The sequence below is a fragment of the Prionailurus viverrinus genome, chromosome D3 (genome assembly GCF_022837055.1).
Source record: "Prionailurus viverrinus isolate Anna chromosome D3, UM_Priviv_1.0, whole genome shotgun sequence".
Classification (NCBI taxonomy): Eukaryota; Metazoa; Chordata; class Mammalia; order Carnivora; family Felidae; genus Prionailurus; species Prionailurus viverrinus.
This window is the reverse complement of record NC_062572.1, coordinates 88,695,005-88,767,093: the sequence shown is the minus strand read 5'-3', so window position 1 is coordinate 88,767,093 and position 72,089 is coordinate 88,695,005. Positions and strand designations below refer to the sequence as shown.

The 72,089-nt window shown below is 39.4% G+C and overlaps 1 long non-coding RNA gene across 1 annotated transcript; it reads left to right on the top strand.

The window, feature by feature from the left end:
* The first annotated feature begins 29,483 nt into the window (after window positions 1–29,483).
* Window positions 29,484–30,408, top strand: LOC125149608 (uncharacterized). The gene is made up of 3 exons (XR_007145981.1): window positions 29,484–29,574; window positions 29,823–29,891; window positions 30,281–30,408. It is a non-coding gene; the product is annotated as an uncharacterized LOC125149608 (long non-coding RNA).
* Window positions 30,409–72,089: the final 41,681 nt, after the last annotated feature.

Below are 72,089 nucleotides of genomic sequence, written 5' to 3'. Positions count from 1 at the left end.
CTGTATTTTAGGGCAACAAAAATATGATCCTGACTTACTATGCATCTAAATCCTCATTTTTATAGCATTTATTTAATCTTGGGAATTTTATTCATCAACAACGTATCACCTACCCCAACAAGACCTGTAAGTCATAAATTACAAAACTCTAAATCTATATCATTATTCTTTGTGGTATAAATCATTTGCAAATCATTAACAAATCACTTAACATCCAAATCTCTATCAGTTTAGATAAATTCTAGTGAGCCCACATGATATGACACCTATTACAATTATAAATAAATAAAAAGTACATAACCCCCTAGTGATACAAAGTGATTATTTTTAGAAAAGGTATGTAGAATGTGTGTGTGTCTGTCTTTCAACAATATATGAACCAAAGTCCCAAAGGATCTATACTTTTTAGTTCTGGGGGTTTAATTATACATTTTTATGCTTTGGGTAGTTAAATAGACATCTATTTCATTATAACGAGCAATTTAAATGCCCACTTGTAAAAAAATACATAAATAAGTTTTGGGGCACCTTGGTTGCTCAGTCGGTTGAGCATCCAACTCTTGATTTCAGCTCAGGTCATGATCTCATGGTCATGAGATAGAGCCTTGCATCAGGCGCTACACTGGGCATGGAGCCTGTGTAAGATTCTCTCCCTCTCCCTCTGCTCCTCCCCCATGCGTGCATGCTCTCTCTTAAAAAAAAAAAACAAAACAAAAAAAAAAACAAAAAAAACATATCCAGGGATACTTGGGTGACTCAGTTGGTTAAGCATCTGACTTTGGCTCTGGTCATATGGTCATAATCTCTTGGCCCCTGAGTTTGAGCCCCGCATTGGGCTCTGTGCTGAGAGCTCAGAGCCTGGAGCCTTCTTCCAATTCTGTGTCTCCCTCTCTCTCTGTCCCTCCCCTGCTTGTGTTCTCTCTCTCTTTAAAAAATAAACATTAAAATTGTTTTCAAAAAATTAAAAATACAGATTCTTATCCAATCCACATGAAATACAAGCACCTGCAATTCACTATTATGTAATCTGAAAGTCAAATGGAATTTAAGATAATATTGCATTTTAAAAACATGCATTTAATCCACACATACATAGACGCACGTAAGTTAGTAGAGAAGGCTGAATTAAGTTACAGATGAACACCGTAAGAAGGGATCAGACTGTACAAAAAACAGGGTTAAACAACATATATTTGCAAATAATAATACAGACATTTCTGACGTTGGAAGCTCCCTGAGTACATAGTGTTCTGCCTACAGACGATGCTTCAGGCCCCCCCACATTGTACATTACGCAGTGACTTCCTCTCTTTCATGTTCTATTTTGTAATCGTTAGTATTCTTTGTATGTAAGCCAGGTAACCCAAATCTGGTTAACCTGAGCAAGAGAAAGCGTATGTTAGATTTACATGAAAGTGCTAATAGAAGAATTGAGGAGAAGCTGAAAAACCTCACATAAGAAAAGAGGAAACCGCTTGCCACAGTGATCTAAGAAGCAGCAATGAGGGTTCGGTTTACTCTTGGCACTGCTAACCTGCCTTTTCCCTGTGTCATCAGGTCATCAGGTCAAGATTCATATTCCATGAAGAAAGCAAAGGGACTTGGGGAAACGAGAAACAAATTGTCTGACAAAATCCTCTACTGTATTTCCTGATCTCATGACCATTTCTCAGCTTCCTCTCCGCACCACCCCCACCCCCTGCCTCACGTGGCCATGTGACTGGATTCTCCCGGAGTGTGAGTGACGTGGCCCAAACCCAGTCTACTCTTGATGCTCAAGTACCAGCTCCCCCCTTATCCTGTCTCGCTAGAACACAGCGGGGCTTTACGCTTAGCTTGTTCAAACGGACGAGGACAAGGCCCTAGGGCATGGTGGCTAAGTAGGAGGGAACTATCCTAGATCATTCATTTCAATAACCTTGTAAACCAGAACCAGCTTAAGCTATTGTGTGGGAAAGAAAGAAATTTTATCTTCAACAACTAAATCACTGTAGGTCTGCCTCAGCCTAAGAACACTATCTACCTCCGGTTATATGCTACACCTGGGAATACCAAAAATAAAAGGCATTTGGCTAAAATAAAAAACACAAGAGGGGCGCCTGGGTAGTCCAGCGGGTTGAGCGTCCAACTCTTGATTTCAGCTCAGGTCATGATCCCATGATCCCAGGGTCATGGGATCCAGCCCCATGTCGGTCTGGGTGCTGAGCATGGGGCCTGCCTGGAATTCTCTCTCTCCCTCTGCCCCTCTCCCCTGTTTGTGGACTCTAAAAAAGATCAACCAAACCAACCAAACAAACAAGCAACAAACAACACAGGAAACCACTGTTGGTGAGAATATAGGGAAAAAGGAACCCTTGTACACTGTTGTTGGGAATGCAAACTGATGCAGCCACTGTGGAAAACAGTATGGAGCTTCTTCAAAAAATTAAGAGAATTGCCATATGATCCAGTCTTTCTATTACTGGGTATTTGCCCCAAGAATAAGAAAACACTAATTTAAAAAGATGTACACACCGCTGTTTATTGCAGCATCATTTACAACAGCCAAATTATGAGAACAGCCCAGGTGTCCATTGGTAGATGACTGGATAAAGAACAGGTGGTACATACACAACGGAACGGTGCTGAGTCATAAAAAGGAATGAAATCCTACCATGTACAGCACGGAGGGGTCTAGAGAGTATTATGCTAAGTGAAATCTCAGTCAGAGGAAGACCTATACCGTATGATTTCACACATGGGGTATTTAAGATGACAAAAAAAAAATGGAGAAAGAAAAAAAAGATACAAAACTCAGACTCTTAAAAAGAACTGGTGGTTGCCAGAGGGGAGGTGAGGGTAGGGGGGTGGGGGGGATGTGAGCAACAGGCAAAGGAGATTAAGAGAACACTTATCATGATGGAACACTAAGTAATGTACAGAAGGGCTGAATCACTCTACTGCAGACCTGGAACTCATAAAACACTGCATGTTAACTATATCAGGATTAAAATTAAAATATATAAATAAATGAACAAATAAAACAAATAAGAGACATTTGTATTGACCAACCCACCAAAGCTGCACAAAATGCTAGAAGGATAACATGCTTCAGTGAAACAGAAGGATCCTGGGCTGGTGAAAGGACATCTGTCTTGGATAATTAGTACAGAATGGATGGTTGCAATGGAAGAAGGAAGGGCCCATGTTCCTATTTATAGTAGGATGGCTCCTTATTCTCTGGACTCCTCTCCTCCACATACTCAAGAGTTCACTTTAGAAAAGGGTCCCTCCTTTAGCATATAAACATGTCCCCTCCCCACCCCCCTCAAGAAAAACCAAGCAAGTCCACAAAACAAGCAAACCAAAGCTAATCACTCTTCTTATTTACTGTCTCCTTTCTGTCCTTCCCCTCTTTTGAGCAAAATTTCTTCAAGTATCATCAATAGCTGCTGTCTCCAACACTATATACCATTTTCTCTGTTTAGAGTGATAAACTATTTCTCATCTAAAGGGCACAGAGGATAATGTGAGAAAATAACCATATACCCAATTTTCCAGGAAAAGAAAATGATAAAAATAGTGGGAAAAGTGCCATTTATTCCTTTGATCATTTCACTACACACACATACATACGCACAGTTACAAATTGTACTGAATTTGGCATTTGTCATTCTTCTGCATTTATTTACACTGCCACCTCATGTGTGAAATCTCAAGACAACAGAGTTTTTACATTTTTGAAATTTGTTTATAGTGTCTTGCTGAATGAATCATTCTGCAATTTGCTTTTGTTTTAATGTTATGTTTTGAAACTTATCCACATTGACATGTGCAATCATAAAGCTCCTATAAATTCAGCGTAAATCCATTTTCTCTCTGGCATATTCACTTCATGAATATTACACACATAATTCGCCATTCTCTTTAGAAGGTCATTTAATACATATACATATATATGTATGTATAAGTATTTACAACGCATATTATATCTACAATTGTGTATGTCATTATACCTACCAGCATTTTGGCATCTTGTGTATTATTTTTGTGCACATCTGTGAATTTCTTTTGTGGAGTTGTTTAGAAATTGAATATTCATGTCTTATATCGACTTTTAGAAAAGCTTCATGCATGATCTTTTCGAATCATACTTCTCATTCTGCCACTCTTAAATTTGTTCTCCTCTCTGATCTTCACTTTCCCATTTACTAGGTCTCTATCATCCAGTTTACCAATTCACTTTTCAGCTGTGTATACTATCTGACCTCCTATTTAATCCAGCCCCTGCATTTGAAATGAAGAATCCATATGTATTTTTGTTTTTACTTTTTAAATGTAAATTTCTCATTTCTCTTTGTTTCTGTTAAAATCTGTCTTTTTTTTTTTCCTGATCTGGTATATTCTGGTATATTTATTTGATCTGGTATATATCCTGCTTGTTTCTACTTTTATTTCTTTGATAATGTAAACATACTAATTGGAATCCACAAGAGCTAATTCAAGGACTGCAAATCGGGGGTTGTTTCTGCTGTTTGTTCTTTTGCTGACCTCTACTCCTGGAAACTTTTTTTCTCGTGTGGTTTGATTCAGACTGTGAAAGCATCGTACTATGTGTTTCTCCACAGTATTTTATTTTTGTTTTGCCAGGTGTCCGAGGTTATTTTAAACCCAGCATCACTCATTAATTTTTTAGCTTCAAGTTTCCTGCAAAACACAGAGACTGCATATTTGAACATTAAATTGAAAGCAGGCCTGTTGTTACCAATTCTTAGGTGTGATTTTTATCCTGTTCAGCAGTCAAGTGAAGACAGACAAGATTTCATATGGTCTCTTTGACAGTGACCAGAATTATTTTCAATTCCATTTCTTCACTAAAATTGTAGCCCTTCGATAAAATTGGCTATATGAGAGAATTGCAGTAAAACCTTCATACTTTACAAAGGTTCAAAACCTTGTCTCTTGTTCCACCCTATATGATAATTAAAGAAGGCCTATGTGATGTTGAGATTGGTTGTGCCCCCGGATAGCTGATGCCAGAGGGACCTCGCACCATTCTGCCTTTCCACCTCATCTTCATTGTTGGCCTGGAGGAATTTCTCTTACTTTCTGGCTAGCTCATCTGTTTATCTTAAAAATAGTAATTATTTTATATTATCCCTCACTTTTAAAAATAAGATTTATAGATCGCTTTTCCATGTTAGCACTTTAAGGTCTTTCTACTATGAAATGTAATTGAATATTGGAGGGTAAGAAGAAATATTCATTAAAGATCTATTCAACTTTTTAGAGCATCATGTACTAATTCTGGTTTTTAAACTGTTTTTATTTGTTTTGTTAAACACATAGCACATACTAGTCTTTTAAAACCCTTTTAATTGCGAGTTACTGTGATTGCAATAGTCAAATTTGTAACCGATTCTGAAAACAAACAAAATATTACTGATATTCTTGGCAATTAAATTAACACATGAGGAAAAATATTTTTGATTTAGTTGGATGTGGGAGCAAGGTAATAGAATTCTATGCAAGTAAAGAAAACTTTAAAGAGTTTCTGAAATATATATGAAAAATAAATCATTCCCCAAAGCTAAAGAACATTGTTTAATAAAGGTACTGCTCCTAAATGCTATAGCCAAAGGGACAGACAAGAAATGATAAAATGGTAAAGACTGGGAAAGTACAATAAGCTAAATATTTTAAAACAAACAAAAACTTAGTCATAATAACTTTATCACCAAGCTGTACATGAACCTGGAGCAAGTAACTAAATCATTTTGATAATCAGATTCCTTAACTGTCATAATCCCATGGTCCTATCACAAGTGCAAAGGCAATGCATTCCCTATTGTTCTGTGATAGAAAAGTCATAAACTGGATTTAACAATGTAAAGAGTAGCAGTTCCAGAGCTACTGAGATTATTACCCCATAGAAACGCTGATTACTTAGCTATATGAACAATATCTTGACTATTTCACAGCACGATTCCATATTAATTAAAACTGCAAATTACTGTAATTTATCATGACTTATTTTTAAAAAGTCAATATATTCTCAAATGATAAAGGTAGATCTGTACTTATATTCATAATAGTTATACCTACCCTTTTATCTCAAACCCCAATACTTTAGATCATCTCAAATTTGCCCAAAGGTATAGTGGGACTGGACTGTGTTTCAACCATCACTTTGGCCATAATATTTCACCTCAATTAAATATCTGTTTTTCCTCTTGCACAGGTGATCATTAATTAACAGCCACAATGCTATCAAGACAACAACAACAAAAACACAAAATTACAACCGTATGATATTTCAGCAATAGCTGTTTATGGCTTCCTGGTCTGGGGTCAGCTCGTGAATACTAGACAGATCTGTTCTCATACCTGGACCTAACGACCGAGCCACTTAGCTCTGCTTCAAATGTTTCTCATCAGCGTTTTGGAAAAGTTGAGGCAGCAGAACTGCAAGTCCAGAGAGGCCTTGGTGGCTAAAGACTACAGGACAGGCTAGTCAAGAGCTGAAACAAGAAGAAGGCTGAGTATCTACTGAGAATTTCTGCAATTATTCAGCAAACTAACGATGAGTGCACGCAGGGAAGGAAAATTCAGGAGGCATTGGAAAAAGAACCAAATGAGAAGACAGGGGCTGCAATGCTTAGTGCTCACACTGAGTCTGGAATAACACCTGTCCCCACCAACCATGTTGAAAATTGAAAATTCACAGGGTACTGGGTTCAGAACCAAGAACATTTTTGCTTCAAGTCTGGGGAATAATCAGTCCTAGTCTAATCACAACTCCCACCTAACACATCTTAAAAACCAAACCCCCAACAACTCAAACTGTTTCCAAGAAACTTAACAGTGTCCAGAACAAACCTCAAGGTATTTATGCAAACACCAAGCTTCCAGCATCCAACAATACAAAACTCACAATGTTTGGTATCCAGTCAAAATAACCAGACATGCAAAGAAGCAAGAAATGACCCATGCTGGGGGTGAGGTTAGATATCAATCACTCAGAACAGACTGAGAATGACACAGACATTAGAATTAGCAAGTAAGGTCATTAAAATAGTAACTGCATTTCACATGGTTAACAAATTAAGTACAAACATGAAAGATCTAAAAAGACCTTAAATGGAATTTGAGAGCTAAAAACTGATATGTGAGATGATAAGCACATTGGATGGGATTGATGGTAAATTATATATGTAAAGGAAAAGATAGTTGAACTTGAAGATATAGCAATATGAACTATCCAAGTGAAACAGGAAATATTTTTTTTTTTAAATGAAAAAAGCATCATTGGTCAGTGGTACAACTTCCAACAGTCCACTGTATAAGCGACCAGACTCCCCCCACTCCCACAAAGGAAGCAGTAAAAGAGGGAGACAAAAACATGCTGGAGGAAATACTGGCTAAAACCTTCCCAAGTATGATAAACTATAAACCTACAGACCCACTAATCTCTATAAATCCAAAAAGCAAGATGAACAAAACTGCAGAGAATCACACAATCAAATGGCTCAAAAATCAAAGATAAAAAGAATGTCTTAAAATAAGTCAGATTTTGAAAACAAACATGAGGTAGGTAGCTTCATTATTTACAAGCCCTTACATGTGGGCTGCACACAGCAACTTGCTTCGACAAATGCCCGGCTCCCTCTTTTAGACACACTGTAATATATGCCACTGGCTCCAAGGACCAATGTTGTCATCTTGTTACCTAAGCTGATCCATAGAACACATACTAGCAAGTTATCCCCCACCAAGGCAGGGACTGGATACTATTCACTCTTAAGACTATTTCTGCACTGAAGGACCAAGTCAAAGCAACATCAAAACTTCTGATTGTCTAGTGTATGTCTTTCATTCAGGATGATACCCACAAAGAGGGAGGAAAGCAAGAGATAATTAGCTTTTACAGAAATTCAAAGTTCTGCTATTCACATAATAAACTGAGCAAATCCCTTGAAGATTATTTTTCTTATCTAAAGTCAGCCATTGCCATTAAAATGTCTCCAATCTCACAGAAATAGCTATGTGCTCTACAAAATGTTCTCCATAATCTGTATTGTGTGTTAAATAATAAGCAATGGTAAATACTAATAAGTTAACACACTCACTAGGTGCCTCACACCTTTGTCTTCTATTTTAACATACACTGCACCTAATCTTAGGGAATAATAACAGAATAAAACAACAGTAATTACCTTCTGTCCTTGGGTATATTAGAATAAAGGACTTAATATTCATACGAAATTATACTGCAGTGCATGTATGTTTGACATAACTATTAAGTTGTTCTGAAAATCCAATTTCATAAAACTGCCCTTGGTCATGTACCCTCAATCTATCCTCAGAGCTATATGTACCTCAGTTTGAAATTTACTTTTATAGAATTTGCCAGTATTCTAAAATACGCATATACAAAGAATTCCCAAGTTTAAACAAATTCAATTTAATGACAACATACTAACAAGATTTCATTTCATATATTATTCTAGCAGTTCTTATATCTTTACATCCCATAAATTGGCAATATTAGCATCTTTTAATCAAAAGTTATGTTTGCATGAATTCTTGTGCAACACAATTACTAGAAGATCTCTCAAGATGAGTTGGGGCAAAATACTCAAAAGCAGCTTGGAACTTCTGATGAGCACGGGGTGTTACATGTAAGTGATGAATCACTAAATTTACTCCTGAAACCAATTATATTATATGTTAATTAACTAGAGTGTAAATTAAAAAATGATACCAAAAAAAAGCAGCTTGGATAAATGTAACAAATATTTTGTTTTTTCAAGGTCAAATTCCAGCATGTGAAAATGGTATCACATTAGTTCTCAAGGTCATGATTAGACATGGAAGTCTGTGGAAAAACAGTAACATTTGCATTTCATAGGACATCTTATCAGTGACAGGTGTATCTGTTACATGGCTCATAAGATTAGGAAGGCCTGCTGAAGAGTTACTACCTGATAAAACAAAATATTTACTGCACAGTGATCCCATATCATGTTGCTAAACCAGGGAAGCATAAGTAAATGAACCCTCCAGACAGAAAAGACGAGGTTTTAACACAGCTCCAAGGGCAATATGATTCCAAAGAAATATGAAATCATGTTATAAGATGGAAACCTGGTTGCCATGTTCTCATTCTAGGGATGACACCATTGATGCAGGTAATGTCAGGTAACTTCTCAAAGTCACACAGCCGGTTAGGGGCACAGCCCGAAAAAGATGCTTAGCTCGCCGATTTCCAATTCACTATTCTTTCCACGTTGTTAATATATTTTAGAAACTTCATTTTGAGGATAAAATTTCAAACCAAAACAAGAACGAGAACCTCCCACCCAGGGGCTTTGAGGTGAGATCCTTAGTCGAATCCAAAGGGGAAAAAAACTCATTAGCCCCAGTTAGAAAAGGATAGCCCTCCTCTTCCTGCTAAAATTTCTTCACATTTTGCTTTTGATCATCGCTAACAGAGCTCATTTGTACTGTTTCCTTTAATGTACCTCTGCCTCATCCCAGCTCTCCTTTAACTAAGGAAGATTTTCAGGTTTTAAAATCAAGCCTTGAGCTAGTGATGGCCAAGTAGATTGATAACTAAGCGGGATGCCTTATTAGCAGAGGCTGAAAACACTGAAAAAGCCCACAACATTCCCGCAAAGACTTCAGTGTTCATTTCTTCTCCTAGTTACAAAGTTACTTCTACTTTGTGGCCTAAATTGCTCTCTTGCTAAAGAATCTCCTCATTAGCATGAAGCTATAAAATATTAACAGAGGAATTATTCCTTCTTTGGAACAAGACACCTTGAACAATTTGCTCAATATATTTCCAATTTATACTTCCCAGTTCACTGAAGAAACCGTCTATCCAAACAGCATTGGAAAGGTGGTGGAGAATCAGCCATGGCAACACAAAAGAGCCAATAATCTACTGGAGAATAGGCTGCATTTCATCATGACAAACATTTTTACTGAAACCCTTGATCAAAAACTTACATGGGCACAATTATTCCCAACACAGTTGAAAGACTTGCTGAAATGTTTACAAGGGTTACACAATATTAACAGTCTTGACAGACATTTTTTTCCCTATTGAGTTGTCCAAATATGTATTTGCATGTTTAAATTATTCCAACGATTATGGAAATAAACAAGATGTATCATGTTTGAAAGTATGACATTTTATCTCCCCCAAAACACCAAATTCATGAGGAAATATTTTAAATCTGATGTGGGTTTTTCCTCCCAATATTTGGCTGCTCCTGTATTACACGTAATAGAGGTGCAATGCTGGTCTCAATAAATACAAAACATACAAAGCAGAATTTTAAAGAACTGATTGAAATTCACTCAAGTATTAATTTAAATATTCAAACTCATTAAATTTCTCAAATTTTCACAAAATGTTCTGCTATAGGGGGCATCAATTATGGATAAATCCCCCCCTTTAGCTTCGGATTTTTATGTAACACGGAACAGAAACCTGTCCTGTAATGTATACAAAAGGCTTACAAATCCAGCCTCCTGTGAGACGAACATACCAAGGAGATTGCCAAGTTTGTTTTTGGAACGGATTGTATTTGAGGCTCTAATAAAATACATTATGTTAGAAATTTTAATGAACAACGTTAGAAATGCACACTCTTCAGTTTCTCTTTTAAATGTCTACTGAATTGGGGTGCCTGGCTGGCTCAGATGAAGGACTGCATGACTCTTGAACTGAGTTCAAGTCCCACATGGGGTACAGAAATTACTTAAATATAAAATTAAAAAAAATGTTTACTACTTGCCATAAACAATTCTAATATTTTTTAAGTTTTGTTTTGCTTTGTTTTGCTTTTGAGAGAGAGACAGAGAATCCCAAGCCAGCTCCACATTGTCAGCACAAAGCCCAACTCACAGCTCGTCATAAAACGAGATCATGACCTGAGCCAAAATCAAGAGGTGAATGCTTAACTGACTGACCCACCCCCAAAACAATGCTAATCTGATATACAAACGTATCTGATGCTGACCTTCCTTGAGAACCAAGATTCTTCTTCCTATGAAAATTTAAGCACGTATTCTCAAGAATATTTCACATCACTACTTAAAAATTCACACTGGTAATGGAAACATACACAACATTTTGTGGAGTCTAAATCCTCCCAATTTCAAGGTCAACACTTGCCATGAACAAGATTCACTGCTAGTCTTGATAGCCATGCAAGGCAGTCATACACAAAGACCAGAAACCATGCCTAACACTTACCTACTATCCTTTCAATACCAACACAGGAAGATTTAAGATACTCCAAAGGAAATTCATTTTGATTAAAAGTTAGCCATTATACGGCTACACAAAAGTCCCCCACAAATCCTTTTCTTAAAGAACAAGCATACTGGATATGAAATAAATCATAAAATCTTATCTTTCTTACCCCCTACTTGTTCGGGAGAGAGTCCAGAGGCCGAGAGCCAACACCTTCCCAGAGATGGTCTTCACAAATGACCTCAGTTTCATTCTTGAACATAAAATCTTCCATCTACGAAAAATGAATTCAAAGCATTTACAATTATTATACACACACACACACACACACACGTATGTGCCAATAATAACTGAATGAAATAACTGATTATGTATAGACATTTTAAAGTTTATTTTGAGAGAGAGAGACAGTGAGAGTGGGGGAAGGGTAGAGAGCACGAGAAGACAGAGAATCCCAAGCAGGCTCCATGCTCCCAGCTCAGAGTCCCATGAGGGGCTTGAATTCACGAAACAATGAGATCATGACCTGAGCCAAAACCAAGAGTCAGACACTTAACCAACTGAGTCACCCAGGTGCCCCCCTCCCCAAATGTTTTTATTAAATGTCTTTTTCTTTTTAAATTTTTTTCAATGTTTATTTGTTTTTGAGATTGAGAGAGAGAGAGAGAGAGAGAGAGCGTGAGCAGGGGAAGAGTAGAGAGAGAGGGAGACACTAAATCCGAAGTAGGCTCCAGGCTCTGAGCTGTCAGCACAGAGCCTGATGTGGGGCTCAAACCCACGAACCAGGAGATCATGACCTGAGCCAAAGTCAGACACTTAACTGACTGAGCCACCCAGGCACCACTTAAATGCCTTTTTCTTGTAATATCCCAACCAGAATAAAATTTATTAAAATGTACTTTATCTTGGGAAAGAAATAATTTTATAGAAATTTTGGGAACATGGAAGCACTCCTAAAATAAAAAAAATTAAATAACAAAAATAAATTAGACCATTAAAATGTTGTCTCCTGGATACTGATTTCAAAGGATTGCAATGGAATCTGCAGAATGAGTTATGACTTTGTATGGTGGGGAGTCTCTTTTCAGTGCAGATTTGATACGAATCATCCTAATAAAGAGAAACTATCACTTTAGGTCCAGGGAAGGGAGCTTTCGAGTCAGTAAAAGACATGTGTGCACCCACACACATGACAGAAAAACTGAGCTCACTGAGGGTAAAGGAACAGGCACGTCATTTTCTATCTAAGGAATAAAACAAGGCTCCAGCCCATTTTCAGCATTTCCGAGACAAGCACAGTCAAGTGCAAAGTGAGCTTTGAGCTGTTCCAGATTCAAAGATGGGTAACTCAATAATGACTGGACTCAAGTGAAAAATCATTCCATCTCAACGCAGACGGTCACGGGACAAACCCAAGAGGATCCACAGACCCGGGATGACTCTGAAAGTAGCAGCCCTCTGATTTAAACTAAAACAGAGACTCTGCTCACTGAGGAGTGTCAGCCCCAACTTCTGGTGACAAGAAACTAGAAGTACAGACAGAAAGCAGATGACCGATAGCATTTAAGCCCATAGCAACTAAAGTTTTGGAAGAGTACTCATTTCGATACATTCAATACTATAGAGTAAATCATTTTGTTTTTACAACTTAAGTTTTAAAACATGCTTTTGTTCCCCTTCTCTTTCTCCCTCCCACTAGATCCGTGACTACATGCTAACTGTTTCAGCCTAGGTTTTGTTGCTTAGAATGCGCAAAGTGATGGGGGGATGTGGTGGGGGAGAGGGGAAAATGGGTGATGGGCACTGAGGAGGGCACTTCTTGGGATGAGCACTGGGTGTTGTATGTTAAGCGATGAATCACAGGAATCTACTCCTGAAACCAAGAGCACACTGTGTGTCAACTTGACAAGAAATTATATATATATATTTTTTATATTTATATATTTTTGAGAGACAGAGACTCAGACTACAAGTTGGGGAGGGACAGAGAGATAATGAGACACAGAATCCGAAGCAGGCTCCAGACTCTGAGCTGTCAACACAGAGCCTGACACGGAGCTGGAACTCACAAACCATGAGATCATGACCTGAGCTGAAGTCGGACGCTCAACCGACTGAGCCACCCAGGCACCCTGACAAATAATTATATTTTTTTAAAAATGAATATGCAAAGTGAAGAAAAGATTCTCCCATGGAACACTGATCTCCTGGACGTCACAGCCACACAGGCGTACTGCTACAGGTTACATCAGTCATTAGGAGTCCTATTATTAATGCCACAGTGTGTGAATGTATTGGGGTGGCAACTTCTTGAACATGGGCGGTAAGACTCGCCCTGCATTTTGGAGGTGCCAGCAGGGGACACGAGACAAGTGAGTGCAGGCTTGACTCTAGGGGACACCCCACAGAAGCAGCACAGAGGTGGCCATAAACAGGATTCCATCCACCTCCTTGGCCCTATTGTTTGCTTATCCTTGATCTATGATAGAGAATAATCCCAATCCACAAAGGAAAGTGTTCACATTAGTGATGCTAAATATTGCAGAAAGTGCACAAATGTCATTAACATGGAATTTTTTTTGAGAGAGCGAGCATGCACGCAAGCAGAGGAGAGGCAGAGGGAGAGGGAGAGAATCTTAAGCAGGCTCTACGCTCAGTACCGAGCATGACTGTGAGATCGTGACCTGAAACAAAGGGTCAGACGCTCAACCAACTGAGCCACCCAGGCGCCCCAAAGACATGGAATTTTAACGGACACCCCTCCGATTCCACTCTCTCTGCCACTCAAGCTCTGTGCCCTCTGGTTTGCGGGTTAAACGGAGGTTAAGACCAGGGTCATGGAGTCAGCTATCTCCTCTTCACATACCTCACCAACCATCTGTGTGGCCTCAGTCCTCTAGTTCAAGTTGGTAGGCCTGTACCTTATTATCCTTAATCATCAGAATACTTAGCTCACAGACGTGTCAGAGTGTCAGTGAGAGACAGGCACACTAAGCCACAGGCTCTGTTCTCGATGAACCAGGGCTATTACCAAAACGGCCAGAATAATTGGCAATTCTGTGATTTGTAAACAATACAATTACACTTCCACAGCCTGGGAAAATTCCACAAAGATGTGGAAACGTAAACAAAGATGCTGGAAGGATAGACAGTTATGTGTCCCAAGGCACATGTGAGAAGCCGCGCACAGCCGGCTGGAAGTCTCAGCCCCTCCACAGTGACTTGTGGCCCTGCTTTATTTCACACGAGTATAGACATAGCCATGGGGACAGACCAAGTCCTCATCCAACAGAGGAAGAAACAGTTTAACAGATTTTAAAAAGCATTTCGGCTCATTTGAAATGGAATTATTTTCTCCATTTGGTTAATAAGATGTACTGTCTTTTTAAGTAAACTCTTTGTTCTAAGACAGTTTTAAAATCTGAGGGAAAAACTAAGATAAATATTACAGTAGTGTGGATATGCTGTATATCAAGAAAGATTATCTCCCTCTGTGACTATGGAGATGAATGTTATTGTATTCCTTCTAGGCACTCTTTTTTGTATTTATTAATGCTTAATAAAATATTAATCACAAGAGAAACAGAGGTTTGGGTCGGAAGAAGTTTTCTGTGCACCATACTGAGCAGACTGGACTCATAATGCAAACACTTTGACATTACATTAATGAAGGCACCACTGTTGTGAGCTGAATTCTTGTTTTTACTGAACTAAGCGAGGGCTTTGTTCCAAAGATTTTGGACTCTGGCAAGCCTATTTAAGCCCTAAGAAATTTCCTTCTATTAAAGTCGGTGACATCTTTCAAAGGGCACTCTATTGCCAATTATATTTACCCTTCATTTTAAGGCTGTAATTGTAAAGATACATCCAGTAACATTATTTCTTCTGAATTATTAAGCTTGTGCATAGTTGACATATGGTAATGCTTTTGGATATTATAGTTAGACTTGGTGAAGTGCGGATAATTAGAAGAGTACATTTAGTATTTTTGTTTGCACTTTCAATTTACCATGGTAGGGAAGACTGCAGGCTTCACAAGAGTCCGCTGCCTTGATTCAAACCCCAACTCTCCCACTTGTGTGGCCTAGGGCAAGCTGATTAATGTATTTATACACCGATTTCCTTATAGGGGTGATCATAGAGGAGCACATAAATACTATCTTGAGTCTATAGTACTTATGTTAAATACATGGAATAGTAGCTTGTTTACTGCTATGGGTGTTGCTTCTTATTATTAATATAAATATTCAGAATAGATGACCTGCTCTGTGCCAGGAATTTTTCCAGGTTGTTAATAGCGCAGATGGACAATAAATACTGAAAATAAAACTATATGGTACTTAAATGAGAAGCACTAACAAGAAAAATAAAGCAGGAGAGGAAATAGGAAATATTGAAAGGTACTGAAATTTTAAGAAAGGATGGTTGTGTTAAGGATTCAACCTTCGTCTCTGAGTTTCAAACTCACCCTTCCACATTTACTTGGTAAATGCTAACGTTAGAACTTTGTAAACCACACCCCTGCTTATCTAGCAGGCTCCTTACAGGGCCCTCCAAGTTTCCTTGGAAGAAAATTAAGATAGGAGGAGGAAGAATGGACATTCTCCTTCTTGCTCACATCCTGCTTGCTTCCGGTTTCTATCAGAGTCCTTCCAGCCATGATTTACTGCAGAACATTCCAATTGAATCACTTACCGCCGGTTTTTCCCCCCGACATTTGCAGCACCCGTCTTGTAATTTTCCCATGTCCCCACAGCAGTACTTGCACTGGCTGGCTGCTGGCCCCTCCTCAGAGATGCTCTAACCCTAGCTCAACGGATCCCTTCCTGAAAGCTCAAAGACACCACTTGGTTAAGCAGCACCCTCCCCTTAATAATCTGGACCAGGCTCTGCAAGGCTTATCTTCTATGCTCTACACTTTAACAGTCTCCGTCTTTTCCCTTCATTCTCCAACCCAAAGGATATAAGCCCTTTCCTGCAGCTGCTCCCTCTGCACTGGCTTAGTGTTCCCAACACGCCATCTCCAGTTACCTAGCTAACAAATCTTTATACTCCGCTAATATTTTATTGTTCTTCTTAAAAACAGGGCATGGGTTTTCTCTCTTGACAGCGTGACTCTATGATGCACAGCAAATGGTTGACTGAGTAAAGACCCGAATAAAGCGACAGAGGGAGCCACACTAATATACGGGAAAACATTCTGGACAAAGAGCATTGCAAATGCAAAGGCCCTGAGGTGGCCTTTACCTGCTATGTGTGAGGAGTAACAAGAAAGCCTGTGCTTCTGAAGAATAAGCCAGGTTGAGAACTAGAAGCTGAGATCTGAGAGACTACAGGGGCCAGATTATGGAATGCCTCATAAACAGGGGGACCATTACTTATTGTTTGAACAGGATACTTTAGAAGATGAGGGGGTACTATTAATCAGTATGCAGAGATAAAAGCCACTAATTAGAATGTTCTGGCATATTGATTTGAATTACCTTCCTATGTGCAGGTCATTGTCAGGACTTTCATTTTTATTTAAAGTCAGGTATGAAGCAATTTGACAATAGAGATAGAATTCTCTCCAGCTTACATTTTAACTGCTCCCAAGAGGAGAACAGGTACATATTCACTACAAAGCACAGTATTTCTTCACTCAGTATGAATTATTAACTCCAATCTATAAGTGTGGCAAGACATACATGGGTTTTTGAGTAAATCTAATAGAAATAAAAACACAGATATATCACTATATTTACCATGAAATCCAACCTATCAATAACGATCTAAGTTGTGTTTTTTTCCAGTAAGGAAAATCATTGACTTCTCAAACTTTAAACATGTTAAAAATCCTCAGGCCTTTGTCTGTTCCAGATTTTTCCTTCCGTTCTTGAATACTATAAAGGACAAATTAGCCTACCCATATTTCCAGCTGATATCAATCACAGGAAAAACGTTAGAAGGAAAGTCAGAGCTAAGAATTAACAGGGCTGGGATGAGCCCTTGTTGGTGTTCAAACCCAGTACCTTTGTGGTTCTCACCAAGCCCCACGTATTAAATCCTTTCTAATTGTATGACCCTTTAATTTCATATTAAACATTAAGCATAAAAAAAAGTACATGCTGTTTTATTTTGTCATTTTGAGAAAGAATGCCTTTGAAAGTGAAATTTCAACAACCTTAGCTGTTTTCATCTGCCAAAAAGTGTCTATTTGTACTCTTCATACCTCTTCTCTAACATTCCCACCGGCGTTGAGAATTGGAAGACTAGACTCCATTGTCAGTAGGGCTTCGAGGTGAGACTGCGCCATGGAGATGCACTTCACAAATGGTTCGTTACACGTGACTACCAGTTCTGTGAACTACCCAGAAGGCATAGTCACTCATTTTCCGGGTCATTCTGTGTCCTACTCAGGCTAGAAGGAACCTCAATTCTATAACGTTCTCTATATCACATGTACTGGGTAAAAGAGAGGTTTTAATCTACCCAGAGCAATGAAATAGATACTTTAGCTCCTGTCTTGTTTTATTCTTGGTAACACTAAGAATTCAACCTCAAAGAAAGGGGAAAAAAATGTACATCAAGTTCAGTCTCGGTTTCAAACAACGGCCTTGAGTATCGCCCTGGAAACAAGGGTGGTGACAGTGATCTTGAAATAAGGAATTTTGAACTCAGCAAGATAATAAAGACTGAAAATAAAATTCATCAGTTAGAATTTTGCTTCCCTGATAATATATCGTACTGACGGTCTATAAGTTAAATGTGATTTGTTTCCTATTTTGCTGCATATTTAATTATATGAAACAAATATCTGACCTGAAAAAGCATAATTAAGTCATTGAATTCTGGAGGAAGAGCTACCTTCTTATTTTGAAGTTTTTAATAGTGAAGACATTTTTTCCTAAAATCTATATAGAATTTAATGAAAACCATCCCTCTGGGTGACCTGAGGGATTAATATTTGTCATGATAGTAGATTCAGTGAGCACACGAGGACTGGATTCTAACCGCCCTCCCGATACCAAAAACATTTAGTGACTCTCTCCTGGCTGCTGAATCAAGTCCCAACATCTCATTTAGTCATCAAGTATCTTCTACAAAAGGATTCAAACTTTTAACCATTTTTCGCTCTTCGTCAACGTGAGTGTTTCTCTTTAGCCAAAGTAGATTTCTTGCTATTATCCGGAGAGATCCCTCACATTCTCTGCAAGTTTTATCAGACTTATTTCTCCATACAGAACATACTTCATTCTCTTCTCTTCTGGGACTATTGCCCTGGTCTCTGGCTTTACCGGTGACCAGCAGAGCAGTATGAGATGTTTTCAGTTATTCTGATTCACGGGAGATAGGACTTTGCTTCAGAATCTCAGAGCTGTGTGCTGTGACTCACACAGTGCTGGAGATTTCCATGGCCTATCTCAGTATCAGACCTCTCAGATCACACAATCTTTCTCAGAACATCTTGCTGAGTACTGTCTCTTACTCTAGCCTCCACTGAAACTTGAAGACATCATTTATTCCAGTAAAAATGGAAATATATTTAGCAAAAAAAACACAAAACTTCTATTAGTATCACACAGGCAATGCATCACACATGAACTTATCTTTCAGCATGTAACCCAAAGCAAGCTGTAAGTAGATAAACTAGTGTAGTGAAATCTATTGTTGTACACACAAGTACATAAGTAGGTTAACTCTGAACTTCAGACAAAAGACTGAAAACCACTTTGCCCAAAAGAGCACTTATTTTCAGATTTTAAAAAAGTATCCGTTCGTAAGCGATAGAGCATCAAAAGTATCAAAGGATGTGCCCAATTAAGCTTCGTAATGCTTAAATGTTACCTGTTCATTCATTCCCTGTGTGGTCAGGACTGTCCTGCTTTAAGTTCGTTTGTTTATTTTGAGAGAGAGAGCAGAGGAGGAGCAGAGAGAGAGGGAGAGGGAGAGAGGATCCCAAGCTGACTCCACAGCAGCAGCGCTAAGCCCGATGCAGGGCTCACATTCACAAACCGTGACATCATGAGCCCAAACCTAGAGTCGGACACTTAACCAACTGAGCCACCTAGGTGCCCAGCCCTATCCTGTTTTTTAAAGTTCAATTTAAGAATTTCATAGTGTCATCTTTCAGGATACTTTTAAGACTATTATTTTTAATTTATTTTTCTTTTTTTTATTTTTTTAATAGCATAGGGTGGAACAATGATTTCAGGACTAGATTCCTTAATGCCCCTTCCCCATTTAGCCCATCCCCCCTCCCACAACCCCCTCCAGCAACCCTCAGTTTGTTCTCCATATTTATGAGTCTCTTCTGTTTTCATTTCTTAATCATGTCAGCAAAACACTTAGCTATTCGTCATTTATAAGTGTTAAGACCAAAAGCGTTTCCATCTGATGGTTTAACTAGGAGTAAAAAAAAATAAATAAAGACACCAAACATCGAAAACTTAAAAAGCCAAATGATAGCGGAGCCAGTCCCAATACAGAAAAGTACTCAACTGTGTCTTCGAACTCATGACGAAGTAGTCAGCAAAATATCTAGCCCAGTTAGCAAAATAAACAAGGCCATTCCAATATCCCCTCTTTTGTGCATGCTAAGTGTTCCAAGGCCAACTCCACATTTGGTAAGTAGGCATGAAAGCGTGCCTCCTAGTGCTTCAGTCCAACGTGCGCTAAGGAAAACCAGTACAGACCCCTCACAACTACTGTGAGATGGAGGAAAGATTGGGGTTTAGGAAATGAGGAAGAGGAGTTGCTACCAGGTGGAAGGCGAGCAGGGCTGGGAACAGAGGAAGGGGTGGCAGACAGGCCAACAGCTGGGAAAGTCCCACTCGCAGAAATACTTGCAGAGGGGATACGTGTGGCCTTCAAAGTCCACAGACATCAACCAATCAGTTACTCTCAGGGGTAGGCGTTGCAGGGGGCGGCAACTCTCCCTTTCGCTCGGAGGCAAGTGTCCCAGCAAGGCCGAGACCTGTTATTTTTACTGTAGATTTTACTGGTGTGCAAGTGGCCACGGAGTTTCTCCTCCACTTCTGGTACACGTGAGTTTTGACAGAACATTGAGGATACTTGCAACATCCTGGTCACCAGGTCTAATTATTAGCACAATGTTAATGATAGGGTGAACCGACAGGCCACTCTTCAGCACGTCCAGATTACTGAGGTCCCTCTCACTACTAGGAATGACAGCGGGAGAAGACACACGGCCCTGCAGCAAGACATGAATGCCTGCTGCTGTTCTTGCTATTTAGAGGCAAACTGTTCTTAATCCTCCCTGATGATAGTTTTAAAAAAGAAAGCAGCTGTCAGATCAAAGGCCACACACCAAGGGCCGGCGGCGGGGTCGATATGGTCTGTTAAAAATACTCCATCTTACATAGCGTCTGTGATCAGGGCCACCACCGTGTTGAGAGCGGCAATCTGCCATTGGGCCTGAGCGATCCTGCTTCCCTTGCGGGCTGTGCCGAGAAGGCAAGCTCCTGACCGCTCTGGACCGGAGCCGTTTCTCAGGGTCAGGTTTTCAGTGAGCAACCTTGAGGGATAAGGTGAGGTCTCCCTGTGGACACGACGTTCTCTCACTTCTGAGTTCCTCAGCTGTGATGCACACTCACTGCCCCTGTAGAGCACAGTCAAGCGATGGTTTCTCTGGCTGCTCTTAATATATTTACTGTAATATATCCAACAGCCTGAGCCCCCTCACTCTGGCATCTTTACTCGGTTTACTATGGGCACAGTTATGTCAAGATCTCAGGGCATATTCCAGAACACCACTGGGATGAGTCCCAAGTGTCCCTGAAAAACACTGACTCCTAAGTCATTGACCAGTTTCCTCATGTTAGTTCCCTCCTGTTGTGGTAAGCAGACGAATGACGCTCCCCAGATGTCCTTGCCTAATCCCTGAAACTCGTGAACACATTACCCGATGTGGGAAAGAAATCACTGCCCCGATGGTCAATTTTCCAAGTTTGTGATGGGGAAATAATCCAGGTGGGCCCCATGTTACCACAGGCTCCTGGAAGACAGAGACAGGAGGGTCCAATGCAGATTAGAAGGGGTTGTTGTGACACTAGTAAGGGACTGCAAGCCCAGGCAAGTGGGAAGCCTCTAGAAGCCGAACAGGCAAGTAAATGAATTCTTCTCCAGAGCCTCCAGAACGAGCACTGTGCTGCTGAACTATCTTAGACTTCTGACCTACAGAAGAGTAAGGTGAAAAGTTTACATCATTTTAAGGCTCTGTGTTTATGTTATCTATTACAGTGGTGATAGCGAACCGACATGTCTAGTCAGTCTTCTATTTCTCCTTTTCCTCCCTGAGCCTAATTCCCTCACGGCCTACTCCTCCTAATATTCCAGTTCCTGTCAGTAAATGTCAGCCAGATACGAATTCCTTTTCTGTGTAAGGCTCGAACTTCTCCTTGTGGGCTACACACTGAGAGCTGGAGGAAATGAGGAGAGAGAAGAGAAGAGAATGGGCCTGGAGGAAAACAAGCATCACCTTGCCAGACAATGCTTCAAGTGGGGCCATGACACAATGTCTAGGTAAGATCTACCCCTGCCATCTGGAGGAACTCAACGGTGTTTTGGAGTGGAGGGTATTTTGGGGTTTGCTTACCAAATATTCCAATCCAACGTCTTAGGGTGCTATTTTCCATGGAAAGTTTCAAATGGAGCCTCTCTTGTGGTTAGCCCACCATCACATTATCCTGACCTACTTTTTTTTTTTTTTTAGCACAGGAGCTAAGAGTATCCATTCAAGTTGTGATAAGAGCTCTCTCACTTTCGAATATGCCTTAAATGGTCAATTATCTGATCTGAACTTATGTATCTGAGATACTTGCAGGATATATTTTTCAATGCTTCATCTTTATGCTAGAATCCCTACCACCTCTAATTAAATCAAAGTCATACCACTCACTGTCAAGCAAAATGATAGTATATTACAAGTGAAGGTCAAATATGAACTGAGTTTAAAGACTATAAATATCCCAGGGCACACTTCTTCTCACAGAGCCGAATGGTTAATATTGATAAGGTATCTAATTGCTAATGTTTATCCAAGAAAGGCACACCAGAGTCTAGTAAGGGGACTTTTGTTCTAGTGTGCCTTCCTCACCCACTCCAGTGAGTAATTTGTGTTAGATCAGTTTTATAGTTTTTGCAGAATGAAAGTTTTCCATTTAAATCGTCCCAAGTTCCTCATTTTTTGTTCCAAATACATGGTATAAACTTTCTCCTGATTATTAGCAGCTAAGAAGGGTATGGCATTGGAAGTTTAAGGTTGTGGCAAAAGAGGTATTTTTTCCCTAGAATCTTATCATCAGCGTTGGACAGTATTGTTCAGAGTCAGCACAGGAAGAATGACGTTTGGATAAAATTTGATGAGTAGGTAGGAGATGAAGCCAGAATGCTTTCTTGGAAAAGTTAGCTTGATGAATGGGACAGACAGGGGAGGACTTCAACATCAAGGGCTACTTAGTCAAAGGGATATCCTCAGGGTTGCTAGTTGCTCCTATGGCACATTCCTAAAAATTACTGAAAAGCAACCCTACTTCCAGATACTTTACTCCCATCTATAGGAAAACTTTTATAATGTATCGATCTTCTATCGCCATAGTCTAGACCAAATATGATAAGGGCTATATACGTGTATAATATGTACTATATGAATGAATCCTACTTAATGTAGTGTACTATTCAGGACACAATGCAGAACTCTGCATAAATGTCCTGGATTCCACTTCCTCACAAAGTAGTAATCCTTGGTTATATATATTCTCTTGTAAAAGCCTGATCTTCCATTGGTCTTACGGGTTATGGATTCAATGACAGAAGGCCAAGTTGATAAATATTAGGATTTAATTTAAATGTATACATAGTTTTCAGCTATTGAAATGTAAATGGTGAATCCAAAAATCAGTGAAATCTCTATTCATATAAAATCAATTTCTGGCATCTTCACAGTGGGTGACTGATGAATCACTAATAGGAAGTGGAGTGTCTTAATACAGAACAACTGAGATTGGCGCAAGTATTTTCTTTCTAACCATGTAAAAACTCCAAGAATTAGACTGGACTAAGTTCTGTCACAGTAGATTTAACCCTCTCAGACCATAGGACCCTGAAATTTCAAAACAAATGAGAGCTCCTATCACAACTTGAATGGATACTCTTAGCTCCTGTGCTAAAAAAAAAATTAAAAAATAAAAAAATAAAATAAAAAAATAAAAAGGAGGTCAGGATAATGTTGTGATGCTGGCCTAACCACAAGAGGCTCCATAGGAGAATTTCATGTAAGCACATGATGGTATTTTAATCTAAGTAGTCATGAAGCGTCTCATTCATCAGTATTGAAAAATGATATTTATTCTTCTTTACTCCAATATTACTGTCAAAGCTATTAGATTTATGCTACCTTTCATCACCATAAAAACAACTTACAAGTTATTTTTTTTTCTAGTGGGTTCTTGGCCTTTTACACTGCACCTACCAGTAAGCATCATGAATGTTCTCCAAATTATTTGAACACCATTTTGACTTGATTTCTATTTGTATTTGACTTGATTTAAATTTCACTTAAATTATCTGCCTCTAGGGGCGCCTGGGTGGCTCAGTCGGTTAAGCGTCCGACTTCGGCTCAGGTCATGATCTCGCGGTCTGTGAGTTCGAGCCCCGCGTCGGGCTCTGTGCTAACAGCTCAGAGCCTGGAGCCTGTTTCAGAGTCTGTGTCTCCCTCTCTCTGACCCTCCCCCGTTCATGCTCTGTCTCTGTCTCAAAAACAAATAAACATTAAAAAAAAAATTATCTGCCTCTAATACCTATCCATCAAATAAACACACCGAAGTAACACACATCCAGCATAGCAGAAAACTGTATCTGCAGAAAAGGAAATGCTGCCTATTGGTACATACTATGACGTATATATCACATAATCTTATAACCCTGCATAAGACTTTATGTTTTCATACTCAGTAACATTCAGAGTATTGGTTCTTGACATTATCCCCAACCTCTCACTGAAACACCCCCTTCCCTTGCCTTTGGTGATTAACCATCCTAGTTTTGCCCAACTCTCTGTCCACAATTATTCTGTCCATTGTTCATCTCAGCATCCTCTACTTGGCCCTAAAATTCTGGGATTTCTCAGGCTTTCTTCCCCCACACCCCACTCTACTGTACTCATTCCAGGAACATCCACTCTTAGTGATTTACAGAAAAATACAAAATCAGTATTTTTTTTTCTCTAAGGCCAAACCAAGATATTTGTCTACATACACGACAATTTAATTGTATCCAAGTAGATTAAATCACTAACTCTCTTTACTACCAGCTCTATTGGAGAAGTGTAATTCCATACCCTTTGATACTGAGCTTTCCAGAAACTTTGGTCTCATGATTTGCCATGTCACTAAAGCAACTCTAACCAAATTCCAAACCAAAATAATGATCTCTTGTCATCATCCAAAGGTTGCCTAATTCTCATAGTGACATCTCCACCTAGGAGAAAAATATTTTTTGGCATGAGCCAGAATCCTTTGGACCATACACAAAAGCACTATGCCCTGCATGTGCTTATCTGATACAAGAAAAAATCCTGTCAATTTTATTTTCAAGATACCTTTGTAAGAGAACTTCATACTTACTACAAAGGGCTAAGCTATTACCAACTTTTACCTAAAGTAAAAAATATCCTAAAGCAGTGAAAAAAATATCCTAAGCAGATTCTCAACCTTTAGTAAAATCAATTTACAATTTTAACTTCAACTGTGGCTCCAACTCAGCGGGTCAAAACAACAACAAAACAGCTGAATAAGCTATGTTAACCATCTCAGTCTACCTTAAAAAAATCAAAAATCTACCTTAAGTTTATTTATTTTGAGACAGAGAGAGTACGTGAGAGCAAGCAAGGGGCAGAGAGAGAGAGAGAGAAACAGAGAACCCCAAGCAGGCTCCATGCTGTCAGCACAGAGCCCAATATGGGGCTCAATCTCACCAACCATGAGATCATGGCTTAAGCCAAAATCAAGAGTTAGATGTTTAACCTACTGAGCCACCAAGGTGCCCCAAGGAATTGCTTCTTAATGTTTTGTATTAACCCTTTACCTTGACAGAGCAATAATCAAAGTGCAGTAAGATGTATTAGTGATTATACAGAATTCATCCTTTTTGCTTTGCTTGCAATAATGAGGTCAAGGGCAATTTATTTAATGTTTATTTTTCTGAGAGCAAGCGTGAGAGGGGGAGGGGCAGTGAGAGGGAGACAGAGGATCTGAAGCAGGTTCTGCACTCACAGGTCAGAGCCTGATGGGGAGGCTCGAACTCATGAACCGTGAGATCATGATCTGAGCCAAAGTTGGGTGCTTAACCAACTGAGCCACCCAAACACCCTCTGTACAGGGCAATTCTATCATCCCTGACAATTGTGGAGACTGAGCCGTTATTGACCTGAAATTTCTTTCCCGGACTTAAGTAGCATGACTGATCACTTCGGCTAAGTCAGGGACAAATTTTGAATTCAAATACTTACTTCAAGGGGTGCCTGGGTGGCTCAGTCAGTTAAGCCTCTGACTTCGGCTCAGGTCATGATCTTGTGGCTCATGAGTGCAAGCCCCGCATTGGGCTCTGTAATGATGGCCCAGAGCCTGCTTCAAATTCTGTCTCCCTCTCTCTCTGCCCCTCCCCCTCGTGTGCTCTTTCTCTCGAAAATAAACACATTAAAAAAATGTTTAAAAAAAAAAAAAAAGAAGAAGAAGAAGGGAAATGCTCGAAACCCTGCTCCCAAGAAACCCCCTCCCCCAGCAATAAGTATTCTACTCCCTAGGTAACAACTGTCAAGGAAAGACAGAAACCCAAACTCTGGAAGCAGCTCTCCCTTGAGCCTGCCTGCTCCCAGATCTTGAGAACACTCACTTTAATGAACTTTTCTACTTGTACCACTCAACCATCGTGTCTGGTCTGTCCTTGAATTCTTTCTTGTAAGGAGACCAAGCAAGAGCCTCTAGGAACAACCTGGGGGTGGGCTGGACAGAAGCCTCAGAGCAGAAAGGTCTCTCCAGTCCACCTGGCAAGAGAGCTGTAAGGCTAAAGTTGGCCGAATTGAAAGCTGCTGTGGAGAGGCTTGTAGGAATTGTCTTAAGCCTTCTGCCTAAAGCTAAAATGAAACTAAGTACTCTGAAATAAATAAAGACTTTCTGAAGCCATTGCAGAAAGACTTACTACAACATTCCAAAGAAAAAAGAGCTCTAAATCTAGAACACAGAGATCTTTGACTTCCACTTTCACTGAAGATCTTCTCCCTGACATAAGGCAGCAGATGGAGGACAGTGTAGTTGGATGCCTATGTCTGGATCCAGTTACCATAGGTTGCACCCCAATTCCTTGAGGAATTAAACAGTAATTGTGTGTATCTGGCAAATGTAGTCTTTACAAGAACAGAAATGTGGCGCTACAAACATTTCAAGCCCACTTAATCCTTTTTACCAATCTCCGAACCTCCCCTATTCACCTCAAAAGGCTTGCAATATTAGAAAGATCTGGAGTGAGAAAACAAAATACCTTCTTGAAGAAGCATCCTTTCTCTGTGCCCCTGACATGTAGTGTCCTGCCTGGTCTCATTCAGGAACGAGAACCATCTCTTGAAATGCAAGCTTCAGGGAGGTAATTCTTACAGGAACAAGACAAGACAGAGAGAGAAGCTAGTATTTGGAAATTAGGTGAAGGAAAAATCCTAAAAAGTCTTTCCCACAAATACCAGTAAATCTTTAGCCATCTGAGTAGGTAAACTGAACTTACTCTCCCTGCCAAAAACACAATTTGGATTCAACTGCTCTTTTACAAACTACTGAGTTTTCTATTATTAAAGTTATGTCATAGCTAACTTTCTTTTTAAAACAAAAGTTGTAAGATGTGTCTGCCTGGATGTTTAAGTATGTCTGGGCATGTACGTCACATGTGTGATATTTTTCCACATCCAGATGACTCTGACGATGTTAATTCATAAAGAACTTTGTTTCAGAGGCAAACAAACCCTGTATAAATTAAGCATGGTCTCAGAAATATGAAAACTAACCCGAATGTTTTTCAAGTCCATGGGATCTATAATAATCTTTAGTAAATAAAATCTCATTTAAGTTTGTTGGTTTAATTAAAGCAGGCATATCTTTAGAGTTACTAGCACTAAATGTAATGCTTTTATTTTACCTAGGTTTACTAACTGTTAAATATGTTTATGTTATCTTTGTTACAGAATCTTCTGTAAGGAAAATGATATGATGGTTGGCTGTTTAATGCCTCATGAAATTTTCATGAGTAATCTAAACGTAACTATTAAGAATACATCCGACAGATGTAAGGTGAAAGTTTATAAATCAACTTTTCAACAGTATTATGCTTTTTGGTATGTCTATGTAAAAATAGTTTCCAAAATCTTCTTGGTAACTGGAAACCTTGAACTTATGTTAAGTGATGGGTATTTTATTGAATACCTCGGTCATTTCTAAGTAAGAAGGAATATTGAAACATTAATTACAGAACATAGATTTATCTACTTTAGGCTTTAAGAAGAAGTAAAGATATTTGGGCCTAATATTAAACATGTGTTATGCTACATTGAAATAGTACGAGGAAGAATATATTTCCAGAAATTATCAAAGGTATTTATAAATTTGCCAATTCACTGAATGCTAGTGTAACAAGAATCCACAACTGCTTACTTCTTTGAAGACTTTATTCCTAGTGAAAACTAGGGGTTAAGAATTCTAATCAATATATGCAATTAAAACTACTTAGAAATAATAAGGGTCAAAGGAAACAACTGTTTAAGAAAAGCAGGAAAGTAGAATGACTGGAAAAAGAGAAAAAACATAGGACAAAACCTGTTCGATATTCCAAAAAACACTGTAGACATTTATGGACATCTTGAACACAAAATTGTATGTGTTTACCTTTATGATAAAGGTAAGCAAAAATGGAAGGGATTCATTCAAGGTTTTAAAAGAGTTTTAAAACCACATTGGTGCAAAATTAAAATTTCGTTTTCTGTTAGAGTTTTTGGGGTTTTTGTTATCTGTTTTCTTTTTGTTTTTGTTTTTTTTACTTTTGGTCTGCTCTTGATAAGCAATTTTTTTAAATATGAAATTTATTGTCAAATTGGTTTCCATACAACACCCAGGGCTCATCCCAACAGGTGCCCTCCTCAATGCCCATCACCCACCCTCTCCTCCCTCCCAGCCCCCCTCCCCCCATCTACCCTCAGTTTATTATAAGTTTTTAAGAGTCTCCTACGGTTTGGCTCGCTCCCCTTTTTTTTTTATTCCCCTCTCCCATGGTCTTCTGTTCAGTGTCTCAGGATCCACATAAGAGTGAAAACATATGGTATCTGTCTTTCTCTATATGGCTTATTCCACTTAGCATAACACTCTCCAGTTCCATCCACGTTGCTACAAAAGACCATATTTCATTCTTTCTCATTGCCAAGTAGTATCCCATTGTGTATATAAACCACAACTTCTTTATCCATTCATCAGTTGATGGACATTTAGGCGCTTTCCATAATTTGGCTATTGTTGAAAGTGCTACTATGAACATTGGGGTACAAGTGCCCCTATGTATCAGCACTCCTGTATCCCTTGGGTAAATTCCTAGCAGTGCTATTGCTGGGTCGTAGGGTAGATCTATTTTTAATTTTTTGAGGAACCTCCACACTGTTTTCCAGAGCGGCTGTACCAGTTTGCGTTCCCACCAACAGTGCAAAAGGGTTCCCGTTTCTCCATATCCACGCCACCATCTATAGTTGGTTTTTTTATTTGTTTTTTTCCTATTGGTCTGCTCTTGATAAGCAATTTTGTAAAAGGTATTTGGTTTTGACCTTTTGAGTAATCTGTCTAGAGAGCAAGGATTTAGTGTCTTATCTAAATAATTTACTCTGCTTCGCATTATCTGGTCTTCATTACTTAAGAAAAGCCAGTTTTCTCAATATTAAAGGAGCTAAGTTTTATTTACAACTATTTAATCTCATGCATTTGCCTTTAAAATATTCTTCCCTTTAAATAATTACTCTTCCATAATGATCTGAGATTCTATTTAGTCAAATGTTCAAACCTTTTGACATTTTGACTTCTCAAAGTCAAATTCTAAATGGAATTGACTAAATGGAATTCTAAATGGAATTTTTCTAATGGAAAATTCTAAGTGGAATTTTTCACATGGAAAATTCTAAGTGGAATTTTTCACCTCAAAGAGGATCCCTGAAAAATCTCAAAGGATTTGTCTCTCACCTTGTAAACAAGTGACATTAAACTAATTAGGTCAATTTGGTATGTTCAATTACTGGGAAGCATTGTCAGGTAAGAAGTGTTAAGAAACTTAAATTACATATATATGGATATATGTTCTCAATATAGGTATTCCAAAAACTGTTAAAAGTTTCTAGACATCTGTCAGTACTATCATGTCCAATTATTAACCGTAACTAAAATACTTAACCTTAATAATTTGTGGTTGTAAACAGCCACAGAACTATTTACTTACCAAATGAACTCTCATCTGATCTTTAACGGTAACCACCTTTTAAAAGTCTTTTTATCATTTACAGGCAGGTTTTACTCTGATGCTTTCACAAAGATGCTTCATTCTTCAGAGAGTCATGAGAGGACTTTGACAGGTACTCTAGAGTACAGGTTTCTCATAAGATCATGAAACAACTTGGTAAGAATTTCCAGAACTAATGGAAATACTGGACTCAAGTAGAACAAGAATAGTATGGAATTGAATGAGCTAATGAAGATGATTACATTTTTTCTTAGAAACACTGCTGGTTCCTTCATGTTTTAATTTTCTAGATGTAAGGAAATCTTTTCTCTTAAGCTCTTTATGACTTTCAGTAATTTTGTAAAGTACACCTCTGTGAACAGAATGGAAACACCTAATTTTTCTACTTGATCCCCCCGGAATTCAGAAGTTTATTGAATTCCTGTAAATAACTGTTCTTACTATCCTGACAATAATAGTAATTCGCTTAAGTTCAATAAGAATCTGTTTTCCTTCTATCAGGGCAGATTTGAAAACATTGGTTTTATTACCAAGGCTTTGGCTGGAATACCTTATTTGAGAATATACATAAAATCAGTTGTGATTCAGACAGTTTTAAGAAACTAAGCCAACTAAGGTGGATTTTACAGAGCCAGTAAACACCCTTTGGAAAAAAGCAGCCTGGTGCCTTGCTTACAGGGTTCTCAGCAGCCTTAATAGGTGAGTAGAGAAGGTCATTCTTGGCAGACTTGGGAACCTCAAAGAGAGAGGAGTTTACCCAAATCTATAGGCATTGCAGGCAAAGTCCAATGGTGATTTATTGTCTTGGCTTCTTAACCTTGAAAGACTTATCAAAGTCTAACCTGAGATTCCTTTTCATTTTTTTTCTTCCAAAATTTTATTTAAATTCTAGTTAGTTAGCATATAGTATAATATTGGTTTCAGGAGTAGAATTAAGTGATTCATCACTTACATATAACACTTAGTGCTCATCATAACAAGTGCCCTCCCTAACACCCATTGGCCATTTAAGCCCATTCCCCGCCCACCTCCCTTCCATCAACCCTCAGTTTGCTCTCTATCCTTAAGAGTCTCTTATGATTTGCTTCAGAGATTCCTTATGATAAGTTTCAGCAAAGCAGATTTCGAAAGAGCCTTATATGGTCAATTACTATTCATGTTTCACTTACATAAACAATCAGGCCAACTTTAATGAGACTAGATTTATTCTGCAAATTAGTCTGTGATTATCTTCAATAGAAATGAAGGCGATAGTACAAGAAAAAATTATGTGTCAGTAGAAAATTCTAACATAAGCTTGTGAATAACAGATTCTAGTCCTGTCATCATTTCCAGTTTTTTTTTTTATCTGCAAAACCAAACTGGATCATGAATTCTAGTTTCCTCAGATATCCAGCCATAACTCTCCAAACTCCAAACATTTCCAATTTTCTCCAACATTCCTGATTTGCAATCACTAAGAACAAAACCTGCCCTTGACTCTCATTGAAAAGGGCCACGCCAGGTTCTCTTTACTACCGACACAGTAGGTAAACGTCAAGGACTTAAACCCTTGGGTCCACATTCAACAATTAAAATGGGCTCCTCCAGACTCTTGGAACTGCACACAAGCTGAAGACCTAAAATGTCAATGGACTAAGGAGATTCCTCCCTGAAGAAGACAGCACCTTAAAGTAGACAGCTCTCCCAAGATCAAGACCACAGGTCAAGATCTTCATCTCTAAAATGGGACCTCTATTCCTTTTGCCACTTGCTTTTTTCTGTTAATGCACAAAAAGACAATGCTCCTGAACTCTGGCAGGTATTGCTGAACCTACCATTAGGGCCACAGATGCGAAATGTAAGTCCCTAGAGTTTCTTGCTAAGGTGGTTTTAGACAATAGAGTCGCTTTAGATTACTTATTCACTCAACAAGGAGTTGTGTGTCACAGAAAATACCTCCTACTATACCTGGATCAACACTTCTGATATAGGAAATATAAGAAATTAACAAACACATCACTTGATGAAACAAATTGATGCCCCTCAGGTACATGATCTATTTGATACCAACTGGTTAGATTTAAGGGTCCCCTGGCTAAGGAGTATATACTTCAGTTTTTTGTTATTCTCCCAGTAGTTATTACAGTCCTGGTGCACTATGTTCTCTGCAAAGCCATAAGGGCATGTCTGCAGCCATCAGCAGCTCATCAGATGGGCTCAGTGCACTTGTAGAAACAAAAACAAGATGAACAAAAAGATAAGTAGCTGAAGCAATTCTTCCATTGATCTGACTTCATCACCTAGGGTGGTTTCACAAGGAGTCAAGATCCATTTAACTCTGATGGTGACAGAGTGACACTGATACCAATTTTTGTGCCCATTTCTCATATATGAGAAGATAACCCAAAAAGGGGAATTGTTAATTAAGCAAGAGGCCATTAGACTGATGTGGCCGTAATACCATCGCAGCCTACATAAGCAAACCAAAATCTAAGCCTATAAATGCCTTAAGATTATGAAAGACAGATGCTAAGAACAACCAATACCAATAGCCAGCTAGGCTTTAAGCTGTAGCTGATCAATATTTTCTGTACACAGCTTCCACCTTCTATGAAAACTTCTTCCCCAACTCCTATAGCTGGAGTGCTCCTCACCACTTCTGATTTGGTGCCGATTCTAATCAATGCTTGTTCCATAAAGCTCTAGAAATTCTTAACCTGGACAAATTTTCTAGGAATTCAGCTCTAACTTTTCTGTCTTCACTTTTTCTGTCATCACAATTTCACCTAAGTACCCACTTTGGAGCTGGTGCACAACACACACACACACACACACACACCCTCCACCCCAAACATCTAAAATTAACATTCACAAAAACCAAGGTTTTATTCAGAAAACGATTAACAAAGTGTGAGTACTGAGGAAAATACCTTACTTCTAGCAACTGTAGTTCATAACCCTCCGGTATTAATTCATAGCAGCACGGGATGAATGGGAAATTTAAGTAAAATGAAAAGTTATTTCAGAATAATGAGCTATCATTACATACCTGGGGCCATAAGCAACACAAAAATAGAACAAGTAAACAGACCATCAACAGGAGATTCCTTTAAATTTGAATAACTATTGTGCATCTTATAAAAGCATGATGTGTGGTCATTCATGTCTAAGGGCTTGAGCATACTTTACACCCAATTTACACGTTATGGAAGAGTCTTTGATTAAACACTAGGCAGTCAGGGCTCAAATGGAATTTATTACACTTCTTACGGGAGCAGCCTATTTCACTTTGCTGAGGTTTTGCCCCCACACACTAAAAAAGACTTGAATCAGCTCAGAAAATTGGTCAGATGACTACCAACTTTATCCCTTCCGGCGACAAAATACAAAATAAATTAAGTGGTGTGAAAATGTGTAAAAAAAAAAAACAAATCCAGGCACGGGAAGCATTGTGAGAGGTGCAAAGAGAATAAAGTACTATGGAATATTCCCCGTAAAGAGATCATGGAGGTAGAAACATCATTCTTGCTTTCTGTTATAGCATCAGTGTGTAGAATAATGTACACAGCAGATGATAAAATATTTTTAAATGAGTGACTGATGAAATTCCCTGGGCAACAGAAAGGCAGAGATGGTCAATAATTTTGAAACAGTTGAGAAAAACAGCTCAGTTCAAGTTGCCTTCTGTAGCCATTGTCCAAAAATTGCATCTGCCAAAGATAAGAACAAAGACTGTCAGATGTGTATCTTGGGGCTCTGGATAGGACAGATTAGCTAAGATTTGGATTCTGGATAAGCAGCAGCTAATCCAATGTCTAAGAAGGATTTACCACTTTGTTTCCAGATTAGCTGGGTTGGAAAACCCAGAAGTCTACAGTTAGATGGTATGGGGTAAGGAGCTTAATCTAAAATAAAAAAGTAGGGGCACCTGGGCGGCTCAGTCAGTTAAGCGGCTGACTTCGGCTCAGGTCATGATCTCACGGTCCGTGAGTTCGAGCCCCACGTCGGGCTCTGTGCTGACAGCTCAGAGCCTGGAGCCTGTTTCAGATTCTGTGTCTCCCTCTCTCTGACCCTCCCCCGTTCATGCTCTGTCTCTCTCTGTCTCAAAAACAAATAAACATTTTAAAAAAATAAATAAAAATAAAATTAAATTAAAAAGTAGAGGGACGCCTGGGTGGCTCAGTCGGTTAAGCGTCCGACTTCAGCTCAGGCCGCGATCTCGCGGTCTGTGAGTTTGAGCCCCGCGTCGGGCTCTGGGCTGATGGCTCAGAGCCTAGAGCCTGCTTCCAATTCTGTGTCTCCCTCTCTCTCTGCTCCTCCCCTGTTCATGCTCTCTGTCTCAAAAATAAATGAACGTTAATTTTTTTTTTTTAATAAAATCAAGTGGAGTGTGTGACTCTTGATCTTGGGATTGTGAGTTCAAGCCCCATGTTAGGTGCAGAAATTAATTTAAAAAGAATAAAACCCCCAAAAAAAAGGTAAATTCAGGGCTGGAGCTTCCATGAGTAGCCCATGCTTCAGCAGAATAAAGTGGCTAAGAAGGTGGCAGTGTGAAAATACCATGCAGTCCAGGGGAGGAAATGAAGGCAAATCAGGTTTTTTCATACTTTTCCATTTCCAGCGCAAGCCAGGTCAATTTCTGAACTTTGCTACCATTAAAATGTTTAAGACGTCTCAGCTTATCTTTTAAGAGTTCATTTGAGCAAAATTCGAATCAAATAGTGCAGCACCAAAGCAGACAGGAGCCAGAGAAAAGACATATACAGAAAAAGTAGAAGCAAAGAAAATAAATTATTTGACTGGCTATAGCTTAAGTACCAGTTGGCTGTTTGTGTTTGTCCTTAGGTTTCAATTCCATAACCTTGAGGTATTTAGAGGCTTAGATCCTGGTTTGGTTACATATATCGCCTGGGCATTAGAGTCACGTGAGCCTCCTGTCCTCCAGCTTTAATTTAACGCATCATGATACAACTTTTTATGCCTTCCATTTATTTATTCATTTTACAAATAAATATTTAGCTCCAACATTATGTTGTACACTACTCTATATACTAGGAATCGAGCAATGAATAAAACAAAATCTGTGCTCTATAGACATATAAAGAGGGAGAAGCTGCAAACTGTAAACACATGAATACATGTTAACATGGAGGCAAGTGGGCAAGGAGAATACAAAGAGCCAGTAATTGGACTTGACTACAGTTTTATGAAGAATGATCACAGAAAAACTCATCAATAAAGTGTGGAATTAAGAAGTCATTAGCAGAGGTATTTAAAATCATGAGACCAACAAGATAACCCAAGGAGTGCATACAGCTTTAAAAAAAACAAACAAAAACCAACTTTTTTTTTTCCTGAAATTTATTGACAAATTGGTTTCCATACAACACCCAGTGCTCATCCCAAAAGGTGCCCTCCTCAATACCCATCACCCACCCTCTCCTCCCTCCCACCCCCCATCAACCCTCAGTTTGTTCTCAGTTTTTAACAGTCTCTTATGCTTTGGCTCTCTCCCATTCTAACCTCTTTTTTTTTTTCCTTCCCCTCCCCCATGGGTTCCTGTTAAGTTTCTCAGGATCCACATAAGAGTGAAACCATATAGTATCTGTCTTTCTCTGTATGGCTTATTTCACTTAGCATCACACTCTCCAGTTCCATCCACGTTGCTACAAAAGGACATATTTCATTTTTTCTCATTGCCACGTAATATTCCATTGTGTATATAAACCACAATTTCTTTATCCATTCATCAGTTGATGGACATTTAGGCTCTTTCCATAATTTGGCTATTGTTGAGAGTGCTGCTATGAACATTGGGGTACAAGTGGCCCTATGCATCAGTGCTCCTGTATCCCTTGGATAAATTCCTAGCAGTGCTATTGCTGGGTCATAGGGTAGGTCTATTTTTAATTTTCTGAGGAACCTCCACACTGCTTTCCAGAGCGGCTGCACCAATTTGCATTCCCACCAACAGTGCAAGAGGGTTCCCGTTTCTCCACATCCTCTCCAGCAACTATAGTCTCCTGATTTGTTCATTTTGGCCACTCTGACTGGCGTGAGGTGATACCTGAGTGTGGTTTTGATTTGTATTTCCCTGATAAGGAGCGACGCTGAACATCTTTTCATGTGCCTGTTGGCCATCCGGATGTCTTCTTTAGAGAAGTGTCTACTCATGTTTTCTGCCCATTTCTTCACTGGGTTATTTGTTTTTCGGGTGTGGAGTTTGGTGAGCTCTTTATAGATTTTGGATACTAGCCCTTTGTCCGATATGTCATTTGCGAATATCTTTTCCCATTCCGTTGGTTGCCTTTTAGTTTTGTTGGTTGTTTCCTTGGCTGTGCAGAAGCTTTTTATCTTCATAAGGTCCCAGTAATTCACTTTTGCTTTTAATTCCCTTGCCTTTGGGGATGTGTCGAGTAAGAGATTGCTACGGCTGAGGTCAGAGAGGTCTTTTCCTGCTTTCTCCTCTAAGGTTTTGATGGTTTCCTGTCTCACATTCAGGTCCTTTATCCATTTTGAGTTTATTTTTGTGAATGGTGTCAGAAAGTGGTCTAGTTTCAACCTTCTGCATGTTGCTGTCCAGTTCTCCCAGCACCATTTGTTAAAGAGGCTGTCTTTTTTCCATTGGATGTTCTTTCCTGCTTTGTCAAAGATGAGTTGGCCATACGTTTGTGGGTCTAGTTCTGGGGTTTCTATTCTATTCCATTGGTCTATGTGTCTGTTTTGGTGCCAATACCATGCTGTCTTGATGATGACAGCTTTGTAGTAGAGGCTAAAGTCTGGGATTGTGATGCCTCCTGCTTTGGTCTTCTTCAAAATTCCTTTGGCTATTCGGGGCCTTTTGTGGTTCCATATGAATTTTAGGATGGCTTGTTCTAGTTTCGAGAAGAATGCTGGTGCAATTTTGATTGGGATTGCATTGAATGTGTAGATAGCTTTGGGTAGTATTGACATTTTGACAATATTTATTTTTCCAATCCATGAGCAGGGAATGTCTTTCCATTTCTTTAAATCTTCTTCAATTTCCTTCATAAGCTTTCTATAGTTTTCAGCATACAGATCCTTTACATCTTTGGTTAGATTTATTCCTAGGTATTTTATGCTTCTTGGTGCAATTGTGAATGGGATCAGTTTCTTTATTTGTCTTTCTGTTGCTTCATTGTTAGTGTATAAGAATGCAACTGATTTCTGTACATTGATTTTGTATCCTGCAACTTTGCTGAATTCCTGTATCAGTTCTAGCAGACTTTTGGTGGAGTCTCTCGGATTTTCCATGTATAATATGTCATCTGCAAAAAGCGAAAGCTTGACTTCATCTTTGCCAATTTTGATGCCTTTGATTTCCTTTTGTTGTCTGATTGCTGATGCTAGAACTTCCAACACTATGTTAAACAGCAGCGGTGAGAGTGGGCATCCTTGTCGTGTTCCTGATCTCAGGGAAAAAGCTTTCAGTTTTTCCCCATTGAGGATGATGTTAGCTGTGGGCTTTTCATAAATGGCTTTTATGATCTTTAAGTATGTTCCTTCTATCCCGACTTTCTCAAGGGTTTTTATTAAGAAAGGGTGCTGGATTTTGTCGAAGGCCTTTTCTGCATCGATTGACAGGATCATATGGTTCTTCTCTCTTTTTTTGTTAATGTGATGTATCACGTTGATTGATTTGCGAATGTTGAACCAGCCCTGCATCCCAGGAATGAATCCCACTTGATCATGGTGAATAATTCTTTTTATATGCCGTTGAATTCGATTTGCTAGTATCTTATTGAGAATTTTTGCATCCATATTCATCAGGGATATTGGCCTGTAGTTCTCTTTTTTTACTGGGTCTCTGTCTGGTTTAGGAATCAAAGTAATACTGGCTTCATAGAATGAGTCTGGAAGTTTTCCTTCCCTTTCTATTTCTTGGAATAGCTTGAGAAGGATAGGTATTATCTCTGCTTTAAACGTCTGGTAGAACTCCCCTGGGAAGCCATCTGGTCCTGGACTCTTATTTGTTGGGAGATTTTTGATAACCGATTCAATTTCTTCGCTGGTTATGGGTCTGTTCAAGCTTTCTATTTCCTCCTGATTGAGTTTTGGAAGAGTGTGGGTGTTCAGGAATTTGTCCATTTCTTCCAGGTTGTCCAATTTGTTGGCATATAAGTTTTCATAGTATTCCCTGATAATTGTTTGTATCTCTGAGGGATTGGTTGTAATAATTCCATTTTCATTCATGATTTTATCTATTTGGGTCATCCCTCTTTTCTTTTTGAGAAGCCTGGCTAGAGGTTTGTCAATTTTGTTTATTTTTTCAAAAAACCAACTCTTGGTTTCGTTGATCTGCTCTACAGTTTTTTTAGTTTCTATATTGTTTATTTCTGCTCTGATCTTTATTATTTCTCTTCTTCTGCTGGGCTTAGGCTGCCTTTGCTGTTCTGCTTCTAGTTCCTTTAGGTGTGCTGTTAGATTTTGTATTTGGGATTTTTCTTGTTTCTTGAGATAGGCCTGGATTGCAATGTATTTTCCTCTCAGGACTGCCTTGGCTGCGTCCCAAAGCGTTTGGATTGTTGTATTTTCATTTTCGTTTGTTTCCATATATTTTTTAATTTCTTCTCTAATTGCCTGGTTGACCCACTCATTCGTTAGTAGGGTGTTCTTTAACCTCCATGCTTTTGGAGGTTTTCCAGACTTTTTTCTGTGGTTGATTTCAAGCTTCATAGCATTGTGGTCTGAAAGTAAGCATGGTATAATTTCAATTCTTGTAAACTTATGAAGGGCTGTTTTGTGACCCAGTATATGATCTATCTTGGAGAATGTTCCATGTGCACTCGAGAAGAAAGTATATTCTGTTGCTTTGGGATGCAGAGTTCTAAATATATCTGTCAAGTCCATCTGATCCAATGTCTCATTCAGGGCCCTTGTTTCTTTATTGACCGTGTGTCTAGATGATCTATCCATTTCTGTAAGTGGTGAATTAAAGTCCCCTGCAATTACCACATTCTTATCAATAAGGTTGCTTATGTTTATGAGTAATTGTTTTATATATTTGGGGGTTCCGGTATTCGGCGCATAGACATTTATAATTGTTAGCTCTTCCTGATGGATAGACCCTGTAACTATTATATAATGTCCTTCTTCATCTCTTGTTACAGCCTTTAATTTAAAGTCTATTTTGTCTGATATAAGTATGGCTACTCCAGCTTTCTTTTGGCTTCCAGTCGCATGATAAATAGTTCTCCATCCCCTCACTCTCAAGCTAAAGGTGTCCTCAGGTCTAAAATGAGTCTCTTGTAGACAGCAAATCGATGGGTCTTGTTTTTTTATCCATTCTGATACCCTATGTCTTTTGGTTGGCGCATTTAATCCATTTACATTCAGTGTTATTATAGAAAGATACGGGTTTAGAGTCATTGTGATGTCTGTATGTTTTATGCTTATAGTGATGTCTCTGGGACTTTGTCTCACAGGGTCCCCCTTAAGATCTCTTGTAGGGCTGGTTTAGTGGTGACAAATCCCTTCAGTTTTTGTTTGTTTGGGAAGACCTTTATCTCTCCTTCTATTCTAAATGACAGACTTGCTGGATAAAGGATTCTTGGCTGCATATTTTTTCTGTCTAGCACCCTGAAAATCTCGTGCCAATTCTTTCTGGCCTGCCAAGTTTCAAAAGAGAGATCAGTCACGAGTCTTATAGGTCTCCCTTTATATGTGAGGGCACGTTTACCCCTTGCTGCTTTCAGAATTTTCTCTTTATCCTTGTATTTTGCCAGTTTCACTATGATATGTCGTGCAAAAGATCGATTCAAGTGACGTCTGAAGGGAGTTCTCTGTGCCTCTTGGATTTCAATGCCTTTTTCCTTCCCCAGTTCAGGGAAGTTCTCAGCTATGATTTCTTCAAGTACCCCTTCAGCACCTTTCCCTCTCTCTTCCTCCTCTGGGATACCAATTATGTGTATATTATTTCTTTTTAGTGTATCACTTAATTCTCTAATTTTCCCCTCATACTCCTGGATTTTTTAATCTTTTTCTCAGCTTCCTCTTTTTCCATAACTTTATCTTCTAGTTCACCTATTCTCTCCTCTGCCTCTTCAAGCCGAGCTGTGGTGGTTTCCATTTTGTTATGCATTTCATTTAAAGCGTTTTTCAGCTCCTCGTGACTGTTCCTTAGTCCCTTGATCTCTGTAGCAAGAGATTCTCTGCTGTCCTGTATACTGTTTTCAAGCCCAGCGATTAATTTTATGACTATTATTCTAAATTCACTTTCTGTTATATTATTTAAATCCTTTTTGATCAGCTCATTAGCTGTTGTTATTTCCTGGAGATTCTTCTGAGGGGAGTTCTTCCGCTTGGTCATTTTGGATAGTCCCTGGCGTGGTGAGGACCTGCAGGGCACTTCCCCTGTGCTGTGGTGTATAACTGGAGTTGGTGGGCGGGGCCGCAGTCAGACCTGATGTCTGCCCCCAGCCCACTGCTGGGGCCACAGTCAGACTGGTGTGTGCCTTCTCTTCCCCTCTCCTAGGGGTGGGATTCACTGTGGGGTGGTGTGGCTCGTCTGGGCTACTTGCACCCTGCCAGGCTTGTGATGCTGGGGATCTGGCGTATTAGCTGGGGTGGGTAGGCAAGGTGCTCGGGGGCAGGAGGGGCAGGCTTAGATCGCTTCTCCTTAGGTGATCCACTTCAGGAGGGGCCCCTCTTCCGTGGGCCTCTCGTCTGCGTTTGGCTCCGGCGACTCCGTTCTGCTAATCCTCTGGCGGTTTTCTGGGTTATTTAGGCAGGTGTAGATGGAATCTAAGTGATCAGCAGGACGTGCGGTGAGCCCAGCGTCCTCCTAAGCCGCCATCTTGCCGCAACTCCCAAAAACCAACTTTTTTTAAGCCCTTCTTTTTACACTTACTTGAAGATATTCTGCTTCTTGCAACCAGATAAGTTTGAACTGAAAGAGAAAATGTTACTGGGAGCAGCTAAAAATGCCTGATACCACTTTGTTCCCAATTCAGGGTCTAGGAATGCTTCACTCTGCTTTCTGTGTATCCCCTCATTAACTCCACTTTATTTGAATTAGCTAGATTGAATTTTGCTTCTTTCAACCAAATACCCTTTCATGAAAGAATCTTAGTCATAAACTTGGCTTCAAACCTACCACGTACTTTGCTAGTCCTCTTAAAAACTCTTTGTATCCCTTGGCAAAACCAGAATGCCAATGCTGCCATTTGGCTAGGCCCCTAAAACCAGTCTTGTATTTAATTAGTTTTAATCCTATTTACAAATGATGAAGGCAAGATGGCAATAAATCACTCATTAAAAATAAATTCTTTCCTTAACTCGTGAAATATATAATAATGTCTGCTTTCAGTCTGTGAAAGAATAAATTTAAAGCAAGCAGAATGTTGGCCATACTTTTAACAACCCTGTGTACCATTTGAAGAACTCTCTCTTGAGACCGTCTGTCAAATATATGAAAGAAAATGGCACTTGGAAATCGTTGCCTGCTATAGCTGAAGGCTTCCGATATATTTTCCTAGTACTTTGTAGAATCAAAAAACTTTGTGTCAAACCATATGGTTTTTCCCTTCATTAAAAAAAATAGTTCTGCTTTGTTTATTCTTAAACAAAATAATCCCTCTTACTCTATCGCAACTATTAAAGACTTTTTCCTCAAAGGCTTAAAAATAGATGGCCAGGATAATAAGCAAAAAACAACTTGAATATACTCTGATTTTTTTTCTCACATTAGATATATTTTATACCTGTTCAACACAAAAACTTATTATTTTGACTTAGTAAAACTCGGAATTTCAGCTTAATAGTCAATCTGTAAGTTCTATTGACTTGCCAGTTTAAATAGAGCAGTGATTAATGTACAGAATTGTCAAATCACTGTATTGTGTACTTGACACTAAAATAACCCTGTACGTTAATTACACTGCAATAAAAAAATAAATAAATCCTTATGCTACAGTGTTACAGACATGACAAGGGGAAGGACAATAAGACAGAGACCGCACCCTAGGGAAGTTTAATTGCTGGCACTCATAAAACCATGAGGTAACATAGAAATACCAGGGCTGTTTAACACTGACAATGTGAGAACAGGGAGTGAGCCGCGTGAAAGCATGGAAATCCTCTCAAACAAGAAAGGTCTGGTATGGGCCTTTTACAGGTTATCAAACAGCAGCAGCAACAAAACATTGCTCCGATTACCTCAAACGCTCCATTTAACAGTATCTGCCATACAGAAAGCATCATGCAATGTTCCAGGAAGGCACGCACTTCATAAACATTAGACATTGTCGCTGACATTAGACCATGGCCCAAATCATGGGAGCGGGAACAAGGGCTCACCAAGACTAAGAACAAGTGAACAAAGGAGGAGGGCCAGTGGATGTCCTGTGATTTCATGTGATTCAGGTTTCTCTCCTAGAAGCCTTTATTATGGCAATGCCCCCTTTAACATCTGGCCTACTGATGCTATTGAGGTGAAAACTACTACATGGAATTTATTAGGCTAACAGGAGAGGCCAATTTTTCTCCCAAATTGGAAAAAAAAAATTAGTGCCCAAATACAGACAAAATGTTAAGTGAATTGTAATACTTCCATACAATAGAATACCATGATTTCACGTTTTTAGGGTATTACGCCCACCTTACAGCCACATAAAGACATACATATACAGATACCAGTATTGACACGTGTCAGTAGGAACAGAAAATCAGACAGGAGCACTTCCATAAGCTAAATTTATTTATCTAAATGATAAAAAAATGGACAGGCCCTGTAAAGATACCTAGCAGAGAGAAGAGCAATATTCTTTTAGGGCAACACAAACTTCCTGGTCCCCAAATGTCACCGGCTGGGTTCATGGGAATGGATGACAGTATCTATACCGAGGATGTTAATCCATAACTTTAATTCTAACCTTTAGTCTTTACATGCACACAGAGTGGTCCAGCATGAGCCCAAACCTGTGTTATCTGTGGACACAGTCTTACCTAGATGAGAGGCACCACAGGAGCACAGTATGATTTCTGGCTTACAGCGTGGCCAAATTCATTCAGACCAAACAAACCTCTCTTTCAATGCCCTCAGCGTCTCCAGGTTGACATTGTTTTGTCCAAACACACTCCTAAACTCAGAACTGAAGGATGAGAATAAGAACTACTCAGGCATCTCTGGGAATCATTTTCTGGGACATTAACTCAACTTTAGGGCTGATCTTTGAGTAAGATGCAAAACTGTCTGTCATTTTCTAAAAATGTATAGGCACAGGCACTGGGGGTACGGGTTAACAATTATGATACAGCTCTCCAGGATATACTCAATCCTTATACTGCAATTGAGCAAATGCAGGTAAGTAGTACATGGTGGCATGAAAGCCAGGTGTTTCACTGTTGCAGTGGAAAATTACAAGCAAGCAGGGAGGGACCTAGAATGTTCCATGTGGCAATGAGTTAGAGTTGCAGACAGACTTCACCTCAGCTTAATATAGATACAGGTGATTACATACAGAAATATTCGTAGGTATGTGTACGTTACACAGGTTACTACACACGTATTGACTAGCTCTGTCAGCTGGTGGGTCTAGAAGCAACGGCAGAAGCAAAAGGAGACAATCACACTGACTGCCCAGATCTTGGTTTCTAACTCTCCAGTTCAAGGAATGAGCGTTCCTTGAAGAAATGCCTCACTGTAGGGCTGGGGCAGGAAATATGCAAGATGAACCTGAGACATTTTGTAATGCCAGAAAGTAGGAAGTTCTTAAAAGTAACACATGCACACGCATAAGGATTTGTTGGAGTGCAGAGACCAACTGAAAGATTTCCCAGTAGCTAGTTAGAACACCCTGAGTAACAAAAGAGTGGCGTTGGATTGTAGCCCAAAGTATAAATAGTCATGACTCCACAGTGATATAGTTTTTAAATACATTAATAAGCAAGGGAGAGGACAAATATCCCATGCAGAAAAATTCCAAATAATTTCTGTACATATTTCACCTTCAAGGAGGGGGAGTATAACTCCCAGTCAGTAAGAGTGGGCTGTACACGGTGATCTCCTTCCAAAGAGTACAGTATGGGGGCACTTGGCTGGCTCAGCCCATGGAGCAGGTGACTCTTGACCTCAGGGTTGTGAGTTCAAGCCCCAAGTTGGGTGTAAAGATTACTTAAAAATAAAATCTAAGAGAGAGAGCGAGCGAGAGAGCACGCGCGAGCGCACACACACAGTATGGAAATAAAATGGAGAAACCAGAAAGGCTCCAATGGCCAGACGATCAAGATGAACATCAATAACCGTGACTCCTGTTGATAGTTTGTGCCCTTGATACAATGTGATGAAAATGGTGCTTTACTTCTGTATTCTTCCCCAACATACCCCCAGTCTTCGGAGAAAAAAAACATACAGTAAATTCATCTGACAGTGGTGCATACCTGAGCAGTATTTCTTAAAACTTTCAACCAACCAAAAATAAGTCCAAAAAAATAAAAATGGCATAGCCAAGAGAGATCACAGAAGACAACTTTAAATGCCATGTGGTGTCCCAAAGGGGATTCTGTGATAGAAAAAAAGCAGTAGGTGAAAACTAAGGCAATGAGAATAAAATATGAATTTTAGTTAATAAATATTAGTTTATCATAATAAATGTTCCATAGTAATTCAAGACATTAATAACAGGGAAACAAGGTGTGGGGCATATGGGATACTTCTGTACTACCTTTTCAATATTTCTATAAAATGTAAAGTGTTCTAAAACAACCTATTAGGAAATACATTGGCATGTTGAGTAAAATTAAATCTATAGTGAAAAAAGTAGATACAGTGCAACAATGGAACTGTAAGGAATATTTTTTATAGCATGTGTTTTTGTACCTTTGTTAACCAAAAAGAGGGAAATTGTCCCCAATGAGATATATTGCTAAATATAGGGTTGTAAGATTTTTTTAAATCTTTTTCATCATCTTTTTCTCATTTTCCTAACTTCCTCAGATCTTTTTTCTTGAGAAATTAGAGGATAAATAACAATGATAATTTTGCCAACTTCACATTTATTTTTAGAAAAACTTGATCATTTATTTTTTTTTTTTTTAATTTTTTTTTTCAACGTTTATTTATTTTTGGGACAGAGAGAGACAGAGCATGAACGGGGGAGGGGCAGAGAGAGAGGGAGAAACAGAATCGGAAACAGGCTCCAGGCTCTGAGCCATCAGCCCAGAGCCTGACGCGGGGCTCGAACTCACGGACCGCGAGATCGTGACCTGGCTGAAGTCGGACGCTTAACCGACTGCGCCACCCAGGCGCCCCGAAAAACTTGATCATTTAAATGGAACTTGTCTGTTTCTAATGATCTAATAAAACTGCCCCTGAGGGCAAGATAGAGCTTCCCAAAAGCAAGTTCATAATTCAGGTGGCTATGGTAACTGAAAAATACTGCAAGCATTTTAGCCTGTCACAAATTTACATCTAATTTAGATGTGAGATAAAAATAAAAATATACGATGTTTCCTGTTTCTGCATCAGCTGTACATTTAAGCAAAAGGTAAAGAGAATAAATGTATCTGTTTCCTGGCTCACATGGAAATGTCTGAGACATTCAAAATATTTAAAACTGTTCAGAATGTTTCTGTGAAATTTTTTATCTGATACTGTAATGACAAATATTTTTAGAAGTCTTGAATTTGTATGATCTATCTTTAGTTTTCCATTTAGCACATGTCCTAAGTCCAGTGGGCAGGTTCAAGTGTATATCTCCCACCGTAAAAAGAAACTGTCTAATTTGATAGTATTTCTGATGCCTAATTCAAACCAGGAAATCAAAATGCAATTTTAATCACTTGTTTTCAGATTGATCAGTTGTCTAGTGGAACAGTTAACAAAAGATGGCTAATTATGAAAGATTGAGATGTAAAGGGTGCTATTTTCCCATAAACAGTTTTTCCAAAACTGGAAATCCAAGAAAAATCACATGGTCTAAGAGGAGAGAAACTTGAGTAGGACTACATCAGGTCCTACCTCCCCCTTCCTTGCACAAGTTATATATTATGGTTTACAAAAAAAAAAAAAAAGTGGTGATATTGGACACAGGTGACTTCTGGCACAGTGGTCATTTGGCTCTCCCAAAACTTCCTGTATGTTTGAAGGTGAGGGGCAGAGACCCAAATTAATCCTGTTTATGATTGGAACACAGATATCAACAGCCTTTCTTGGTGTGGAAGGGTAAAGACAATTTTAATTTCAGTATGATCCTGGGGAATCCTGAGGAAGAATTTAAAGAAAGGGACTAACATGAAAAAAGAAATCCAGCAAGAAGGCCAGTGGCTGGTAAGGGAAGATGCTCCTGAACCTGAGCCAGGCCCTGTGCTTGAAGGGGAGCTCAGCCCTCCCCCAGGCACCTGAGAAGCAGGCTGGCACCTGCAGAAAAGGTAGGAATGTACGTGAAAGAAAACTCTAGATCGCTACAGGCTCTGACACCCTGGATCTCGAGAAACCGTTGTTATAGGGCTCTCTGCAACTGTCTTCACGTACTGCAGGGTTTCCTATCAACTTGGACAAAGCTGGGACACAGCTCTCCAGGGCTGGCCCACAACTGGATCATCACCATTGCCATCACAACGAACAGAGCGGATCTCCAGTTTCGAGGCCGCATGGTGTGAGCGGGGCCAAGAGGAGTTCTACTCGCTTGAGAACAGTTTAGTGAGCGCATCTACCTGTCCGCCACAAGGCTGCAGAATCCCAGCTTTCCCAGCCTCGGGTGGTGAAGGAAGGGAGTGATCTTGTATCACTATCCGGTGTAAGGATACTGGTGTGGGAGCTCCTCGCCGTTTCTTCACGAACAAGAGTGTCCCTGTGTTCTGAGCGACAGTGGCACCCGTACGGAGTCAGCTGTTGCAGGTGCACTGACGTTTGGCGCTTTGTCACCGCATCGTAACCCCCTGTTATCTTCACTCCTTTTGGGGTCTGAACGCTTGGCCAGTCTAAACGGGCATCAAAGGGTAACAATGGTAAAACGACCTAACAGAAGTTTTCACCAAATGGCAAACCTGCGTAACTCACGGTGATGTTTTACGTTTGCCTGCCGGTTTTCATCGCCTGTGCACATAAAGCTTCACGTATAATGAAGTTTTATACCAGAGAAATTCACAATTCAGAGAGATTTACACCTTTGTGAATATAGGTTTGTTTTTTTTTAAATCTGTAGAGGACTCCAAAAAATCTTCCCATGATGACAAAAACGTCCTGTGGTAAAACGGCTCCTCAGCCCCCAGCGTGTGGTTAGTGAGGCTGAGGAAGGAAATTCTTTTTTAACATAAATAGCCACTCACGACTATTGGCTACTACGGTAGACAACACAGGTCTGCAAGATTAAAAAAAATATGTTCTTTTTTTAAAAATATGTAGTTTAAAAATATTCTTTTTGTCAGTAGTGTAAAATCTCTTCTCCACCGAGGTACCAAGGAGAGGCTGTCTTAACGCGACAGCAAACTTACTAAGTGTTGTTATATGGAAGGCTTACCAGATACTGGCATCTATCTACTTCCTTTACCACAGAACTGGTTTAAAAACAAGCAAACAAACAACAACAACAACAACAACAAAAACACAATTCAGGCAGAAGAGGAATAACCAAATAGCAACAAATGGCCATCATACCTGGAAAATCATTAGCTTCTAAACAGTTGTGAACTGGCTAAATCATAACCTAAGACCCTCAAAAGAAAGGCCAAATAAGCAAGGTTACTGCAGCCATTTTAAAGGAATTTATTGAGTGCCCACTAAAGGAAACGTGGTTGGTTTTTACTTTTTGTCTTTTGGATACCGGAAAGGCTAGAGAAATAATAGATTTTCAGTTTGTCTGCACTTTATTATTCACATAACTTATCTATAGCTATTTGCCATTCTTTTCTATCCAATAAATGCTGACACAGATTCATCAGTAATATCTGTATTCTACCATTTTGATAAGCAACTTTCTTCTCCATTCAGAATTACATTGACCATTTTAAAATTCTACTCTACATTCTAAATTTATGTTTTTCTTTGCAGAATTCGAAATTTAATCTGTTTTTAGCATCGGGACCCTTTATGATGGATATAAATGGTGGCTAACACAATGTGACTCAGAAAGAAAGATTGACAGTCTATGTTAGTCTCCTGATTTACAACTTATTTCACTCTCCTAAATCAACATCAAGAAAAGGAAACAAGATATTAGCCATGACACCTTGCCATTTTCTGTTTGGATAAAAATAGTGTGAGGGTAGTGTCTTGCCTGAGTCATCTTTTGATTATACCAGATTCCTGACCTCTTCTTGGTAGGCACAGGTAAGAATCTGTAATATGTTTTGGGATTTGTTAAAACTTTAGGTGATGGGGGCACCTGGGTGGCTCAGTCAGTTAAGTGTCAGACTTCAGCTCAGGTCATGATCTCACAGTTCATGAGGTTCAAACCCTGTGTCGGGGTCTGCGCTGACAGCCCAGAGCCTGGAGCCTGCTTTGGATTCTGTCTGCCCCTCCCCCACTCACGCTCTCACACCCTCTCAAAAATAAACATTAAAAAAAAACCTTCAGGTGATGAAGAACAGACTGCAAAAGGGTAAGAGTGCCTTCAAAAATCACGTCCAAGCTTTATCCAGAACTTACCCTCCATCACTCAATTTGGAAACAGTAGTCTAAAACATGTCACCCAGAGTACACGAGAATTATTGGCACTCTTGCACATAAGATGCTGAAGAGGTTTCTCCTCTCTATGCAGTAAAAAATGTTATTGGTTAAAAATCCAGGATAAACCACATTTACGCACCTTCACTTCCTGCACTTCTCATATTTGCAACCGGGTAGTACTAACATTATGAAAACTTTACGGAAAGACCAGGGACAATGTCTGAAGGGAATCACCTGTGGGATCCATGTTCATGCAGGATGCCAGTCCCCCGTCATCTTGTTTGGTTGTACTTAAGCCTGCATCTTGTGGTTACTTTAAAAACATTTTTTTTAATGTAGCCACTTTCTACTGATATAAAACGGAAATAAATTTTTAGGAGTTAGTATTTTTCATATATGTGCATAGAAATACTATTTATAACAGCCCTAAAATGTAGCATTCTTATCAGATTTGTTGTACTGTTTCAACGTAAATTACAGTTATGATGACAATGGGTACTATAAAAAACACACTCATCTTTCCAAAATCTCTACGTGAGGATAGTACATTGAAGCACATTTTCTTCATTGCCACTCACTCAGCTGTATCTTCCAAAATTCCGAGGTTCAAGCCCAAGGCTCCAGGCTGAAAACTGGATTTTTAGGAGGTGACTGAGGTTAAATGAAAACATAGGGCTGGGCCCTAATCCAATAGCACCGTATCCTCATAAGATGAGAGCAAGCAAGATATCCCAGGTCATCTACAGGCCAGGAAGAGAGCTCCCACAAGAGAACTCAACCACGCTGGCTTCCAGCCTCTGGAACTCTGAGAAATTATGCTTGTGTTGTTCAGCCACCTGGTCTCGGGAGACTTGCCTGGAAGACCTAGGTCTGCACTCTCACCTCCTGCACAAACTCCAAAAGGGTGGGCTCCTGCAAGGGGCCTCTAGGAGCTCCTCTGGAGATCTGGCCTATCCAAATAGGCCTCACCTAATACTGCTTTGTAATGAAATCTTTTCTTTGCTCTCAAGACCACTGAGTAGTCGAAGCCCATAGGCCCTAAACATAGAGCCAACTACGCAACTTGGTCATAACACAGCTATCAGAAATGATGTGCCAGTCCTCCGTTTAAAATACAAAGTTGGAATCCAGTAATATGTGTATAAAGTATAAGAATGTTACCTGTGTCTGGGAAGCCCAGCTAAGGAAGGACTCATCACTTGTATTACGGCAGGACGGTAACTAGCTGGTCCCAAAGAGGGTTTGCTGGCTGAACTTCCACAAAAGGCTGAGGAATTTGGTCAAGTGCCCATCTCTGCTGAGACAAGCTACCCTGGACATAGCCTGTCAAGAAAAAGCCACTGGACCTAGTGACCCTCCTGCTCCCAATCGGTAGTGAGCACCTGAGTTGAGGAGAAAAAAACCCTTACTTATCTTTGTTGTCTAGTTTTATTTTACCAATTTCTCATGAGCTTGTGGTCTCTATAGAAGATTTCTTCATTTAAAGGAAAAAAAAAAAAGAATCTGATCTTAACACTTTGATTAAAGTATTGATTAAACTAAATACATGATTAGGGGGTGCCTGGGTGGCTTAGTCGGTTGGGCGTCCAACTTCGGCTCGAGTCATGATCTTGCGGTTCATGGGTTCGAGCCCTGCATCAGGCTCTGTGCTGACGGCTCGAAGCCTGGAGCCTGCTTCCGATTCTGTGTCTCCCTCTCTCTCTGCTCCTCCCCTACTCATGCTCTGTCTCTCTCTCTCTCTCAAAAATAAACAAACATTAAAAAAAAATAAATACATGATTAGAAAATCAATCTCTAATTAGTATGGTAGAGGGGATTATGTATCAGTCCTCACCAGAGAATTACAGACGCATTCCACGAACATAACCATCCATACCACCTTGCCTTCCTCCCATGACTCGCCAAATAACTCCTTCTGAGACTCAATGGCTTTAGTAAATCAGTGTCAGAAGATCAAGGCAGAAATTAGGTAGATCTCCTAGAACTACAGACCAGAAAAAAGGCATTTTCAGAACATTTTCCTATTTTTCATTCATTCTAGTTCTTTACGTTGTACTCATTTCTGTCAATGGAAGCCAGGCTACACTATGTAAGGATGAAGCAAACCATCTCACTTTGGAGGAGTTGGAAGTCCTTTGTCACTCAGCAGGCCTCAGACACCTCTACTACCTGAGCCCTAAGCTAAAGGAGTTTCCTCACCACCCTGGTTATCAACTACTATTCCTTCTTATCTCACCAAGAAAGTATACTTTGTCAAGAATTTAAAAATCAACGTGGACAGTTTTCTCGGTGCTGTGTGTGGGTACACACACAGATGGGCTGGAACCCTGGGCCTGCTGAAGAACACTCCTTGGAATTTGAATTCCCCTAACCTAATCTCACAAGCAGACTCCCAGAAATGGGCGGAGTTTGTTTCAGTCGCTTACATCTGGTGTGTGGGCAGCCATATTGACAGACTCACATGAACAGGCGTAGGGACAAAGGAAAGGTATACTCTCTGAGAATGCGAAGGACAACTTCTTACACCTGGAAGAAGCCTCACTCTCCATGCATGGAATCTGCCATAACTGTGCTTTAGGGAGCCAGGGAAGATATGCCGACATCTAAGATCTCTTGTTTACTGTAATCTACCCCCAATTACTTCATTAGTCCGTGGTCACAACCAAGCTATTTATCAAACCCACCTAATTCTAAATTTCTAATGCCAGCTATCCTGAACCAAAAATTGAGATTTAGACAAGTTACTGTGCCATCATTCAACAAATGCTACACTGAGTATTACTCCATGGTTTGAGTGTTATATCCTGTTCCCACCTGCTCCATTCCTCACCCTCAGGCCCAATAAACCCAGTGCTTATTCATTCCAAATATATGCTTGTGTTTGTATTGTTCTTTCCCTAAGAATTGCCTGTCACCTTCTCTGTGGAGCTTTTTCTCTGGCCTCAAAACACATCAGATTCCACAGCACAAAGAGCTGACAGCTATCACATTCTGTCTCAGATTACAGTAGCTGGTTCTCTAACAGAATTGGGTGCTTTTATAGAGTCTTAGTTTCTTTCCCCAACCCCCAATACATAGCTTAATGCAAAGTAGTACATTTTAAGCGTTTGTTACAAAGAATGTACTTTAATTGAACTTCAAGATTTTGATTTCTCTAAATAAGAACAAAAAATGTATTTCAACCACTCCTTAACTTCCAGAATTATGTATAAATATTTTTTTGCTTTATTTTTGCAACTCATCGCGCTGGCCTAATCATTAAGTCTTTTAAGTTAAATATTCAGAGAGGTTGGCCGTGGATATGGGTTGCTATGGTAATGTGATCCTGCCAATATCTAGTGCTCTTAAAACTTTATGAGTTTTCTGAATGTAAGAACCCTAGGATAAGCGTAACCTTTACACTTTAGGTGCAGCAGTATAATTTTGAAAGTTATGTCTAAAGGGAAAAATAAAGATAGATTTACATGTCTTAGAAACGTGTGCTTTTAAAATAATGTTTATGTAAAAAGAATAATATTCTATATAAGAAGCTTAGGTCCCATAATCTGAAAAAACATATTTTTAAGTATTATGGGAATAGAATATTACCCTACTGATTATACACTTTGAAAATATATCTATATGTTTGGCCGAAAATGTCTCACTGGAAAGATGCTTTGCAATACCAAATCATTACCACTAGTAAGATCTTCTAAGATTCATACACCTATTGCCTTATATCACAGCAAAATAACTTACCATCCAAAATCATCTACCATTTAACACTATCTATAGACCAAGAACTGTGATTGCATATAGCTGGGCTACTAAATCACAATTTTTGTGATTTGAGATAAGCAGTTGCTAAATAAAAAATAAAGATCTCTCTCACCTAAATCTAATGTAAATTTCAAAGGTTTTTAATTCAGTTGGATCTATTCAAATCTTTGTTTTCTAAAATAATTCATGTTTACCTTTCATTGAATAAAACAGTTTCATAGTTAACTGATTTATAGAGCATTATGTCCAATGAGTATGTGAAGTAGAGGGAATGATTGTAACTACTTAGCTTCAAGAGATATGTGATGGACAATGTAATTGATGGTTTATGCATCTCCATAACTTTCTACATAAATCATGAATGTTTTATTACACAGTTATTTGTATAATTTCTCAAGTACATGTAGGTTTACACTGCTATATAATATCAATGCCTCTGAATAACAAGAGACATAATCAGCAAGCTACTTAAATACTGTGCTTATGAGAGGGTATCATTCATAAACATGCAAAAAATGTTGTATTTATTCTTAAATTTTAGAGTTTTGCTTATTTCGTGACATGTTAATAGTGAAAACTCTTGTTTATAGCAGCATTACCAAAAATAGCCAAGCTGATGTCCATTGACTGAGTAAAGATGTGATGTGTATGTGTGTGTGTGTGTGTGTGTGTGTGTATGTACATACATACATATATAATAGTCCATATATATATATATATATATATATATATATATACATATATATATAATGGACTATTACTCCATCAGAAAGAATGAAATCTTGCCATTTGCAAGGACATAGATGGAGCTAGAATGTATTATGCTAAGCGAAGTAAGTCAGCTAGAGAAATACAAATACCGTACGATTTCACTTGTATGTGGAAAATAAGAAACACAATAGATGAACATAGGGGAAGGTGGAGGGGGAAGAGGAGAGAAGAAAACAAACCACAAGAGACTCTTAATGACAGAGAACAAACTGAGGGTTGACGGAGGGACGTGGGCAAGGGGGGATGGGCTAGATGGGTGATGGGTATTAAAGAGGGCATTTGTGATGAGCACTGGGTGTTGTAAGTGATGCATCACTGAATTCTACTCCTGAAACTGATATTGCACTGTATGTTAACTAAGGAGAGTTTAAATAAAATTAAAGAAAAAAATGTGTCCTTTAGAAATGATGGCTCAGTCAGTTAAGTGACCAGCTCTTAATCTTGGCTTAGGTCATGATCTCACAATTCGTGGGATCAAGCCCCATGTCAGGCTTTGTACAGACAGCACAGAGCCTTCTTGGATTCTCTCTCTCCCTCTCTCCCCCTCCCAGGCTCGCTCTCACTGTCTCTCAAACATTAATACAAATAAGCTTTTAGAAAGATTTAATAACATAAACTCAAAGCATATTTTTTTTCTTTGTATTCACCCATTCTAATGAAAGCAGGCATTGTATATTGCTTCCTATTTCTCATTAATACAACTTTGGCCATAAGGTCTGTTTTCAAATCCAGAAGAAAGTAGCAACTGACTGTGAATTCATACGTGATTGGGTCATTGCTTATTTCTTCCTAAGTAGCAGCTATAGGAAATGGCAAGTCACAGCAATAAATGGCAATTCATGAAAAAAACCAGGAAAGCGCATAACCTAAGGGGATCTCTGTGTGTCATTTGTTAGAGCTGGTTTGTGATGGTCAGCAGCTGGCAATTCAAGTGCAGAGGAACATAAATTGTCCTATCCACATTAAAGACTTACTCAGCTTCTCTCCTAAGGACAAATCACCCCAGAGGATTGTTACAGAATCTGCCTCAAAATTTTTTTTTCTTACAAATTGTACTAATTCAAATAAATTTTCTCATAATCCCTCCTTGAAAAAGGTAAAGACGTACTTCATAATAACAGAACAGGTTTAAAACTCTGAATGAGTACCTTTACTGACTCCCAAAGGCTTACGATTTTTTCTTGCAAAACTACATTTGGATCAATCTCACTTTCCCCCACATCAGTTTTTCCCTCATAGGTATCATTAAAATGATGTCTGACTTTATCATCTACATCTAGAATATTTGAAAATACAGGGTTTGAAATACATATGATGACCTGAAAATAAATTCGACAAACCTTATCAGAAGTTTCTCACAGAATTTATGAAATAATTCAGATTTTAAAATAAAACAAAGACAAAAATGGCAAAGCATTTTTAAATATGCATGCATAATTTAATAGTTTATAATATTAATAATCCGTACTACTAGAAGTCACAGTCTCTCAATAAGGCGAAGGTGGAAAATATTCATCAAGAATAAAGTGTTTAATTAATAGCTGGTGTGGTAGCTAACCAGCGAAACTGAAAGACTACAATCCAGGGTTGACATTACCAAAATTAAAATAGACCAGTAAGAGAAGAGGTACTCATGAAAATTAAGAGGAAGTGAAACTACAATCCTACTCAAACCATTCAGCACATTGGAGATTCAATCTGCTGGTAATGTAACTAGCAAATAATTACTCATAGCATCATAGCATTCTCTGATCTTATTCCCTGCACTACACACTGGAGGTAAATATCCACTTTCTAATAGTACTTAGACTTCCGAGTCAGGTATTTTTTGCCATTTTTTTTGTTTTTTTTTTTTTTTAATTTTTTTTAATGTTTATTTATTTTTGACAGAGACAGAATGTGAGTGGGTTAGGGGCAGAGAGAGAGGGAGACACAGAATCCAAGGCAGGCTCCAGGCTCTGAGCTGTCAGCAGAGAGCCCGACGCTGGGCTCGAACTCACGAGCTGTGAGATCATGACCTGAGCTGAAGTCGGACGCTCAACCTACTGAGCCACCCAGGCGCCCCTGTCATTTGTTTTTTTTTAAAGAATGCTCCTTTCATCAGGGTCAGAGAACATATAACAAATTAATTTTGTGTCACAGCAACTAAGCAGATTCTAAAATCAAAACACTTTTGTATTTATTACTTTTTACCATTAGCTAATACCAACACTTAAAGGCATTTCACAGTAAGATCTTTAAATGGAAGCAGCAGGAGTTCTCTAAGCTCTATGCTTTCACATTCAACTTTTCAAAGCAGGTACCCAAGAGTCCAGACCAGCCATGCATATCACTTCACCTCACAGACTCAAGAGTTTGATGCCAGAAATATACTTTATCTTGGTGTAAGTTTATTCCCGGGCCCTTATAAAAAATCCATGTAAAATAATGGTATTGCTGGCGAATATGAGTAAGAAGTCACCTAATGAGCTAATTATTTATCTCCTAAGGAATCCATAAGGAGGACTGCCACTACAATTAAGAGCTTATGATATCGGTGAAATCGCTGTTTGGTTTTGACAGAACAATCTGCTTACATTTTCAACACCTAATTAACACCCTTCATCGATGGCATTTTAATACATTAGTGAATCATTCTGCAAATGCTAATGGTATATTAAATATGTTTGATCAATATTAGAGAAGTGGGTTGTAATCTATTTCATACTAATGGGCATCATTTTAAGTCTTTACCGCTCTGTATCTACTGCTTCAAGGATTGGGATATAGAATTTGTTAGATTTCCCATATGCCTTTCACAAACACTGCATCAAAGAATCTAAAGTATAAAACCTCATTATATCATCAAAAATACATAGTTTAAAAATGCCAATACTTTTACTTTTAAAAATCAATATCATCAACACAAATAAAGCACAGTATCTGAAGAGGTAGGACCCATGACTTAAAAGTACTTTGTCTTTTTTAAGGGATTCTGGCATGCAATGAGCAAGATCACTGAGGGGTGAGCAGGTCTATTTGAATAAGGAATCTCAGGTCTTCTGGGAAGGAAAGTTTTCAATCATTTACTTCTGAGATTCAAGGTCAGTTAAACCTTTCAGAATAGACCCGGTAGCATCAATCAAGGACCAATGGCTAAGAAGAAATGGAACTGGCATGATAAAATCACCAAAAGAGAAGGGATGGGTCCAAAAAGCTTGCTTGCCTTGCAAGAAAAAAATCAGGATGGATGAGTGAGTACAGGGGCTTGGGGTAATGTGGAACACCAAACGCTGACACCTGTTCTACTCTGCCACCACAAAGGCAGGCTGGCACCACCCACCTTGGCTTATAGGCTGAAGCATGGTGGGTTCTTGGGGAAACATAAAACCATCGTCTTCCCTTTCCTTTGCTAACAAATGCAGCTTTGGGATGGCCACATACAGTAAGAGATGAAGCCCCAGTCCTTACCACTTTGCCGGAACAACTGTGAGCACACAGTATTTCTAGGTTTCCATGAAACTGCACTCAAGTGGCAACTAATTCTGAAGCAAGGAGTTTTGGTCACCTCTGATAGATTCTTCTAACCTCAAGAGGGCTTATCAGGGCTCTGATTTCAGCACCTCTAAAGCACATAGGATTGTCCTTAAATAACACTGAGAACAACAATGCATTCCGAGGGGAAGATAGGTTGTACTTCCTTCTAATCCAGCATGGAGTGCCTAAATCATTTGAATTACCATTAATGGACCATGTTTCCAGATTTAAATTAAAAAACAATATATCCCATAAATTTATAAATCTATTGCCTGACCTGGATGCTTAGCCAAGGGAGTATTAAGAACTGCCACACTGAATCTCATCTAGGATCCAGAGCTCCTTTTCTTTTTTCCCCTTGTCTACAGCAGAAATCCAACGTCCTCCTGCCAATATCAGTCATCCTAGGCAGTAGAGTGACTCCTTTGCCTATTAAGTCAACCACAGGAGGACACACACGGGCAGTGAGCAATTTCAACTTTCAATTCAGAAGAACCACGGCTATGTTCTTGGGTAAAATTACTTGTCCTTTCAGCAACAGAACTTTCAAACTAGAGTCCCAAGTTGCTAGGACAAAGAGAAGAACTTCTTCCGGATTTCATAATGACAAGATCTACTTCCATTTTCACTATTTTCCTCCACATTTGTGCGTTCTGATTACGGAGGGAAAAAAAAAAAAAAAACAAATGTCAGTAGTGTTTTTTTTTTTTTTAATTTTTTTTTCAACGTTTATTTATTTTTGGGACAGAGAGAGACAGAGCATGAACGGGGGAGGGGCAGAGAGGGAGGGAGACACAGAATCGGAAACAGGCTCCAGGCTCTGAGCCATCAGCCCAGAGCCTGACCCGGGGCTCGAACTCCCGGACCGCAAGATCGTGACCTGGCTGAAGTCGGACGCTTAACCGACTGCGCCACCCAGGCGCCCCATTTATTTTTTTTATTTATTTTTTTTTTCAGTAGTGGTTTTTAAGCACAGACAGTGCTCAACAGAACCAGTACCCCAACGACACAGTTTTGTCTCCAAGCTCATGCTATAGCTGAGTCACATTCTGTTAAACCTGCTGCTTATGGGTAAATGAGAACATGGTAAGTCCAATGAATTCAGGGGATTGAAGCCCATGAAGACAAAATATAGCCTTAGTGGAGGCAAGATTTACAGGATACCACGGTAACAGGAAAGGCATTCTCTGTCCACACACGGCGAGGCTAATAGAAATGCTGAGAACAGAAAAAGAGCAAACCTCCACCGAGATTAAAAATCTGTCCTCAGAATAACAAGAAACTCTCCTCCATAACTGAGCAAGTACGTAGGTATCTATTGATGTGTGTGTGTGTGTGTGTGTGTGTGTGTGTGTGTGTGTGTGTATACAAATTATCCCAACATTAAGCAGCTTGAACAAACATTTATCTCACAGCACCAGTAGGTCAGATATCTGGGGTGATTTATCTGGGTACCTCTCACATTTTTCACCAGGCTGCAATTAACGTGTTATCCAGGGCAGTGGTCAAGATTCAGAGGGGGAGGATCCATGAAAGAGATCACCAGGGTACAGATTGGCATGTCTCAGGAGCTCCACACGAAAGCTCAAAGCAACTAAGATTTTCATTAACACTCTCTTTGCCATCCTTCCACTCTCTGCCCTTGGCCAATTCAGAAGCCACTCCTACATACGTAGGATTTGTAAAGGCAGCGCCCTACTCCCAGTACAAAGTCTGTGTTATCCATTGCCGTGTACCAAATCATATCAACAACTCACCTTAAATTATAGATATTACCTTACAGTTTCTTAGGCTAAGGATGTGTCAGTTAATTATGATGCCTCTGACTCAGAATCCCTCACAAGAATGCCCTCAAGATGTCATTTGGGGTCACATTCATCTCAAGGCTTAACTAAGGGAGGATTCACATCCAAGCTCATACTTGCAGCTGTTGATAGGGAGATGTCAGTTCCTTGTCACATAAGCTCTCCCTATAGCTACTCACAACATACATTTTTTTTTCTTCCAGGGAAAGATACAAGGCAGAGAAGAAAGGGAAGAGAGAAGCAATAGAAGTTGGTCTTTTTGTTGCCTATTTTCATCATTTTGCCATGCCAACCTGCCATGCAAATTCACCATGCAAACCCATTAGTTAAAAGGAATTCACCATATCCAACCCACTCTGGACAAGAGAAAATTGTACAAAGCATGAATTCCAACAGGCAAAGATCATTAAGAGCCATTTGGGAAGCTGCCTACCACAGAGGGGATCACAGTAATGAACCTGCAATCTATACTACTGGTCCTTCCCAGAGCATGTCAGTTTAGCTGCCCCTTTGGCAGATGGGAAACTCAGCAGTAAGCAGCTGCCAGATTAGCTTTGATCAAGGGAAATTTGGCATTGTTTAGCTCATAGAAAGTCATCATCCCTGACAACATGATCATTTTGTGCAAGGGCCCATTGAAAAAAACACCTGAATGATCAGGGAAAGAAGCTTATTGGCATGCACCGATGGGTTATCCTGTCTACCTAACAAGAACAAACTTTTTGCTGTTTTCGTCAATATCTTCTGGTAGATGTATTTGTGGGATGCAAATTATTTTAAACTTTGTTCCCCTTTCAAGATATATACCTTTTTCGTAGAGGTCTTTGTCACTAGCTTTTTAAGTCTCATTTTTCCAAGTCTCTGCCCAGACAGCCAAACAATTAACCACTGCTCATGGATCGATGTAAATATTTGACTCCAGTCTTTCCTCATTTCACACAAAGTGGACCAATGTACGACCCAAAGTTCTACCCATGGGGACTCTCTTCGTCAATGTCTTATGAGGCTAATCTGAGTTAGATTGTAATTCTATAGCATCCCAATATTACCTGGTACCAATTTACCATGCAAATACTTTAGTTGACCATAATCAAATTACAGGAACATCCTTAAAGTTTTACCTCTGTACATTAGAAGTAGTGAAGTAAAACCAAGTGTCATGAACGTCTGAGCCACATGCCCTTGAAGTATACTTGGGTCTTCCAGACCTGCTAGAAGCCAGTCTCATATATACCATTTCCAGTTTATAAGGAGATGGGCATGTTTTGATAGATCAGATAGCCTCATCATGAAAAGAAGTTTGGGTGGTATGGCAGCCAAGAAGGTGTTTCCTCAGGTGTCTCTCCAAAAGAAATGCTAACATAGAGCATGCAGTTAGCTCATAGCCTTTCACAGACATGCCCTTGGAATCTGCTAGTGTTTTCACCAAAGCCATGCTTTCTTGGCTGCTACCACTCAATGAGTAGGTACAGTGGGAGTACTAGAGTTGAGCCACCTCTGTCCAATGCCGGACTCCTGTAATGATAAATCCCTGCCCTAGACCTCCCATTAGCCTAATTGATACTTTCTCAAAACTGCATTGCAGTCAGGGGCTGTGCTTTATCCAGTCCTCCTGCCCTCCTTGTCTTATTTTCAGATTTATCACACTGTTATTGTAGTCTGAAAGTCCTCTCTGGTTACTTCTTCCATCCTTCACAAGCGTTTCCCCCAATAAATTCTCTCCGTTTCTAATTTTCTGTTGGCATCTGCTTCTCAGAGGACCTGGATTAACATAAATGGCATAGTCACTTCGTACCCTTGGTCAGCTGCTCAATTTCTACCAGTGCTCAGTAGCAAGTCGAGAGACACTTTTCAGGTAGAAAGGAGGGGACAGCCTTACTTCAAAACTCTAGGGACCTGTAACTATCATCCTCCTATTGACAAAATTGGGATCATTAGATATTCACTATTTCTTCTTGGTCATAATAACATGCAACAGCATTTGGTGTATTGTGTCACCTAACTCAAGTGTCAGGACGGCTAACACTACGGTCTGCGGACCCCTTTCCAGCTCAGCCTCCGGGGTTATCTGGTAAATGTGTGTGAATTTCTCTCTTCGAGAGAGATACTGATTTGTCCAAAACGAGCAGAGACCTGGAAGTCCACCATGAGGCAAGACTCGGAAACTTCTCAAGGTTTATCTTGCACCTCCCAGCACGTTTAGATCTTTTTGAGTCATGCCTGGTGCTCACTACTTCATGATCACTGGGTCAAAGTAGCTTAATCGTCGTATGCAGAAAAAGTGTAATGCTCCGTGGGATGCGAAAAAAATCAAGTTACCTGTGGACTTTATTATAACTGGGAACAGAAGGGTTGACCCAGCTCCAAGGCTCTTAAGATATACTACTGTCCCTTTCAGAAACAAACTGCTTCTGCTTTCTTTCCTGAAAATATAAAAGTATTTGCTAGAGCCAGATCTGAACACCAGGCACCAGAGACTGTGTCGATTCGCTAGAATACAAATAGCACATCCAGAAACCCGGCTACAATTGATAACATCATCTGATTAAATTTGCAATAATTTCCTGTCGTTCTCCCTGATCCATCTGGCTTTTGCTGTGACCGAACCAGTGATTTAAAACTGGGATGTGGTATGAAGCACAACCTTGCATCTTTGCAGCCTTTGACAATGACACTAATCTCTTCCTTTTCCTCGGGGACATGGTATGACTTGCGGCTTATTATCTTGATGGAACATGTCCAAGAACTTGTTCTTGTCCCTTTCTATCATAATAGGTCATACTCTGGGGGAAGAGACCCAGTGTGGGTTTCTGTCAGTTTCTGAGCATCTTTACACTAGACCATGCAGAGTTATCATGGCAACACAGAAGACTGGTACCTTTTCTGGTTGTACAAGTATTCTCCTCTTGAAGCAGGCCTCGTCCTAACTGTCTGTGATTCCTACACTGGCATATGATTCTAATTATGGACCCACACAGGCTATGAAAGTTAATGGAATAGGATGCAGAGATACTGGCGCCCCTTGTGAGGAATCTGCCCCCAGGTCCAGTCATGAGGAGTAGATTTTATGTAAAAGCTGGTTCCCCAGGCAGGGTGTGGAGGGTCTGGTTCTGTCACCAGGGGAGATTCAGAGCTTTGGAGAACAAAGCCCTCAGCCTTTGCGTTCTTGGCATATGTTAGCATCCCACTTCTCCCCACTAGTGTCGGGTTTGACCATTTAACAGACTCCAATTCTGTCACTCTTCTACAAGGGCTCTGCTTTAATTCTTGGACACATGTGCCTTAACATATACCGCAGATTAGAAAGTTCTTCACAACTGCCACCATGACTTTCCAATCATCTATGTGCTTTCTCCTTCATAGCCTTAAAGCTTTCATTTCTTCTTTTGCCCAGTGTGTGTCCTCTGGTGCTATTAGAAGTCAAGTAACTCTATAATCTTTCCGGCCAATATTGCCACCACCGTGACCAAAGGCCAAGGTCAGTGGCTCTCTGAACACCTGGCCCACAAGCTGCATCTGTTCATCCCTTTATGCCAGCAGTGAGAATTTGAGAAAAGAGGTCACCTATGCTTTGTAGTACCCTGGCCCATTTGCTTCCAGGAAAAAGGAATCACACATGCTTCAAATATGTGAACAACTCAGTTCCCGAATCCCACTTTGGGGATCAGTTTCTGGTTTGTTCTGGCACAAGTTACAGTATTAGATCCCATCAAGAAAGCAGGAACATTGCATGTGGGTATAGAAGTCATTGCTATAAGGGGGCTGTGTTCATGGGTATAAGCGAGCAGCAGCAAACTGACAATGGGTAATACTGTCAAGTGCCTTACAGCCCTGCGCCTGAAGTGGTGAGGGCAGAGAACAGTGACAAGAATCCTGTCCCTTTAGATTACCTGGGGCTTACACTTCCCCAGTAAAAACAAAACAAAACAAAACAAAACAAAACAAAACAAGACCACCACCACCTAACGACATCTCTTAAGGAAATGATATTTGTGAAGTATCTGGCATGTAAGCAACAAACAATAGTTTTTCTACCATCTCTAATAATAGGACAAGTCTTAATGGTTTTACTCACTACGGAAACAACACTACACTAAGGTAACACATGTAATTTCTGCAACAACTCTGTGAGGTATATAGGACTTGCGTTACCATTTAAAAAGAAACAAACAAAAATCGAGGCTCCATGAGGCTAAGAAACTTGCCCAGTATCATGCAATTACTAATCATCAGAGCTAGGATTTGAATCCAGGCAGACTACTTCAACAGTCCTTGCATCAGTATGCTATGCTAACTCTGATGTAGGAGAGGCATCTCCCTTGCAAATTTTTTTTTAGAATCTACCCTCTCTTTCCTGAATATTACCTCTCTGAGTAATGGACCACATATAGCAGCAGGATGAGGGCAAGATGTGTAGGATCACGGAAGAAAACAGTTGGAATCATTCGAGACTCATTTCTAATCCATCAAAAAATATTCTCTGTAATCTACATTCAAAATCTATCCAGTGTTGTATCTATTCTCCTTCTCATCATATGTCCCCCAAAATGTCCACGTGGTTTCCTCCTTGACTTGCTTTCAGATCTGGGCTCAAATGTTGCCTTATTGGAAAATCTTAAAGTGATCAACCCATTGTTATGAAGTTTTCCCCCTAATTTTACAATCTTATGGATAAGAAATTACATGATATTTGTTAGACAGGAAAAAGATGTGTTTGAATTTATGGCTTCAGATCCAAAAGGTCATTTCCATGGAACTCATATCTGTCCTTACAAGAAAACAGTTGGACAACTGGTAATCATCGACTGTTTTTGAACCCTATTAAGAAAGTTGCAGTGTGATAGGTCTCTCTAAAATCTGAAGAGAAAGGCATATTCAGAGATACATTGCTGAAATCTATTTACTCATACTTGAAGCCATTGGAACCAAATACCAGTAGGAACACTTAAATGATGTTTTTGACTAATTACTAAAGGCTGAACATGTACCAGCATGAAGGTAAAAAATTCCTGTGGTCCACATTTGGGGGAGCTCCCATACTTGCATGGGCTTTACCTCCAGGTTCTCATGATGAGGATTCAAGAAAGGCTCTGATAGGATGGAAGCAGTTATCATTGTTAAATACACGAGAACCTTCTTTGCAACAAAGGTTTACTCTTCAGCAGAAAGGACTCTTCCAGAGCCTTATCTAGTTAGGGGAAGCCGGCTCAGTCTCCCAATCCAGCCCTCTCTACCCTTCTTGTCTAACCTAAGGAAGAGGGTGGGGGAAGACAAAGTCAACAGAGGTCAGTTCTTCAAGAAAATAGGTTAGAAATCCTGCAGCTGGGGAAAGGAGTAGGGGGCAAAGTGGGAAAGAACTCAACCATGCTAGAAACATTTCTTAGGACTATAGAACCCAAAACAAAGGCCTTCTAAAAGCCTGATGATTGAAGAAGTGAGAACACTCGTGCTCCTCATACACCTTGCCACATACCAACAGGGTTCCATATGGTAAAAGTGGATTACAGCTGAAGAGCTCATCACAGGGACTCTCTGAAGAGGAGTAGTTAGGGAAACAAACAAAAACACTAAAAGAATTTGAAGGTTCTGTCATCCATACCACAGAAACATGAAACAGACCAACTTCTAGACAGATTCAAATAAATCCTCACACTAAAGAACAATTTATCTAAGCTGACATTACCCAATACAAGATGTCCAGCTTTCATTAAAAGAATTACAAGCCATGCCAAAAGACTAGAAAATACACAGTCTGAAGAGACAAAACAATCATCAGAACCAGATTCAGATATGACAATTGTCTTGGAATTATCTGTCAGGGATAAACATAATTAATATGTAAAAGATGCTCATGGAAAAAGAAAGAACAAGCAAGAACAGATGGTAACACAGGCATAGTAATGGAAATTATATAAAAGACTCAAAAGAAAATTCTTGAAATCAAAGCACTATAATAAAATTGAAGAATGCCTTTGATAGGCTTATCAGGGGGCTGGACACAGCTGAAGAAAGATCAGAAACGTTACCAAGGAACAGGAAAGACGAATCAGAAATACACTAAGATTCTTGTACTACACGTGAAGCAGTATGTTTAAATACTGATTTATAGTAGTTTAAAATCTATGTTGTCAACTCTAAGGCAATCACTAAATTTTACAAGATAGGTATAATTAATACAGTAAAAGAGGAAATAAAAGGGATCACATATGTGCTCCATTAAAAACAGATAAGGCAGAATATGAGGACTAAGAGAGAGACAGAGAACAAATGTATAAGCAGTATTACAAACAGACATTAAATCAACTATTTCAATAACCGCTTTACTTTTTTAGTGTTTACTTTTGAGACAGAGAGGGGAGGGGAGCTCCAGTAGGGGAAGGCCAGAGACAGAGAATCTCAATCTGATGTGGGGCTTGAATTCACAAACCATGAGATCATAACCTGAGCTGGTGAAATCAAGAGTTGGACATTCAACCAACTGAGCCACACAGGCAGGTGCCCCTCAATTACCACTTTAAATATGAATGGCCTAAATATACCAATTAAAAGACAGATTCAAAAAGGACCTCCCCCCTCGCAAAAAAAAAAAAAATACCACCAAGACCCAACTATATGTTATCTATAAGAAACTTACTTTATAAAAAGACTCCAACAAGTTAGAAATTAAGGTATGAAGAAAGATATCCATGCTAACAATGAAAAGAAAGCTGGAGTACTCACATTAGTATGAGCCAGGTAGACTTCAAAACAAACAAAAATACATATATACACACACACCACATATATGCATATACACACTACATATATATACATATATATATACACACACACACAACATATATATACATACACTATACATATATATACACACACACCATATAAATATATACACACACACCACATATATAATATATATATAATATATATATATATATAATCAGGAAGAACAAAGCACATATATGTGGATATATGTGTACATGTATATATATGTACATGTGTGTATATATATATATATGTATGTATACACACACACATATACACCCCATCTGTATGTGTATAGACATAAATATATAAAATCAGGAAGAAAGAGGACATTATTGTATTAGTTTGCTAGGACTATGTATGTCTGCTCAAGCTGCCATAACAAAATACCAGACTGGGTGGCTCAAACAAGAGGAATTTTTTAACACTTCTAAAGTGTTAGTTAGTATTTAACTTCTAAAGGCTGGAAGTCAAAGATCAAGGTGTTGGCAGTTTTACTTTTTCCTGAGGCTCCTCTCCCTGGCTTGCAGAAGGCCACCTTCCTGCTGTGTCCTCATATGGTCTGTCCTCTGCGTGTCCAAATTTCTTCTTTGTCTGAGGACACTAGTCAAATCCTATTGAAGTCCACCCTGATGGCTTCCCTTGAAATTACTCATCTCTTAAAAAGCCCACTTGGATAATATAGTAACTTTCTGAGGTCCTGGGGGTTAGAATTTCAACACCCGAACAAAAATTACAGAAGGAAAGAGAAATCAGTTTTCCAAGAAGAAATAACAATTCTAACTATGCATGGGCCTAATAACATAGCATCAAAATAAATGTAGCAAAAAGTGATAGGATTACAAGGATGAGTATGGTTCTTTGTGACCTAAAATAACATATTTCTAACTTTTCCTAATTATCAAAGTCAAATAATGTGCCCTGATCCCTGGGGAATGTCGGCATAACACATTAACACCTAAAAGTATACTACAATTATGTTTGTCAAGTAAGTGGCACACATGATTTATAAATATATCAACTCTCTAGACTCTTGAACCAGAGGAGGCTTCCCACAGCTTCTCCAAATAACCTCATTCCTTGCCCCACCAAAACAATACCTCCAAATCTGAACGGTCTTTTGCTCTTATGTTACAGTCAATAATATCTTCTGCCACCACTCTCTATCTCTAATCTTGATTTAGTCTTCTTTGATTAAACTTACCCCATGGGAACCATGCCTATTTTTCTTTTACTTTCCCACTCCAGAATTTAAACATCGTGAGACCAGGTCTGTGTCATTTAATGTTGTATCTGAGACTCGAACAGTACCTGGGATGTAATAAGTAGTCAATTACCACTGACTGGTTGAATAAATGAATCATGAATGTTCTCTACGATGTTGGTATATGCTTAAATAGTGGTTTTATTTTTATATCTTATGAAAACATTCTATCTATAACTCTGTTATGCAATTTTGCTACAGGGGATTTAAGAGCTCACAGTCAGTTCTGGACATCCAGGAAGTATGCGACCCAGACTAGGGGCGACATAAAGCCTCTCTCACATACCCACAAAATCATTTCCTTGTTTGTACCTGAAGTTTGTGAAGTAGGGAAGAAAATCTTTTTATAACCTCAGAATTCTTACGAAGAAAATTCATGAGGATGACATTCCCACTGATCATTTTTATGCCTTGAGAAATTTTGGCACTAAATTTGGTGAAGTGGGATGAACACAGAAAATGGGCCACAGTGCCAGAGAGAAGCACCTAGAACAGGCAGTTAGCAGGACTGCAAGGAGAGCTGGTTCCAGCATGAAGAACCACCTCTAAATTTGTTCCTCAGCCCTACTTTCCTGCTGCAGTTAGAATATGTAGAAGGTTCTAAGTTTTCTCCAGTCACCTAAGTAAAAACTGAGTGTGCTCAGTGTTACTCAATGATTCACCTCCACGGCAACACAGACCACATAATGCATACTATAATTTAATAGATACGAACCATTTACTGCTGTCAAGCATTATATTAGAATTTGGGCATACAGAAATAAAATGACAAGGCCCTTGACCTCAAGGAGTTAAACTCCCGCAGTAACAGGCAGGAACACCATATGTTCCTGTTATAATTGCGGAGCATCTGTATACAGAACATATTTAATGGTGTTATACAGATATTAAGTGGGAATACATAAGAATGCATAATTACTTATCTCTAATAGAGCAAGGAAAATACCTGCCCGCCCCACCCCAGAAACAAATCACTTGAGCTCAGACTGGAAAGTCTTAAAAGCCCAAATAACCAAGAAATTGAGCAAGCTTCTCATTTTATACCGACAGGAAAACCACACTTGATACTTAAACCTAACAAAATGTTTTTATTTTCCACTTTATTGTTACTGGCTTCTTGTAGATAGGAATATTGATTACCGTTTGGTATTGCTGGTTATTGATTACACTACTGATATTATAATTCTATTGTGTCTTTTAAACACTCTGTATAAAGCAATGGGATAAAAATAAACCAGTACCAGTATTTCAAGCTCTCTGTTAGAATTACATCTAGAGATTTTTTCCAGCCATTTAAATTCAGGAGAGTCTAAAATATAACTAATGGTCTCCCCATTGCCCTCTGTAATGCGCTTTCTTTTTTTAAACACTGAGAACTAGTAACTACTGAGTAATACACCCTTACTTTACCTACACAAACATATTAAAGAAATGTAAATACAAGCATGCCTCAGAGATACTGCAGATTTCATTCTAGACCACCACAATAAAACAAATATTGCAATAAAGTGAGTCTAGTAATTATGCGGTTTCCCAGTGCATATAAAAGTTATGTTTATACTGCACTGTAGTCTATTAAGTGTGCAATAGCATTATGACTAAAAGAACAACGTACCTACCTTAAACAATACTTTACTGCTAAAAAATGCTAGCCATCATCTGGGCTTTTTAGCAAGTCATAATCACTGATCACCAACGACCACAACATCGTAGTGAGAAAGTCTGAAATATTTCAAGAATTACCCAAATAGGACACAGAGACACAAAGTGAGCAAATGCTTTTGGAAAAATGGTTCTGACAGACCCTAGAGGCAGGACTACCACAAACCTTCAATTCATAAAAAGTGCACAATCTTAGAAACACAATAAAGCCAGACACAACAAAATGAAGTATTCCTATATACACGATGCTTTTTGGTTTCTAATTTTATCCTGCAAATGTTTATCATATCATGCATACCATTCTGTAACTCTTTGAATCTGCCTAACTATATATCATAAATTATTCCACCATATTTCTGCAAAATTCAGCCATTTACTGAATGTTGAGAATCTAAAATGTGCCAGGCTCTGTGATCAGCACCGATGACAGAATGTGGAATGGGGCCCCTGACGCTCTTCCAGGAATGTAAGGCAGATGAGGGAACATCATGCCTGTTTCAGACCCCAGAAGCTGTGCATTTTCATTATACTGAGAAAGACCCAAAAAAGCACCCTAGTTCTTGAACGGTGAAAATAAATGTTAGGAGTAGCAAAGCCAAAGGGAAAAAAAGAGAAACCAATTTTCACAGTTTTCATGTACTCAAAGATTTCAGCAACTATTTACTGAGCACCTGACTGTTTACTAGGAACAAAGTATTCCTGCTGTCATGGAAGGAACAAAAAATATATATATGTAGTTTATTAGGGGAGAATGAATGCACAGAAGAAAATTAAAGCAGGTACAGATACAGAAAGAGCCAGTTTCAAGATGGGAGGGGTGATTATTTTATACAGGGTGGGAGAGTGAGGTCCTCACTTAAAAGGGGATATTTAAGCAGAGAAGAAGGTAAAGGAAGAAGTCAGGAGGATGCTTGTGAAAAGCTATTCCGAAGTTGATGAATGGTCAGTGCAAAAGACCTGAGGCCCAAGGAGCTGGGCATTTTTAGCGAAGCAAAGACGCACTGTGGCTGGAGTAACAGCAGAGAGATAATAAACGAGGTCATGGTGAGACAGGACAGCAGCGAAGGCTTCGACCAGAGAATCACTCTGGCTGCTGTGAGGCATTGATATTGGCAGGGCAAAGTAAGAAAGCTCAAAGACCAGTTATAAGCCTAATGAGATCGTGCAGGCAAAGGACACTGGTGCCTGAACCACGCCGGCATTCTCAGATCGCTGGTGTTTATGCGGAAGACAGGTGCAGAGATCTCGAAGCATTTTATATGAAGATTTTCATAAAAACTCTGGTTCCAAGAGAACAAGCATGAATTTGAATTTAAGGAGTCTAGTTAGGAAATTATATAAATTTGGAAATGTTCTATTTTCCTTTTTAAACAACCCTCTAAAGTAGGATGAGAATTAATTCATATTCATGACAGAGGCCAAGCAGAGACCTATATTGGGAAGACAGAAAGAAAGTCAAGTGGGAATGGCTGAAAACAGCAAGCTTGCCCGGTAACCCAGAGAACTGAGGAGCATAAAGGTTTCAAATCTATAGCGCTTTATATCATAAAAAAGAACGTACTGGGCCATATTGCAAAACTTGCAAATAAACATTAAGGCTATTTTTTTTTAAATGCAACTATTTCAGTACAAAAATCGTGTTTAGGGATAAAAATGTCATGATTCAGCTTTATAATTTCTTTATAATGTAAACATTTCAAGTGTGTTGAAATTATTTGCTGAAATAAAAAGTTGCATTTTTAACCCATCACAATCATGAAGCTCTATTCATTATAATTATTTCTAATCGCTGCCTAAGTTAAAGACTGGACTTTGCCAATTAGCTCTTTTCAAACTCTCCTCCTCTGATTCCTGCTTCCTCTTCAGGCAGGCTTCGCGGATTCTTGCTTTTATTTGTATTGACCTCTGACGTTTCCATTTTCTGTTTGCTTTTTAAATCCTAGGTAATTAGAGGATTTCAAATTCATCGTGATACAGAAGTTCTTGTACAGAGCATGTAATTAAAATATCTGATGACAAGAACCAGGATTTTAGCACCCCAGGGTTGAAAGATCATACCTCCAAGCAGCATATTCCCACAGGATATTTTGTGTTTCAGCAATTAACCTCCTGGTCGGGACATGGCCTGCTATTCATCTCCTAACATCCCTTGGTTGGGATTATTTCAAAGTCTGCCCTTTTATTGCCTTTTATCAGATGTACTGAACCCTCAGGTCAAAGTAAAAAGGCCTAGAGAGAGTCTCATCATCTTGTAGAAATGATCACAGTCCTTTTATTAGAAATGTATCATCGAAAGCTTGCAAATTGCCTTTTGCCCTGCATAAAACTGTTAGGCTTACGTTTCATTATAATGTTACAGCTATTTCCTCAGTGAATTCCAGTACTTGCTGCACCCATGCACTTGTGGGTCCCCACATCACATACGGGGGAAACCTTCTATGGAGCCACAGAAATTGTTGGAATGAGAATTAACATCTGAGTAGGCAATGAGCTAAGACACAAAGGATCCAGGGACTCTTTCTTGCCACAAAATTGTAGCAAGGCATTTTCATTCTTCCCTCATTCCGTGTATACTTAGCAAGTGTCCACTCTGTGATCAGCAGTGTAATTTGTGTTGTGGACAAAAATATGATACACTGTAAGTTGTCCCTGTCTGCAAGGCAAAGAACAGAAAAGAAAGACTTAAAAGCGTTAATATCACCAGATACAGTATTACATAAGTGGAAGTACATAGACACAGAGCGGCGGTAACAGAGAAGCATCTCTATCTGCTTGGAGACCCCAGGAAGACCTCAGAGAAGAGGGAACTTCTGCCCTGAGATTGGACACTTAAATAGATTTCTGGACAGACGAGCATGTAGGTGTGTGTCTGTGTGTGTGGAGGGGTGGGGGTGGGAGTGGTAGTGACAGGGGATTTCAAATAAGTAGAAACACGCAGACCAAAAGAGCGCGTGCTCGTAACCTATCGTGATCCTGTATGGCAGACTGGATTGGGAGAAGAGGAGAGAGAGAAGATCAATCTGGACATCCAATTAGGGAATGAATCAAAACGTCATTGCTCCACTACTAAGGCAGAAACTGCCAGTCTTGGCCCAGATGCCAAAAAAGACACTGCCAAGTTTACCCTATAGATGACAGAGCACCATGGGAAGCAGGAGTGACCAGACATGCACTGGTAATATTATTCTGCCAGTAGCAAGGGGAGTAGAGGCAGTGGAAGACATCCACAGAGAGTCCACAACACCAGACGTGAGGACCTGGCATTGGACGATGGCTGTGGAAAGGTGGAGGTGGAAAAATACACAAGACATAATTAGAAGGGAGGTGATAGAAGTGCTTGGTGACTGATAAATGTGACTGGTTTAGCCCATTTTTGGACTTGAAGGAGTGCAGGAAGAAGGGAGGTCTCCAATGCAGAAGCTCAAAAGAACACTCCATTACCTAGAGACGATGTCACATTGAGCATGTTACCTGACCCCTTAAAACTCCTTTCTACATGGAGGGAATACTGGCATCTGATGATGTCAGAATTAAAGTAATTAAGACCCACATGTTAATTACACAGCATGGGCTCAGAGTAAGCTCTAAAATATTACTATTTTACAGACATCTTTGTAATTTGAGAGGGTTGGGAAGAGAGTGTGTTTGGGGAGAGGGTCAGGTTTGACACGGGGCTTGATCCCACAATCCTGGGATCAGGACCTGAGCCAAAACCAAGAGTCAGACACTCAACCGAATGAGCCACCCAGGAGCCCCTATTTCAGACATCTTGAACTTCCCATAACTTTGAGGCAATTAACTTGAAACATTTATTACTGGATAAATAGACTAGAGAATTTACGGTTTTCAGCATAAAGTTGATAGATTACATTCACAGACAACTCTAGAAATTTCCAGACCAAAACTGGAACAGGTGAGCCAGCAGTTGTGCAAAGGGCCAACAATTAAGGGGAGGACAGAGAAGGTAAAGCCCACAAAAAGAACACGGGTGAGAATCTACGAACAGACTGAATGCAGCAACCAGGCAATGTAAGATATACTCAGTAGACTGGACTCAAAGAACAAATATCTAGTCCCCGTGAAGAGAAAGACATCTAACACCTTGTTTCAACTAGCATTCTGACATTCAAACAAGTGGCTCTATTATAATGCACATAATAG